This window comes from Hemitrygon akajei, chromosome 3 (genome assembly GCF_048418815.1).
Source record: "Hemitrygon akajei chromosome 3, sHemAka1.3, whole genome shotgun sequence".
Lineage (NCBI taxonomy): Eukaryota > Metazoa > Chordata > Chondrichthyes > Myliobatiformes > Dasyatidae > Hemitrygon > Hemitrygon akajei.
In genome coordinates, this window is record NC_133126.1 from 133036146 (window position 1) to 133108234 (window position 72089).

At 40.2% G+C, this 72089-nt stretch overlaps 1 protein-coding gene and 1 long non-coding RNA gene across 2 annotated transcripts; both read left to right on the top strand.

Annotated features, from left to right (window-relative positions):
* Positions 1-31623: 31623 nt before the first annotated feature.
* LOC140723902 (uncharacterized) lies at positions 31624-34247 on the top strand. Its single transcript, XR_012098000.1, has 3 exons — positions 31624-31753; positions 33813-33915; positions 34114-34247. It is a non-coding gene; the product is annotated as an uncharacterized lncRNA (long non-coding RNA).
* A 3-nt stretch (positions 34248-34250) lies between these two features.
* Positions 34251-52070, top strand: LOC140723901 (SLAM family member 9-like). Its single transcript, XM_073038442.1, has 4 exons — positions 34251-34467; positions 39561-39839; positions 45249-45353; positions 51433-52070. The coding sequence occupies exons 1-4, from the start codon at positions 34287-34289 to the stop codon at positions 51474-51476; spliced, it is 609 nt and encodes a 202-aa protein (XP_072894543.1). The 5' UTR covers positions 34251-34286; the 3' UTR covers positions 51477-52070.
* Positions 52071-72089: the final 20019 nt, after the last annotated feature.

The window sequence follows — 72089 nt, forward strand, 5'->3', positions numbered from 1 at the left end:
GTCCTCATTGGGGGATCAGAGGTGGAGAGAGTCAGCACTTTTAAATTCCTCAGCTTAATCATTTCAGAGGATCAGTCTGGGTCCAGCATGTAACTGCTGTTACAAAGAAGGCACAGCAACACCTCTATTTTCTGATACGTTTGTGTGGATTCAGCTTGTCATCTCAAACGGACCAATTTCTATACGTGTGCTGTGGAGAGTATACTGAATTGTTGCATCCTGGCCTGTATTGGTGACATCAATGCCCTTGAATAGAAAAAACTGTATATCACAGGTAAGGCCCCATTTGAAAGGAGCGCTATCACAGGAAAGCAGCATCCATCATCAAAGACCACCCCGTCCCCCACCATCCAGGCCATGCTCGCTTCTTGCTGTTGCCATCAGAGAGAAGGTACAGGAGTTTCAGGTACGACATCTCCAGGTTCAGGAACATTTAGTGCACCTCATCCATCAGTCTCTTGAGCCAGAGGGGATAAATTCACTCACCTCAACACTGAACTGATTCCACAAGCTATAAAGACTCTACAACTCATATCTTTGATATTTATTGCTTATTTTTATATATATATAGTTATATATATAACTATGTATTTTATATATATAGTTATTTTTTATATATATAGTAAAATTATTGCTGCATTATTTTTCTCAGCTCTAACTGGCAAAACCTGAGGTACAGGCATACCCAAGCACATCCATTTCTCAATATCCAGGGACTTTTGGACTGTTCTAGTGGTGTTTATTTTGTGGCTTTCTGCAGATTAACATTTCCAGACATCTCCAATATTGCTGCCCAGGTCTAATTATTTAATGCTACTGTGTAATGACTTTGGGAAGATACCAGTTGTAGATATGACTTGTTTATGTCCCATAGTCTTTCAATTTCCTCTTCTAATTCAATATATTTCTGGTGTTTTTCATTCATTGATTCCTATATGCTATGTGTGTTTAGAATGACTGTATCTATGAAGTTGTTCTTGGTGGTTTATCCTGTAAACTTATCTCTGGATGGTTATTATGGATTGTGCGATCTGTAATAATGGGTTAGTCATAATATAATTCATAGGATTCTGACTCTAAAACTGGATCACACATGCATTTATAGTAAGGTATGGTGTCGTTTATGAATTTGTATTTTACAGTAAGATATTGGTGATTGATGTCTACCACTTGATTGTGTAAGTAATCAGATTCAGTTAAACCGCTGCAGGCTCCTGTATTGTGTTGAATTGTTTCCGGTTTCTCATTGTATTTCCTGCATTTATCATCTTGAATATGTTAGTCTTATATCACATAATTTTGATAAGTTTTTGCATTTACCGCCTGCTCTTTTACTGCTACAAGGAACCTTTCTGTTTCAATACACATGACAAATAAAGCTTATCTCTTTATGACAATTACAAAGATTCACTACTCTTTAAGTGAAGAAATTTATTCTCACCTCATCCACAGGAAATGTTCCAGGATGCTTCCTGGATTAACGATGATGCTTTATGAGGAAAGTTTGCGTAAGCTAGGGCTTTTCTGCTTGGAGTGAAGGAGGACGACAGGTGACTTGAAAGAAGTGTACAGGATGATAAGAAACATAGATAGAGTTGCACAGGCAGCACCTTTTCCCCAAGATAGCTTTGGCTAGTATGAGAGGGCATAATTGTAAGATGATTTGAGGGAAGTATATGGAGGATGTCGGATGTAGAATTTTTTTTTACACGGAGAGCAGTATTTGTGTGGAATGCAGTGCCAGGGATGGTGTTGGAGGCAGATAATTTGGGGGCACTGAAGAGACTCTTAGATAGGCACATGAATGAAAGAAAATGAAGAGGTATGTGGGAGGGAAGAGTTAGATTGATTTTGGAGTAGGCTAAAAAAATTGACACAACATGTCCAGTACAGTGCTGTAACGTTCTATGTACTGTTTTATATCAAGAGAGAGGATAGTTGTGAGTACATTGGAAGAATCTAATGCAGCAGTATGAACAAACTTTATTCTTCATACTTACGAGCAAAATCATTTTCATTGCACAACTCTGTGATAGTGAGTTCACTACTTGCATTGCTGACTCTGTTCTTCACTATGCACCTGAATGTGTGTTGTTTCCACTCGTTCTCATGGTTCACCACCAGTTCCGGCCCATCGAAGGTTCTGCTGGAGCTTTCAGACAGGGATAGAATTTCCCAGTAGAATGTAACATTTGCTCCATTCGAGACAGAGCAGCTCAGAGTAATATTTGGAGATGGACATTCCCAAATTTGTGTTATCACTGGCTTCAAAACTGGTTCTGAAATGGAGATAGTAGTTAAAACAATTACGCAATCTTGCTTTTCTTTTCAAGAGATACAGCATAGTAATAAACCCTTTCCACCCAGCGACCCCACACCGCCCATAATATGGACTCCTGGATTTTAGAATTTAATTTGGTTGTAAGTAAAGTATATTGATTGGGAAATGTATGGAAATCTCAGATCACCAGTTTCTCTTTTTCTAGTAACACCAAAACCATCTATATTCACCATCATCTCTCTGTAACACTGACAGCAACTTCCACTTCCCTGATGGAGAGTTAATTTTGGAAATCAGGAGACTGTGTTCAGTGATTTGCAGCTGATAGTCTTAGCACAGATCAGGACCTTTGGATCACTATGGCCTTGCTGAACATTGTATTCACCTTTACTAGTCTCATTAATCCACATTTGGTCCACAGCCCTTATGTCTCAGTAATTGTCTAAATCATTCTTAAACACTCTGAAAGCACCTCCCTCCACTATCTGCTCAGTCAGTGCATTCCAGATTCTGACCACACTAGGTGCGAAAGAATTCCCGCTCAGATGCCCTCTAAACCCCATATTTCTCAACTTACAATTACGCTTGTCACCATGGGGAAAAGATTGTTTACCACCTACCCTACTTAACCTTCTAATAATTCTGAATATCCATTTTTGGTCATCCCTTGGCTTCTTCTACTGCAAGGAAAATAAACACACCCTATTGAATCTCTCCTTATAACTGAAAAACACAAAGCAAACAACTTCCATGTGAATCTTCTCTGCACTCTGCCCAGTGCAATCACATCTTTCTATGGTGTGATAACCGGAACCGTGCACAATACTTCAGGAGGAGCCTAACCAGTGTTTTATAAAGTTGTAACATGATGTCCCAGGTGAATCAGAATTATGTTGATTATAATTGACAGATGCCATTAAGTTTGTTATTTTGTGGCAGTACAGTGCAAGACATTAAAACATTACTATAAATTACAATAAAAATAAAATAAATAAGTTATGTGAAAGAGGAATAGTGATGTTCATGGGTTCACAGAAAGTTCAAAAATCTGAAGGCAGTGGTGTGGGGCTTGGTGAAGAAGCCGTTCTTTAATCATTGAGTGTGGGTCCTCAAGCTCCTGTAACTTCTCCCTGATGGCAGTAATGAGAAGAGGGCATGTCCTGGATGGCGAGTGCCTTAATGATGGATGCAACTCCTTGAGACATTGCCTTTTGAAGATCCTGGATGGTGGTGTGGGTTGCGCCCATGCGCTGGCTGAGTCTACAATCCTCTGCAGCCTCTGTTGATCCTGTGCATTGGAGCTTCCATTCCAGGCAATGCAAGCCAGACATGGTGCATTAGTAGAAATTTGCTAGAGACTTTGTGACACACCCATTCTCCTAAAAGTCCTAATGAGGTAAGTCTACTGGCATGCCTGCTTCATGATTGTATCAATATGTTGGGCTCAGGATAGATCCTCTGAGATGTCAATGTCTATGAACTTGTAACTGCTCATCCTTTCCACTGTTGGTCCCCTGTTGTTCTCCTGACTTCCCTTTCTTGAAGTCCACAGTCAGTTCCTTGGTCTTGCTAATTGTTAATGTAAAGTTGTGTTACGACACCAAAGAGATGATCAATCTCACATCTATACCGCAATGTTCTGTCTTTTTTTTTTACAGCTGTGTGGCTGAACCATTGCTCTGAGTAGGAAAATTTTACATGGCCTGAAAACTGTGTGGCACTTTAAATAGATTCATGTGTATGAATTTCTTGCACAGAATGCATAGGAACATTAATTTTAATTGCTAAAATAATGTTATCAATGACCACATTGACCATATCAGTCAGACTTCTTTCATGCATCTAGTTTCACTCTTCCTTGGCGCTCCTTTGGAGTTTCAGTTAACATGCAAAATTTCACGTTTCTCCCGGTTGCATAATTTGCTATCTGCATCCACAGGCATCAAGTCTATGTGGGCAGTGGCATTTTGGTCACTGTGCGGCCACGCACCTGAGTAGCTTAGCGTGTACGCCTCCTCATCAACATCTGAGATTCTGTCAACAACAGTGATGTAGTTGGCAAACTTATTGTTGGTGCTTAAGCTGTGCCCAACCACACAGTCATAAGTAGTGAGAAGGTAGAACAATATTCTGTGCCAAGCAGCCCATATATGTTTTTCACCATTCTTTTCACCTGCACTGCCACTTACAGGGATCTGTGGACTTCTACCCCAAAGTCCCTTTGTTCATCAAATTCCCCGAGGCTCTGATGCATTTTGGAGATTGTCTTCACACATTAGAGTTAAATTCCATCTACTATTGCTCAGTCCAAGTTTCTAACTGATAAATGTTATGCTGCAACCTAAGACAATCCATTTCACACTGTGGTTCCTCCTCTGGCTGAGATGTTGCAGACCCCAGAGATGCAACCAACAAAGAATCAGTGATTAACGTGAATATCAACTGTGTTGCCCTGTATTCTTATTCTAAAAAAAAAGATTTACTGGTGATGACAATAAGTCTTAGTCACGTAGGTGGAGTTGAGTGTTTAATGTCAGTTTCAGATGAATGACTCTTACAAATATGGACTCTCGTTCACTCAATGCACGATTGTATTTATAAAAATTTAGCAAGGACATGGACGGAATAAAGGAACATCAATGAACTCAGTGGTCATATTGCCTACTTTCCGCAATTTCCTAAGCTCTTACATTTTTTTTCTTTATGAATGCTCTTCATGCTGAATGGCTGATTGATCTGACAGCACAATGCCTGTATTATAGCTGAATGCTATAGATAATGATATATTTACCATCTTGTCAGAATGGACAGATTCAACATTCTAATATTTGGTACCTCTTAGTGAGCAGCTTTTCTCAGAGGCTATGACAAATGCTGGGCCTTCAGCACTGGATCATGCAGAGAACACTTCTTTTCTGAAGAGAGGATGTGAAAAAAGAGTAGGAGTTTGGTTCAGATTAGCTGAAGTTGAGGATGGCCAGCAGTCTGGAACACTGATGGCTGAGACTGCCATGTGACCAGGGGGAGTGAGTTGGTGGTGGAGAGCTAAAGGTAAGTTGAGGGTTAGATCTTGGGGAAGGAGCTGGACTGTGGGTAGGAGGATAGTACTGGAGAGTGGGTTAGTGATTTTGAGTTGGAGATAGGAAGTTAATAGAGAGAGTGCTCAGATGGAAAGAAAGAAGGTTATTGAGGGTAATAGAGGGGAATAGGGCAAGATGGGAAGGCACTGATTTGGGAATGGGGTTGGGCTGAGGGGATTAAAAGAAGGTAAGAGGCAATTAGGTAAAGTGAATGCTGAATGCACTCAGCAAGTCAGGCATCATCTATGGAGGGAATAAACAGTCAACGGTTGAGACCGAGGGAGGGAAGGTGCAGTTAGTTGAGGATGTCAGTGGGAAGCTGACAGAAATAGACAACAGACAGGAGTCAGGCCGAGGGAGGGTGATGAAGTCAATGGGTCAATGTGTATATGTTAGATCAATCTGTGTGTGCATGGGTGAAATCTCTCCATGTGTGTCAGGATGAGGTTTGGTGTCTGTGTGCACCCACTGTTGGCTCCAGCACAGCCCAGACTCCATTTGGCTCGATCCAGTGGCCAAGGACTAGGCATTTAGTCCGTCAATCCCGTGTGACACCTGCTCTGCAGTGACTATCCGACATTAATACAATCCACACACAGACATCTTCTACTCCACCATGTTGGAAGCTGCTGACGTTCAGATGTCACGTCTCCACATCCCCTAATTCACCCTCGCACCCTGTCCATGTCCCCTTTGGCCAAACCTTGCTCTTCTCACCACTATTCTTCTCATACCTCACTCAACTGTCCCATTTTCCCTCCTTCAGCAGCCCATTACCTTTATTTTCTCTCTCCCTCCCTCCCCAGTCCCATTTGGTCGCGTCACCACTACACCTCTGATCTACCCAAGGTCTGAACCTCCACCCCTTACCTCACCTCACCCAACAAATGCCCAAACTGGCTTCCCTCTCCCTTCTGCACACCTCCATTCGCCCTCCCCCCACCCATCTCTCTATCACCAGTCTCCACCCCGTCCTCCTCCGATCTTTCTTCTCCAACACCTCACTGCTCTCTCCTCCGTCTCTCTGCGACCTTGCGTCTCCCTTATCCCCGTATTGCTCGCTTTAGTCCCCGACTCTACTTAGCTGTGGGTAATTTGAATCGAACCTGCAGTCCCACTCCCTGGCACATGTTTTAACATTATCCCTAACATCTTTGTCGGGGCCGAGCCACCCTCGACCCGATCCCGGTCTCCTGATTTTCGCCACGAATCCTGGTCTTCCAGCAAACTTCTACAGAAGCACCATTCACCCAATAAGTTACCTACCGAACACGCGCAAGTCGTAGATCTTTTTAGTTGTGCCCATTGAGGATTCGTGGTAGCAGACGATTTGGGTCTCGTATCGGTTACTGTCATTAACCTGCACGTTGGACAGCACCAGGGAACCATTCACGCTCCAATACAGTCTGTCCTTGTACACCGGGTGCAGTCTGTCAGATATGTTCGTTCCCCGCAAGGCAAGGGTTGCAACAACCGGGGATAGTAACTGAAATGTTACTACAAGTTGATCTTCACACTGAATCTCCACAGGGAAATGAACATCTTGTCCAACTTCACCTCACTCAAAACATTTCCATGGGGAACTGGACAGCAAGTTGTGACACCGCTAACAGAGGAACCGCTGTGTCTAACCAGCAGCGGACGTTCACTGGAAACCCATTCACCGTCAGCTCTCTCCTAACGGCGAGACTCCTTAGCTTCACTGTCACTATAACTGTGACATCTGGTCAAATGTGATTATGACTGGGATGTTTGACAGCTTCATTTGAACTGGCCAAGTAACCTATTACAGAACTCCACTCTACCAATCCCAGGTGCGTTTATTCTTCAGTCTCGGATCAGGAATGGATCAGAGACTAGCTGAGCGCACGTCGGATTGGCAAAGTTTGGGAAAGATTGCGCGGATCATTAAGGTGAGGTATTTGGAGAAGCCTGGGGTTGGGACCAGAGGGACCTCACAGCAGACACTGCCTGACAGAGGAAGGCAAGTGGCCGCGAGCTTGTACAGACTTGTTCACTCTGGGGCAGGTCCCGACTACCCTCCTCTCCCCGATTAATACACGGACAGACTGACTTCAGTCAGGAAAGAGTCACTTCCAACTTTGAGAGCAACACGTCATTAGACAACCAGAAAAGCTTTCTACAAAATAGAAGCAACAGGAAGTTCAAATTTAGAGTACATGTTAAATAGCTTATAAAGTTTATTATTTTAATTAGTATATTTATTGGTAAGTATCCTGCAATAAGTATTCATTTCAAAAATCTAATTTTAGCTCCTCAGTACAAAAATATAAACAGTGAGCTGTAAAATGAATGATAACATTTTGCTTTGCATATTGTAAGCAAGGTAAATAGAATATTTTAATCACCATTTATTGTTCTCATACACATTTTCTGGGAGACTTATTTAACGTTACATCCACATAATTCCACCGTTTCCCGTTTCACACGACGGGATGAACTGAAGAGCCCAAGCGGATGGATCGGTTGTGGCTGAGTGTCAGATTCTGATGTCCATTGTGGAAAATGACCCGCGTTCACTAAACTCTCCATCACTTGGCACCTATCATGGTGGTCGTGATTCTAAATCGGTAGATGTATTTTTGAGGGGAGTGGATAACAATCTTCTGTCTCCGTTAGTTTCCTCATGCTCGAATATAAAGACCACAATTTGTGTGAAATATTTAGATATTCGAGCAACCCCTGCATCGGGAAGGAACAATAATTGTTATTTGAAAGGTTAACATGTCTCACATAAATTAAAATTAAGGATGTCACTGTAATATCTCTCGTGAGATTACTTCAAGCAAAGAGTGGATTTGTGGATGAGGTGAACTAAAAAAGAAAGTTGTTGGTGGTTGTGAGATTTTTGTAACTGGGAACTTTCACCATTTGAGGTAAATTGCCCCAGCAAAGAATACCAATAACAACAGGATTCAGTTACAACAGGGAGGAAGGTTGTGAACATTCAATTAGCTCCTTGAGCAATGGTGGATCTGGATACATCCTTATTCATCTGGAACTCATGGACACCTCGCCCTTGTCGTCTCGTCAGCAAGAATGCAATTTAACAAAACATTATATTGCTCAGCTGGGGTGTTCTCCTGCATAGAAATGTGTTTTATTTATTCAACGAGTAACATTTAAAAGATACAGATCATTTTACTAACCCACTTTGTAAAATAAATAACTCTCTCCAATGGGAACCTGGATTGAGTAGGCCGCAATACCGAATCTGTTCCCTGACACATTTCAACAGGTTAGTTCCTAACTATTCGTCCAGTTAGTTTCAATGTCCTTCAACCACACTGAATGTACCTGCTAATTATTTAATACAAATATTTATTGGTTTAAATACAAACTCCGGTTCATCGCGTTTTAGAGAGAAAAATTAAAGCGATATAGTGAACAGTTTTCATTTCAAGACTGCAAGTATTTCTATAAGGTCTGGTCGAGAAATATTATTAGCAAACTTATTTTTCAGTCCAGACAATATAAAGAATAAAAAATCACCTTTGTCAGGAAAGCGGAGATAGGTTTGACCAACTTCCAAACGAAATCGCGACGTCTCTTTGTTTTAATATTCTCCGTTCTAATTATTTTTAGAAATGCTACCGGCTTTTTGTAAATTCTGGGGGAAAGTATGTTCACCCACCTTCTCTTTTCAATGTTTCAACTTGCAAATAAAATGTCCAACTTCCGTTAACCGAGTTCAGCTTTTTGCTCTCCATTTCGCCACCGTCAGTAACAAAATAATCGCTGGACTCGGAGGTGTGACATGTGTTGAATGTTGACTGATTACACTGTCCTATGGTGATTCTGAGATGCTGATACTGGAAAACAGTACGTGATACTGACGTGAAGGTTATACAGAAACTGCTCTTTACTGAACCAATGAGCGGCACTCGGACCCGCTCAGATAACCCTTTACTTCCAGCTTTGCAAATTGTTTCCTCTTTTGCTGGAAGTTCACAGGCGTCAAGTTCTGACGAATATAAGAATGAGATAATGTCCAGAGTGAGGTCAGGAGCGGGAAAGGTACGCTTTGAATCTTTGACTTCATGCAAGATGCATTGATTATATATCTGGTAATGTTATTGGATCACATAAAAGACCAGCCGTGAAAGGTCAGCGATCTATTTCATGCATTAGTTTTAGTCCTGGTGTAAGTAATTGATTTAAGAACTTCCCTAACTCAAGGCTATAGCCATAGGATTGCGATGTTCGGCCCATCCTTGGAGCAAGGAGTTCACCTCAGGGTCATGTCTAGTACAGCAACTGAGCAGATTCCTACCTGCATTTCACTGAAGGCTGAATTTGTTTCAGCCTGGGACAGAGTCCTGAGACATCGGAGCTGCTTCGTGTGTTTCTGGTGAAGATTTGAGGGAGAAAAAACTAATTGTTATCTCACACCCCTATGTGATTCTCCCATCCATTTGTTTCAAGCAGCATTTTAAAATCAACTAATTAGCTATTACTCAAGCAATCAATTAAATTACCAGATTGTTCTAAATTACTTGTGGAAAGTATCCATATCATACAATGAATTTTCACCCACTTTGCAGCTGGAACTTTCTCCATCTGCATGACAAATGACATTTTTTTATTTCTTTAATTTCTCTGTTACTTATTCAACATAGTTTTATTATTGAGTGGGCTGTTTTGATGTTCATATAATACTAAAACCAATCTTTCCACAATGGACAGAGCCCAGTATTTTTGTTATCTATATTTTCAGCCACTTCCTGTTCTATTCTGTCAGAAGGAACTTGTCTTTCTACACATTTTCCATTCAGCATTTGAAATGATCTCACACTGACTGGCACCCATTCTGGTTGTGGAGACTATGTGTAGTAGGGCCTTCTGCTTTCCATTCTTTTAATAAAAATAAAATATATACTTGCATACAAATTATAAATAATCTTTCAAATGTAGGCCAATATGAGTGCCCTCTTTTCCAATATCAATGCATGCTTTTTAATGAAATGCATACTTCTGTAATTATTATATATCAGGTATTTCTGTTTAAGATAGAAATCGCAGAATGCCAGTAGTCTTGTAATATTCAGTCCTGGGTGAATTGTGGAGTTGGGTGAAAGATAATTTCAATCAATATCATCTGGAAAGGGTGTCCCTAAGATTTCTCCTGACTTAAACTTCTTTACTGGAACTGCTGCTCCTGTAGAGAAATAGGCAAGGAGCAGCTCAGCTTGATCCCATACCCTCATCCCTCTTTACAGAGGTGTTTTGGTTCATGTCTGGAGGCAGATGGTCTGTTCATGTTTTGTATTGAGTAAGGAGAGGATTGAGGAGAATAACGGTACCTTCACTTTAGACTCAACAATGTAAAGTCGTTTCTGGGACTGCAATAACACTGATGACCAGAAGCTGCTGATGGTTCATTTTTCCATGTCACTCTCATTATAATTATCATGTTTAAGCTGCTGCACCTAACTATGACTTTCAGGTTTTTACCTCGATGCTCAGGACGGTGACTCCAGTCTCACCTGTATAATTCTCTTTTGAATTGTGACCAATGATTTAGATGATGGAATTGATAGTTTATTGCCAAGTTTGCCGATGAAACAAAGATAGGTGAGGGGATGGTAGTGTTGAAGAAGCAGAGAGGCTTCAGAAGGACAGACATATTAGGAGAATGGGCAAAGAAATGGCAATGGAATACAATGTCAGGAAGTGTACGGTCATGCACTTTGGTAGAAGAAATGAAATTTCAGCATAGACTATTTTCTAAATGGAAAGAAAATTCAAAAATCTGAGGTGCAGAGGGACTTGGGAGTCCTCGTGCAGAATTCCCTAAAGGTTCATTTGCAGGTTATAGGACTTTCTCTAGTCAGAGAATGGTGAATCCATGGTATTTGTTACCATAGGCAGCTGTGGAGGACAAGTCATTGTGTATATTTAAGGCAGAGCCTGATAGATTCTTGACTGACCAGGACATGAAAGGACACATGGGAAAGCAAGAGATTGGAGCCGAGAGGAAAAATTGATCTGCCATGGTGAAATAGTGGAGCAGACTCAACGGGCCAAAAGACCTATGTCTGCTCCTATATCTTAAGGTCCTATGATGTTAAGAAATCATTTTTGTGTTTGCTGCTTTTAAAAAACATTAAAACCAAAGTTGAGCTTTTTTCCATCAGAGACTCGTGTTCAACAGGCAACATCAATAGCATTCTCTCATTAACCCATGGAAAATGGATCAATGCTGTTGCAGTGATCACTCCATGGCAGTCTGAGGCAATTATTGAGTTGAGTGATGATGGATATGGCTGGGATTGTGCTGGGTGGTGTTGGCAGTGAAGGCAGGGTAATAATTGTTCACTTCTTACCTGGAAAGACCATAATGCCTGACTAACGCAGAGAGTTCATTGTGTTGAATGGATATGCCTAATCCCAATCATCTGCCACATCTGTGAAGGCACTGGGCAAACAAAACAGGAGATCTGTGATCCACAGTAATCATTTCACAGAAACATGATCTGTTTCAAGGGCCATAAATTAATAAACTGACATCCTGAATAAAACACTTGACACATGCAGCTTTTATGTTGTCTACTCCTTATTGAGCTATGAGTAAATTACACAGGTAATAAATTGTGGCATTTTGACCTCATTTCTGTAATGGAACAAATAGATGGTGACATATTTATAGAATCAGTACTTGCATGAAATATGTTGAGCAAGTTAGATTATGGGAGGCCCAGTGACCCAAGCTGTCATGCTGTTGCCTCTCAGCTCCAATGAGCTGTGTTTGATCCTGAACTCTAAACAGAGTTTGCATTTTCTTCTTGTGACAATGTGAGTCTTTTTCCAGATACTGCAGATCAAAGAAAAGTCCTGAAATTTGGGAAAAGAATAGTAATGTATAGATAATACATTTTTATGACCACTGTAAAAGATTAACACATGATATATTGGAAAGCATGTGTGGAAATGGGAAAAATAAGGTTATATGAGGTGGGGACTTTAATACTCATAGTACAATGTGGGTTTGTAGTGACGCAGTGTGAATGGGACAGTAGTGGAAGACTATCTGGAAGAAAAATGTTTGGTGTGCTTGGATGATGGTAGGAGTCCCATGATAAATCTATTAAACAACACTGCTTCTGCTATAGACCTTACACTGGTACCTGAGGATGTAGCAAGTGCATGAAACTGGGAAGGATATAATAACACAACTGTGGAGAGTGATAATTTCCCATTTATCTGTAAAATGGGAATATTAGATGTGTATTAGAGTAAAGGATCTCCTGTCCCCAGATGGAATTTTAAAAAAAGGCAAATTGGGATGTATTTGATGATTTATGAGAAAGTAGATTTCCTGGTCATTTGGTTTTGGAAGATATTGAGTTGAGTAATAATACCTTGAGCTCTGTACTCAACTCAATAGCTAAGGAAACAATTCCCAGAACTTTGGGAGATAATAAAAGGAGAGCTGCTCCCCGGTGGACTGATGAACGTAAGGGAGCTGTGAAGGAGAGGAATAAACTTTTGGGGAAGCTAGGCAGTGTTTCTCTTATTCATCATTCATACAACATAACAGAGCTCAAGCTATAGTTAGAAAAGTAGTGAGATGGACAAGGAAAATGTATTGGAGAACGTACTGTGATAGCATTGGGAGAGAGATCCAGACAGGGGAAGTTTGGGGTATGATACAGAAAACTTGATGCATTATCAACTTCACATGGTGGGGGAAGACCGCAGTTACTGATGCTGAAAAAGCAAAGTTATTAGCAAAAACTCTCAATCTCTCATGACATCCGAGGTCCCTTGGACCTATTGATCTTACCTTCCACCTTATGAGAACATCTGGCTTTGAACTTCCATTATTTTACTTTTGAATCACTCCTACTAGTTCCATATAGAATTACCTGCAAGTTGCTGCACCGGGTCCATGTCCCAGGTCCTGTCTTACCATGTTGATTGTCTTGACTCATTTCAGGCCTTTAAGTTTTAATTGCCTTGTTTCATGTGGCTGACCTTGTTGTATCTCAGATACATTACTCTACAACGTAACAATAAAGATTATTTTAAACAAGAATAATCACATTTTTGATCAAAAGTAACAATATTGTTGTAGCAAAAGACATTTAACATTATTGAGCCTACGATTAAAATGCCTTATCCTCATCGATTGAGTCCAGATGTAATACACACCAAAAGCATGCATTATAACCTGCCTCCAGACCTATACCAATGTTTTTCCATTTTTGGCAATGATGTTATTGATTAAGTTGACCCGTTCCTTGACTATTTTCTCCATAATACTTAAGCATCATTTTCAGTAAATGAGGAGATGTTTGAGGTTCTATCAGATCTTTGACATTCTACATTTTAAACAGAAATATTCATAGTCTAATAATTAAATAAGCTTGAGTAAACTAAAATAGGCTGCATGCAGACACAAAAACAACAGATGGTCTAACTGGCCTGAACTGAACATTATGTGTGTAAAACATATCTCCACATCTCCATTTGTACCGAAAAGATCAAGGTGAAAGATCCTCCAAATGTCTCCACAGACACCATTGTGTGTGCCTATTTATTAATATGATTTCAGCAGATGAGTGGGGTGATAGATAAACAGATTGTACAACAGGAAATGGCTGGAAACAGACTATTAGCAAAGCTCTGGACTCTTATTTTTCAGTTAACTGCAAAGTGGCTTGGTTTTAACTGTGGGTACATCAAAACAGCCCACATGGCAATAAAAGTATGCCCAATAACTAACAAGAGGAACAGAGGAAATGGTGAACAACACTTACACTGGTTCTAACCACACAGGGGCACAATGGGTGAGAACACTTTTGGCATGAAAACTTCACAGAGTTTTAAAACAAACTGCTCATTAATATAGAACAGTACAGCATAGGAACAGGCCTTTATACCAGAATGTTGTGCCAAGTGAATTAACAAAGTAATCAATGGGGAACTAAACTAATTCTTCTCCCTACACAATCCTTCCATTTCCTGCACATTCATGAGCCTGAGACTCTCTTGAACACTTCTATCATAATTGTCTCCACCTCTAGCCAGGCAGCACATTCCCGTCATCCACCACCATAAAAACAAAGTTGTCCCACACTGCTCTGCTAAACCTACCTCCTCTCTGCTTAAACACATGCCTCTGAAAAAAGATACAGTCTCTCTACTTTATCTATGCCTCAATCTTATAAAAATTTATCAGATCTCCCCTCAGCCTCCACTGCACCAGAGAAAAAAGTCTAAGATTGTCCAAACTCTCCTACAGCACATGTCCATTAAATCAAGGTAGAATCCTGGTGAACCTCCTCTACACCCTTTCTAAAGCTCCACCATCCTTCCTATAATGGGGCAACTATAGGAATTGCCTAAAATTGCAATTCTAACGATTTAGCCACATTATGGCTGAAATGTGTTTTTTAAAGCTGCAATAAAACTACCAACCCATACATTCAATTTCTTGAGAAATAAACGATGCATGCCTTCTTTACCACCCTATCAACCAGCATAGCCATTTCCAGGGAATTATGGACTTAGACCCCAAGATCTCTCTGCACATCAACACTTAATGGTCTTGCCATTAGCAGTGTCTTGTCTCTTTACATTTGATCTTCTTAAGAGCAATACTTCACATTTGGGTTGCTTGAACTCCATCTCCCATTTCTCTGCCTGTATCTGCAAATGATCAATATCCCGCTGTATCCTTTGCCATTCTTCTATACTATCCACAGCACCAGTCTTCATATGATCTGCAAACTTACTAAACCACCCATCTACATTTTCATCCATGTTATATATCACAAGCAGTAGAGGTTCCAGTACAGATCCTTGCAGGATACTAATTACAGACCTCCAACCAGAATAAGTCCCATTGACCACTCCCCTCTGTCTTCTATGAACAAGCCAAGTCTGAATCCAAAGGCTAATTCTTTGTGAATCCCATTCATCTTAATCTTTTGTTCAGCCTCCAATGGGAAACCTTTTCAAATGTCTTTTCAAAATCTATGTAGACACCATCCACAGCTCTATCTTCATCAACTCCTCAGAAAAAAAAAGTCCAGTCTGTAAGACGTGACCTGCTCTGCACACAGCCGTGACAACTGTCCCTAATTTGGCAAGGTTTTCCAATTGTTCATAAATTCTCGCCTCAAGAATTTTCTCCAATGTGTTCCCTATGACTGACTTACCAGTCTAAAGGTTCCATCATTATCCATAATTCCCTTCTTCAATAATGGAACAACATTAACAACTTGCCAGTTTTCCAGGATCTCAATGTCCCTATACAATATATGAAAGTATTGATTTACGCCCTAACATTTGCACCTCTTTCTTCTCTCAGTAATCTGGGGTATATCACATCAGGCCCTGGGGACTTACCAATCTTAATGATCTTAAGAAACACAACACTACCTCTTTTATCTGCAAATGCTCTAGCAAATTAGCACACTCACACTGATCTCCCTATCCTGCACATCCTTCACCTTGGTAAATCCTGATGCAAAGTACTCATTTAGGAACTCATCCACATCATCTGCCTCCAAGACACATTTCCTCCTTTATCTCAAAGTTGTCCTATTCACTCCCTGGTTATTCTTTGCTCTTGCTGTATAGAAAGCCTTGAGAGTCTCTTTAATACTATTTGTCAAGGACATTTATGGCCTCTCCTGCTTACTCCAATTCCCTTCTTGAGTTCTTTTCTGGTTTTTTAATAATCCTCAAGGATCTTTTCTGGCATCTTTATAATCCTCAAGAGCTCTGTTTGATTTTTGCTTGCAAAACCTTAGATTTTTTTCCTTTTGAGTAAATTCAGCATCACTCTCAATATCCAAGGTTCCCTTACCATTCCAACTTTGTCCTAACTTCTTACTGGAGTGTACCTGTACTGATCTCTGTGCACTTGATGTTTAAACAATTTCCACTTGTCAGGTGAGAACTTGTCCAGGAATAACTATACCAAATTAACTCTCCTTCATTCCTATCTAATACTCGTATGGTTTCCACATCACCAATTTAATATTATCCTGCAAGGTCTATACTTATCCTTATCTATAGTCATCTTAACCATATAACAATTACAGCACGGAAACAAGCCATCTCAGCCCTTCTAGTCCATGCCGACGCTTACACTCACCTAGTCCCAGTGGCCTGCACTCAGCCCATAACCCTCGATTCCTTTCCTGTCCATATACCCATCCAATTTTACTTTAAATGACAATACCGAACCTGCCTCTACAATTTCTACTGGAAGCTCATTCCACACAGCTACCACTCTCTGAGTAAAGAAATTCCCCCTCGTGCTACCCTTAAACTTTTGCCCCCTAACTCTCAAATCATGTCCTCTTGTTTGAATCTCCCTACTCTCAATGGAAAAAAGCCTATCCATGTCAACTCGATCCCCCTCATTATTTTAAATACCTCTATCAAGTCCCCCCTCAACCTTCTACGCTCCAAGGAATAAAGACCTAACTTGTTCAGCCTTTCCCTGTAACTTAGGTGCTGAAACCCAGGTAACATTCTGGTAAATCTTCTCTGTACTCTCTCTATTTTGTTGATATCTTTCCTATAATTCGGTGACCAGAACTGTACAAAATACTCCAAATTCGGCCTTACCAATGCCTTTTACAATTTTAACATTACATCCCAACTCCTATACTCAATACACTGATTTATAAAGGCCAGCATACCAAAAACTTTCTTCACCACCCTATCCACATGAGATTCCACCTTCAGGGAACTATGCACCATTATTCCTAGATCACTCTGTTCTACTGCATTTTTCAACACCCTACCATTTACCATGTATGTCCTATTTGGATTATTCCTACCAAAATATAGCACCTCACACTTATCAGCATTAAACTCCATCTGCCATCATTCAGCCCACTCTTCTAACTGGCCTAAATCTCTCTGCAAGCTTTGAAAACCTACTTCATTATCCACAATGCCACCTACCTTAGTATCATCTGCATACTTACTAATCCAATTTACCACCCCATCATCCAGATCATTAATGTATATGACAAACAACATTGGACCCAATACAGATCCCTGAGGCACACCACTAGTCACTGGCCTCCAACCTGATAAACAGTTATCCACCACTACTCTCTGGCATCTCCCATCCAGCCACTGTTGAATCCATTTTACTACTTCAATATTAATACCTAACGATTGAATCTTCCTAACTAACCTTCCGTGCGGAACCTTGTCAAAGGTCTTACTGAAGTCCATATAGACAACATCCACTGCCTTACCCTCGTCGACTTTCCTCATAACCTCTTCAAAAAATTCAATAAGATTTGTCAAGCATGACATTCCACGTACAAATCCATGCTGACTATTCCTAATCAGACCCTGTCTATCCAGATAATTATATATACCATCTCTAAGAATACTTTCCATTAATTTACCCACCACTGACGTCAAACTGACAGGCCTATAATTGCTAGGTTTACTCTTAGAACCCTTTTTAAACAATGGGTTCTTTAAACATGTTTTAAACATGAGCAATATGCCAATCCTCCGGCCCCATCCCCGTTTCTAATGACATTTGAAATATTTCTGTCAGAGCCCCTGCTATTTCTACACCAACTTCCCTCAAGGTCCTAGGGAAAATCCTGTCAGGACTTGGAGATTTATCCACTTTTACATTCCTTAAAAGTGCCAGTACTTCCTCCTCTTTAATCGTCATAGTTTCCATAACTTCCCTACTTGTTTTCTTAAAATGCAAGGAGTTGTGGTCATTGTTCCCCAATTGATTCCCACTGAAAGGCTCTACCCAACACCAGGACAGGTATGCCCCTCTTTTCATTGCACTTTCTACATATTGATTTAAGTAACATTACTGGATACCCTTAACAAATTCCGCCCCATCTAAAAGTCTTGCACCAGTCTGTATTAGGGATGTTGCAGTCACCCACAACTATGATGCTATTGTTTTTGCACCTTTCCCTAATCTGCTTAGATATCTACTTTCCAAACTCTCGAGGTCTGTAGCATAATACCATCAGAGTGATGGCTCCTTTTTTATTTTTGAGTTGTAATTATGTTGACCCAGTGGATGATTATGTCCCGTCTGAGTGCAGCTGTTTTATTGTCCTTGATTAACAGTGCATTTCCACCAACATGTCTCCTTTACCATTCCTTACTTCCTTCTCTATCGTATGTGAAACATCAAAATCCTTGAACATTAAGCAGCTATTCCTGTCTTTCTCTCAACTAAGTCTCAATGGCCACAACACCATAATTCCATGTATTGATCCATGTTCTAAGTTCACTCTTACCCATAACACCAAAATAACATTAAAATACACACAATTCAACTCATCCTTCAACCCAATACTTAAAGTAAACATGATGTTAGACTGCCGTGTCTTCCTTTGATTTAGATTAATGCTTTGAAGTTACACGGATTAATAATTCCTTTCTTCTTTTTGTAAAGTTTCATGGCAGTTTGCAGATCCACATAAGGTGCATCCCTGCCACTCAGTGAGCTAGAGTGTGGAGCAAAGAGACAGAAGTATACCCGCTAAATTCCAACCCCACTAAATACAACTGAAATAATATCAAAAGGCTTTTCAGAAAGTCAAATACACACTTATGTGCATTATAATGGCAGTGATTATGGAGAGTTGGGATCCTACCAAATAGTAAACACAAAGTACACTGCAGATGCTGTGGTAAAATCAACACATACATCAATTGACGCTGCCCGACCTGCTGAGTTCATCCAGCTTTTGTATGTGTTGGGATCCTACCAAGCTCTCCATGTTAAACTGCGTCTGACCCAAACATCTCAATGTAGCAACTAGTTGTTTCCTTTGCACCTCATAGGAACTGCATTCAAACCATACATGCTGCACCATTTCTTAATAAGCGCTCTTTCTACAAATGCCTTATCATGCATGCTAATTCTGAAAAAGGAATTATTAAACCTAGTATGTCTATTAGGTCAATGTATAAGTATAAAGTCTCTCCATTTATACTCATCTATCAATTGAATTCCCACTATCCTTATGGTGTTGTGGCCAGAACAGCAACTTGGTTGAGAGAGAGACAGGAATAGCTGCTTAATATTCAAGGATTTTGATGTTTCACAAAAGATAAAGAAGGAAGTAAGGAATGGAGAAAGTGGCAGAGTGGCGTCAAGATGGTGCAGAACGGTGACTCCTTTGCTTGCATCTTCAGAAACAGCTTAATTTCTACCTTAGATATCTCTTCTTTCCCTTTTCAGGAGGTGGGTTTCTTTTTGGAGACCCCGACCTGGAGTTACACTCTGACTTTGGTTCTTTGCGGGAATGGGGCCCACTCTCAGGACCTCACAACTGGCCACTTTTTGATCTCCCAAGGACGCAGCCTGGAAGACGAGCATGCCTTCAGGTTTCTGGGATTTCGTGGCTCTGGGGACGTGTTGACTCTAGGCCAGTGCCCCTGACTGAAGTGTTGCGGGAGAACATGGAACATCGGGAGCAGCGGGTTAGTTGCTAGGGGTTCTGTGTCCGGAGCTGACTCTCTGGGTGCAGAGCTCGGAAAAAGTGACGCAACAGACTCTCAGCATCATAAATCAGCGAGTTGTTTGTTATGTCTCACCTCTCGCTGTGAAACAGGGACACCTCGTTTTCACTTATTAGGGAGAGAGAGCTTGTGGTGGGTCAGATTACCAGATCAATGGGTAGTTTTTGGAGTACTGCAAGTCTGTGAATTTATTGATGCTTTGCTGCACATTTGAGTGCTCGGTGGAGGGTGCTGATGAGATTTTGCTGGTGGGGGGAGGGAGGGAGGGAGAGAGAGAGAGATGCTTTGCTGCACATTTGAGAGCTCGGTGGAGGGTGCTGATGAGATTTTGCTGGTGGGGGGAGGGAGGGAGGGAGAGAGAGAGATGCTTTGCTGCACATTTGAGAGCTCGGTGGAGGGTGCTGATGAGATTTTGCTGGTGGGGGGAGGGAGGGAGAGAGGGAAATGCTTTGCGGCATGTTTGAGAGCTCGGTGGAGGGTGCTGATGAGATTTTGCTGGTGGGGGTTTGTTGCCTTGCTGCTGCTTGTGTGTGGGAGGGGAGAGTTGGGGGGGGCTTTGGGGTTCTAATGTTTAACTGCCATTCATTCTTTGTGGCACTCCTCTGTTTTTGTGGATGTCTGTGAAGAAAAATAATTTCAGGAAGTATTTTGTATACATTTCTCTGACATTGAATGTACCTACTGAAACCAATCTGTGAATTTTACATAAATGGTATTCTTTTCTTATCCCAACTTTGTTGTCAGACTGATCAAATAGATGTTTTAGTTATGGCTTTCATCTCCCCATTACAAATCTGCACCACTATATTTATATCCTTAATCTTAAGTGATTGCCTTGTAAGAATTCCTTCAACCCCAACATGGGCAGGAACCCATATGAAGTTTATACACAGGCCTCGACCCTGTAGTCACAACAGATGTTGTCTAATCTCAAGAAGAATGTCTGGCATACAATTTGAAATACTTCCTTTAATAAATGTCAAAACTGAGGACAAATCAGAGCACAGAATTACATAATCAGGGTGTATTTCTGACTCATTCCAAGGTCAAACTGATAGCAAAAGTCTCAGGTGCGAATACTGATGATATCCTGTCTGATAATCTTTTCTTAGTAATCTCCTGGAATCTTGGAACATAAACAGAAACACCTGTACAAACTGACACTGTATCTTTGAACCGTCTGTGCAGATATGTAAAAACGCATAATATCTGACCTGCAGATATTGCTGGACTTCCGGAGCCAATGATAAACAAACAGTCCTCACCTTGATCTTTTCCTGTAGATTTCAATCAAATATAGGCAAAGGGAAAAGCCATGGAAGAGTGACAGAAAGGGGTACACTGGGTGTGACGAGCTCCTTGTGCCTGTGTGGGGCACCGGCTGGGGGGGGGGGGCTTTGGACTTTGAGGTTTATAGAGCACTGGAATTGGTTAATTGTTGTTAAATGAGATTCTTAATCGCTTACATTTCTTGTATATAAGTGTGTATTTGACTTTCTTATTAGTCTTTTTGATATTATTTGGGGTTGAACTGCAACATTTTCACATTGGTTGGTTTTATGTCACCAAAATTATCCAGGTCTCGCATGACCCTCCAGTTCTCCAAGGTTTATTCAATGTTTTCGAGACCCTCTCAGCAGTTGGGTGCCATAGGAAAGGGGGTACTGTAATGAGCTCTTCAGGCTGAGCCAGAGAGCATAGGGCAACAAGGTTTTCAGAGCAGCTGAATTGCTTAATTGTTGTTTAACCTGAGCCATTAATCATTTTGATTCCCTTATGGTATTCTCGAGCAACTTGCTCTTTGTAATGCGGTTTCAAAGTGTTTTCTGTTTAAAATTGTTAAATTTATTTGGATAGGTTCAGGGATTTTGTATTACTTGGATTATTTAAGGAGACAGCTGATTAGCACTAACTGTGGGGTCCTTGCTTTGAGAATGATGCATCTCACCGTGTCACTCAGCCTAGTCACCAATGTTCTGTTGGAGTTATAGTGAATAGATAGATAGATAGATAGATAGATACTTTATTCATCCCCATGGGGAAATTCAACTTTTTTTTCCAATGTCCCATACACTTGCTGTAGCAAAACTAATTACATACAATACTTAACTCAGTAAAAAAATCACCGTCTCAAAAAGCATTAATAGCTTTAAAAAGTCCTTAAGTCCTGGAGGTAGAATTGTAAAGCCTAATGGCATTGGGGAGTATTGACCTCTTCATCCTGTCTGAGGAGCATTGCATCGATAGTAACCTGTCACTGAAACTGCTTCTCTGTCTCTGGATGGTGCTATGTAGAGGATGTTCAGAGTTATCCATAATTGACCGTAGCCTACTCAGCGCCCTTCGTTCAGCTACCGATGTTAAACTCTCCAGTCCTTTGCCCACGACAGAGCCCGCCTTCCTTACCAGCTTATCAAGACGTGAGGCATCCCTCTTCTTAATGCTTCATCTTTGGTCATCATCTCTACATTGGAGTCTGCCTTTCCTGCACACCTAGATTCTGACATTGTGACACCATACCAAATCCGCATTAAACAATCAAAGATTTTGTGACCATTCATTTCCCATCCACCCAAAACTGAAGAGCTTATGAATACAAAGTACAGCAGTGTCTTCTTTACACTTCTCTGGAATTCTATTCACATTTTCCTTCTATGTTAACTGGGTATCTATCCACATAACTAGAAACTTTACCACTGACTGGTTTAAGAGATTTACCATATAAATTGAGATCAATTGTGGATAAAATGTTCCTTTTAGAAAAACAAATAACTTGAATGTTTGCAACAGAAAACTTAAATACTCACTGATGTCCCCATTCCTCTACAGCTGCCTGCATTTTCCTAACAATATAATTTATATTCCTGCCTCTCTTCAAAACTGCACCATTATCAGCATATAACAATTTGGAAACATCTGAACCAACATTTAGGAAACTATCATTCAGCATAATATTAAAAAGGAGTGGGCTACACACACTCTCTACCTCATACTCCTTAGAGAATGTTGTTCCCACATAACTTGCATCTTTCAATCACATAAAAATATCTTGAATCAAATTGAACATTCTACCACCTATTCCCATCTTTTCCAGTTCAAGCAGCAACGCTCATCTCCAGAACACATCATAAGCTTTCTCTACATAAAAAAACTGCTACCACTGATTCATTATTAACTTGGGCCTCATGAATATCAGATTCAAAAACCTAACACTGATTCCATGGTCATCCAGATTGGTGTACAGTTAATTCTGCACTACTTTCAAGAAAGTACAAAAGCCTTGCTATAATTATTCACTTCATTATCTTAGGTACATGTGAAGTTATGAAAATAGGTCTAAACCGGAATGATCTGATTGATCCTTACCAGGTTTCAATACAGGGATAACAACCGCTAATTTCCATGAACCAGGAACCCATAATGTATCAAAGAATTTCAAAACCACACAAGTTCTGAATCCAATAATCATATAAACATATTATAACAAATATCAGCTTTCCCAGGTGATGTCTGACCAACACCATTAATAATCCTTTTAAGTTCAGACGATGTAAATATGACATCGAAGCAGGAACTGGAACATTCTTTTTTTTCTCAGCATTTTGAGGATTGCATTCCAAAACTGTTACTCTGTAAGACCTCTAGTCTTTTCTCAAATTGGCTGAATTATGTTGTTATGTGCCCCGTAACTGGGTCACTTACCAGCAAAGATAGAGAGGTCCGTTGAAGTCTGATGGTACTATTTTTAAAAGTCTTTATTTATAAAGGGGCACAAAAATAAGGTTAATACAAACATTCAGATAATATACGTCGTCAATACTCAATCTAAAAGCGCGGGTATAGTAATAATCATCAATAAGAAATAGCTCTATCGTTTGTCTAGGGGATAATGTATTGTCCGATGGAAATATAAAAGTCACTCAGTTTCTGCAGGCTTCAGCCTTTGGGGACCGCTGGGTTTTCACTTGTTGGAGAGAGAGAGATTTGTGAGAAAAGAAACTTGCCCGGATCTTTTGATGAGGCCAATCCGTTGAGTCGGGGGAGTTGGTTCCCCGTTGTTAGTTCAAGAAAATCATTTCTGTGGTACCCGCCACCGGCTCCCAGGCAAGGGAACCGAATGCACGTGGCTTCCTTCAAATGGCTGCCCGCTATTACGGGATTGCTAGCGTGTCTTCTGGTGCATCTGAGGGGCCGTCTCTACAGCCCCTCTTTTATCTTGATTCGCAGGGTATTAGATGTCAATCAGGTTGGGGGTGATGCAATCTCTCTCTCAACCGGCCCACTTTGCCCGAGGGCTTGCACGTAGCCTAGTCCCCAATCCACAAATGTGTCTCCAAGAGACAATGGCCAATGTCGCGTTATTTTGCATCACCGGGGAACGAGGCATCTGGCACGTCTCTCTCCCATTTCCTGGGTCCACTGACCACCCCCCTAGTGCTCTTGCGATTCTCACAAAGGAGGGGGCTGCGGGCATAACAATGTACACTAACTTTTTTTTGGCTAATAATTCTGCATTTTCAGAGTCAGTAACTGCAACCTTCTCCCCACCATATAAAGTTGGTAATGCATCAAATTTTCTAAATCCCCCCATTTTCTGTATCATACCTCAAACTTCCCCTGCCTGGATCACTTTCCCAATGCTATCATAATAAGTTCTCCAGTACATTTACTTTGACCATCTTACTATCTTATTAACTATATATAGCTTGAGATCTTTTATGTTGTATGAAAGATGAATAGGAGTATCAGTGCCTAGGTTTCCAAAAGCTTTATGCCCCTCCTTCACAGCTCTTTTACATTCATCAGTCTGCTACGGAACAGCTCGCCTCCAAAACTAAATGATCAGAAAATTTACTTTCTCATAAAACATCCCAATTTGCCATTTTCAAGATTCCATCTGGGGACAAGTGATCCTTTACTCTGATACACATCTATTCCCATTTTATAGATAATGGGGAAATTATCACTCTCCAGAGTTGTGTTATTATATCCTTCCCAGTTACACATACTTGCTACTGTACATCCTCAGTTACCAGAGTAAAGTCTATAGCAGAAGCAGTGTTGTTTAATAGATTTTCTCTTGTGCCCCTACCATCATCCAAGCACACCAACGATTTTTCTTCCGGATAGTCTTCCACCATTGTCTCATTCACATTTGTGTCACTATAAAACCCACATTGTACAATGAGCATTAAAATACCCATAACATATCACATAATTTTTCCCATTTCCACACACACTCTTCAATATATCAGGAGATAATCTTCCATATTGGTCATAAAAATGTACTATCAATACTTTACTATTCCTTCCCCAAGTTCAACCACAATTGAAGAGTAATTTTAGGGAGAGATTTTAGGTAGAAAGCTGAAAGCAGGGCCTTCAGAGTAGTAATCTCTGGATTGCGGCCTTTTCTTTGATCTGTAGTACCTGGAGAAAACCCACAGGGTCACGAGAAAGACATGAAGAAAAACTCCATGCAGAGTTCAGGATCAAACACAGCTCATTGGAGTTGAGAGGCAACAACACTACAGCTTGGGTCACTGGGCCTCCCATCATCTAATTTGCCCATCATATTTCCTACATGCATGAACACTATCAAAATGTCCACCATCCCTTTGTCCATAATGGAAATGAAATCAACATGCCACAATTTATTACCTGTGTTATTTACTCATAGTTCAACAAGGAGTACACAAATTAAAAGCTGCATGATTTCAAGTGCTTCTTTCAAGATATCAGTTTATTAATTTGTGGCCCTTGAAACAGATCATGTTTCTGTGAAATGATTACTGTGGATCACAGATCTCCTGTTTTGTTTGCCCGGCACCTTCACAGATGTGGCAGATGATTGGGATTAGGCATATCCATTCAACACAATGAACTCTCCGCATTAGTCAGGCATTACGGTCTTTCCAGGTAACCGTTGAACAATTATTACCCTGCCTGCACCGCCATCACCACCCAGCACAATCTCAGCCATGCCCATCATCACCCAACTCAATAATTGCCTCAGACTGCCATGGAGTGATCTCTGCAAGAGCATTGACCCATTTTCCATGGGTTAATGAGAGAATGCTATTGATGTTGCCTGTTGAACATGAGTCTATGATGGGGAAATGGTCAACTTTGGTTTTAATGTTTCTTAAAAGCAGCAAACACAAGAATGATTTCTTAACATCATAAGACCATAAGATATAGGAGCAGACTTAGGCCATTTGGCCCATCAAGTCTGTTCCACCATTTCATCACGGTAGATCAATTTTTCCTCTCAGCCCAATCTCCGGCCTTCCCCTTGTATCACTTCATGCCCTGACCAATCAAGAATCCATCAAGCTCTGCCTTGGATATACCCAATGGCTTTCATGCACAGCCATCTGTGGCAAAAGATTCACCATTCCCTGGCTAAAGAAATTCCTCCTCCAATTTCACAAATATTTGGGTGTCTTCTGATTTAGTGTTTGAGCAATATAGACTGCCCATCTAATGCACAAATTAAGAATGAACTCTAATTCTAGGACTTACAGGGAAGTTTTAAATATCTTTTGGCAGTTTTCCAGTGAACAAGCACATTATTGTGACATCTGCGCTCAAAAATTGTAATAAAACTGGCATAAGCATTTACAGACACTCTTTCATATCATCCAATACAGACACTATTTTAAGTTTTCAAAAGTAATCTCTGCACAATAGTAACCTGTGAATACCAGGTCGATATAGAATCAGAAGAACCTTCCTCTTTAATCTCTTTGGAGACATATCTATTTCAAGGGCTGTGGTTAGTCCAGTGTTGTGACAGAACTTAATTTCTAATGTTTGGATGAAAACTTCCCACATGAAGGCTATTTAATTATATTCAAAGCTGAGCTGCTGATGGTTGTTACAGGGCAGTGAAAATGAACAGCAAAGAAAGGAAATAAAATTGTTTGGACTGTAGGAACCAATAACTATTCAATAGTGGAACAATGGTGGAGTTAAACAAGGTGGAGAGGTCTGTGTGAGATACCTCAGAACTTCAGTTAATTAAAACAAAGATAAACTGAACAAACCAAGGTATAGCAATGTAGGGATAATTGTTTTCCTACATTTTCCAATTTAGAAAGGTATGAAGATCACAGCAAGTGGTTAAGAAATTCTAGAATAAAGTATGTAAATGAGCTAAACAAAAACACCCATAAAATAATTATCCCTCTATCGCTATATCTCCATTTGTGGGACCTCACTATAGACAAGTTGACTGCTCCTTTCCCTCTAGTACCATAGTGATTCAAATTCAAAAGATTCTGAGACACTTAGCCACATCCTGACAAATGCAGCATTAATGCAAATTCTTTTAATGAAAATTAGTCAAGAGTAATTAGATGCCACACTGCTTAGTGGGTGAACTAAATTTTGGGCTTAGAGAAGCAAAAACCAGTCCATAATTATTCCTGGCACATTTTGTGCAGATGTGACATAGTAGCAATGGAGACTGCAGAATACGCAGTGACGTCAAACAGCAGAAAGCACTAATTTAAAATTCTATTAGGAGTTAGTGATGTCACCCACAAGACTGGCATTTATTGCCATTATTTTTGGCAAGTTGAGTGTGAACCTTGTTCGTGATCCACTGAAATCCATATGGTCAATTCATTCAGACAGAGATGCCGGTAAATGATAAAGGAACATTTCCAAGTCTGGATTATATGTGACCAGGAAATGAAACCGGAGGTTCCTGCTTCCTTTGAACTTACCAGTTGGAGATTTAGAGTTTTGAGAAGTGCTGCTACAGTCATAACCAAGTAATTGCACTACATTTTATAGGTGGTCTTGAGTGTAGGAATACAGCACAACAGACTGTCAGTGCCCACTTAGATGGCTAGTCCTCAAGTGTTGAGGGACAGAGTTTGTGCATTCCAGCTTTAGAGAGAAATACAAAACTTTCTTTATAGACAATTAATAATGCAATCTTTCAGAGTTGTTGTGAGTCTCATATTTGTGAGGCAGTGTCTGCAGTGTGCACCACTTGCAAAGTGCAATCTCATTACTTGTTCAAAGGAGCTGAATGCACATTGAAATATCTTACTCTACACCAACATCACAGTCATAGCATTGAAGATATACTCTAGAACTAACTGTAACTCTGGATAATCTGGTCAAGTGTCATTAAAATCGTGACAGCCACCCAACAAATTGAGAAGCTTCTCTAGAATCCCCTGTTCACTAAATATAAAATAAATCCAATTCACCCAAATAGCTTCTACTTAAATATCAAAAAAGTAAATCAAATAGACCATCAATTATGCAATGACTTGGATGTCATATTGCCCATTACTGAATTTTCAGTCTGTAAGGATATTAGGCCTAGTCTTTAAACCATGAGATATCAAAGCAGATATCTGCTCTACTCTTGTGTTGGCACGTGGCCAAGTGGTTAAGGCGTTCTTCTAGTGATCTGAAGGTTGCTAGTTCATGTGTGTCGTTGAGCAAGGCACTTAACCACAAATTGCTCAGTGACAACACTGGTGCCAAGCTGTATGGATCTTAATGTATGGGCCCTTCCCTTGGACAACATTGGGAGGGGAGACTTGCAGCTTGGGCAGTAGCCGGTCTTCCATAAAAAAACCTTCCCAAGATGCAAATCCATGGTCTATTGAGACCAATGGAGGCCTACTACTACTATCAGAATTACACCATTTAGTCGACCAAGTATTGCCTCCATTTCATCATGGCTGCTCCATTACCCTCTGAACACCAAACTCCTGCCTACTACCTATATCCCATCATGCCCTGACCACTCAAGAGCCCACCAACCTCTACCTTAAATATACTCGATGATTTGGCCTCCAAAGCCGCCTGTGGCAACAAATTCCAGAGATTCACCATTCTTTGGCTGAAGAAATTCCCCCTCATCTCCATTCTAAATGGACATCACTCTATTCTGAGGATGTGTCCTCTGGTCTTGAACTCCCCCACGGTAGGAAACATCCTCTCCATACCCAATCTAGGCCTTTCAGCATTCAACAGGGTTTAATGAGATTCCCCCCCACCTTATTCTTCTGAATTCCAGGCCCAGAGCCTTTCAATCCTGGAATAATTTTTGTCATCTTTCTTTGAACTCTTTCCTTTTTAAGATATGTGGCCCAGAAGTGCTCAGATATACTCGAAGTGAGGCCTCACAGTACCTTATAAAGCCTCAACAGGACAAACTTGCTTTTATATTTTAGTCCTCTCAAAATGAATGCTGAAATCTTAATTGTCTATGCTTTCATTTCTTCTACCAAAGTGCATGACCGTACACTTCCTGACATTGTATTCCATTGCCATTTTTTTGCCCATTCTCCTAATCTGTCTGTCCTTCTGAAGCCTCTCTGCTTCTTCAACACTACCATCCCCTCACCTATCTTTGTTTCATCGGAAAACTTGGCAATAAACTATCAATTCCATCATCTAAATCATTGGTCACAATTCAAAAGAAAATTGTACAGGTGACTGGAGTCACCGTCCTGAGCATCGAGGTAAAAGCCTGAAAGTCATAGTTAGGTGCAGCAGCTTAAACATGATAATTATAATGAGAGTGACATGGAAAAATGAACCATCAGCAGCTTCTGGTCATCAGTGTTATTGCAGTCCCAGAAACGACTTTACATTGTTGAGTCTAAAGTGAAGGTACCGTTATTCTCCTCAATCCTCTCCTTACTCAATACAAAACATGAACAGGCCATCTGCCTCCAGACATGAACCAAAACACCTCTGTAAAGAGGGATGAGGGTATGGGATCAAGCTGAGCTGCTCCTTGCCTATTTCTCTACAGGAGCAACAGTTCCAGTAAAGAAGCTTAAGTCAGGAGAAATCTTAGGGACACCCTTTCCAGATTATATTGATTGAAATTATCTTTTATCCCAATTCCATAATTCACCCAGGACTGAATATTACAAGACTACTGGCATTCTGCGATTTCTCTCTTAAACAGAAATAACTGATATATAATAATAACAGAAGTATGCATTTCATTAAAAAGCATGCACTGATACCAGGTTTGCATATATTCAAACAAATTGGAAAAGAGGGTACTCATATTGGCCTACATTTGAAAGATTATTTATAATTTACATACAAGTATATACTTTATTTTTATTAAATAGAAAGCAGAAGGCCCTCCTACACAAAGCCTCCACAACCAGAATGGGTGTCAGTCAATGTAAGACCATTTCAAATGCTGAATGGAAAATGTGTAGAAAGACAAGTTCTTTCTGACAGAATAGAACAGGAAGTGGCTGAAAATACAGATGATATCTCTTAACAAAAATACTGGGTTCTCAGTATTCTGTTGTCCAGTGTGGAAAGTTTGGTTTTAGTATTATATGAACATCAAAAAAGCCCACTCAATAATAAAACTATGTTGAATAAGTAACAGAGAAATTAAAGAAATAAAAAAAAATGTCATTTGTCATGCAGATGGAGAAAGTTCCAGCTGCAAAGTGATGAAATTGCATTGTATGATGTGAATATTTTTCATGTGTAATTTAAAAACAATCCGATAATATAATTAATTGCATGATTAAATTGGACAGCTAATTAGTTGATTTAAAAATGGTGATTGAAACAAAAGTTTGGGAGGATCACATAGATTGGAATAAGGGTTGTGAAATAACAATTAGTTTGTTCTCCTTCAAATCTACTCCAAAAAAAAAACACCAAAGAGTTCTGCTGTCCCAGGACTCTTTCTCCCAGGCTGAATCAAATTCATACTTCAATTAAATCCGTGTAGGAATCTGTTCAATTGCTTTACTAGATGTGACCCCAAGGTGAACATTGCAATCCTATGACTATAGCCTTGAGTTAGGGAAGTTCTTAAACTATTACTTACATCATGACTAAAAGTAATGCAGGAAATAGATTTCTGACCTTTCACGGTTGGTATTTTATGTGATCCAATAATATTACCATCATAAAACCAATACAACTTGTATTGGTTTTATGATGGTCGACAGTGCTTCTCCCTATAGATGCTGCCTGGCCTGCTGCGTTCCACCAACATTTTGTGTGTGCAAATGGAATGAAGTTAAAGATTCAAAGCGTACCTTTCCCGCTCCTGACCTCACTCTGGACATTATCTCATTCTTATATTCTTCAGAATTTGTCGCCAGGGAACTTCCAGCAAAAAAGGAAACAATTTGCAAAGATGGAAGTAGAAGATATCTGAGCGGGTCCGAGTGGCGCTCATTGGTTCAGTAAAGAGCAGTTTCTGTATAACCTTCAGGTCAGTATCACGTACTGTTTTCCAGTATCAGCATCTCGGAATCACCATAGGACAGTGTAACCAGTCAATATTCAACACACGTCACACCCCCAACGCTGGCGAAATGTAATCTTGTTTGGCAGAAGTTGGACATTTTATTTGCCAGTTGAAACATTGAAAAGAGAAGGTGATTGAACATACTTTGGCTCAGAATTTACAATAAGCTGAATACGTTTCTGAAATAATTAGATAGCACGAAGAATATTAAAACAAAGCAGAAAGGTCGGGTTTTCGTTCGGAAGTTAGTCAAATCTATCTACGCTTTCCTGACAAAGGTGATATTTTATTCTTTATATTGCCCGGAGTGAAAAAGAAGTTTGCTAATAATTAGTCTTGACCAGGCGTTAAAGAAAGACTTGCAGTCTTAAATGAAATCCATTCACTACATCGCTCAACTTTTCGATCTTGAAAGCGGTGAATCTGAGTCTGTACTTAAAGCCAATAACTATTTACTTTAAATGTTTACTAGGTACATTAACTGTGGTTGATGGACATTGAACTCAACTGCTCAAACAATAAGAAACTGACCTGTTCAAACTTGGAGAGCAAATACAGATGAGCGACCTACGCAGATCTCCAGTTATATAATGCATGTTGGTAAGTGACTGGTCCGGTAGAATTAAATTCGCTGCAAAACTCCTGTCTGTGGGACACTCCTCTTCTTACCCCATCCCTGATTTATTTATTTTCCCGCCCCTCCTTTTTCTCTCTCTCTGCCCATCACTCTTTGCCTGTTCTCCATTTCCCTCTGGTGCTCCCCTCTCCCTAGGCCACCCGTCCCATGATCCTCTCCCTTCTCCAGCTCTGTATCCCTTTTTCCAATCAACTTTCCAGCTTTTAGCTTCATCCCCTCCCCTGCCTAGTTTCAAATCTCTTACTATCTTTTCTTTCAGTTAGTCCTGACGAAGGGTCTCGGCCCGAAATGTCGACAGCGCTTCTCCCTATAGATGCTGCCTAGCCTGCTGTGTTCTACCAGCATTTTGTATGTGTTGCTTGAATTTCCAGCATCTGCAGATTTCCTCATGTTTCCTGTTGTTATTGGTATGCTTTGCTGGGACAATTTACCTCAAATTGTGAAAGTTTCCTGTGGCAAAATTCTCACAACCACCGACAACTTTCTTTTTTAGTTCACCTCATCCACAAGTTCACTCTTTGCTTGGAGTAATCTCACGAGAGATATTACAGAGGCATCCTTTAATTTAATTTATTCGAGACATGTTAACATTTGAAATAACAGAAATAACAATTATTGCTCCTTCCCGGTGCGGGGGTTGTTCGAACATCTAAATATTTCACACAAATTGAGGTATTTATATTCGAGCATGAGGAAACTAAATGAGACAGAAAATTGTTATCCAACCCACCCACTCCCCTCAAAAATATATCTTCCGATTTAGAATCACGACCACCATGATACGTGCCGAGTGATGGAGAGTTTGGTGAACGCGGGTCATTTTCCACAATGGACATCAGTATCTGACACTCAGCGGATAACCGATCCCTCCGCTTGGGCTCTTCAGTTCATCCCGTCGTGTGAAACGGGAAACGGTGGAATTCTATGGATGCAATGTTAAATAAGTCTCCCAGAAAATGTGTATGACTATTGTAAATGGTGGTTAAAATGTTCTATTTAGTTTGCCTACCGGACACAATGCACAGTATTTTTACTATCAGTAACCTTACTGGCCGCTGTTTATATTTTTGTACTGAGGAGATAAAATTGGATTTTAAAAAACGAATATAGATTGCTAATAAATATACAAATTAAATAATAAACTTAAAAAATATATTTTAATACATACCATAAATTTGAACTTTCTGTTGCTTGTGTTTTGTTGAAAACTTTTCTGGTTGTATAATGCTGTGTTGCTCACAAAGTTGGAAGTGACTCTTTCCTGACTGAAGTCAGTCTGTCCGTGTATTAATCGGGGAGAGGAGGGTAGTCGGGACCTGCCCCAGAGTGAACAAGTCTGTCCAAGCTCGCGGCCACTTGCCTTCCTCTGTCAGGCAGTGTCTGCTGTGAGGTCCCTCTGGTCCCAACCCCAGGCTTCTCCAAATACCTCACCTTAATGATCCGCGCAATCTTTCCCAAACTTTGCCAATCCGACGTGCGCTCGGCTAGTCTCTGATCCATTCCTGATCCGAGACTGAAGAATAAACGCACCTGGGATTGGGCTGTCAAACATCCCAGTCATAATCACATTTGACCAGATGTCACAGTTATAGTGACAGTGAAGCTAAGGAGACTCGCCGTTAGGAGAGAGCTGACGGTGAATGGGTTTCCAGTGAACGTCCGCTGCTGGTTAGACACAGCGGTTCCTCTGTTAGCGGTGTCACAACTTGCTGTCCAGTTCCCCATGGAAATGTTTTGAATGAGGTGAAGTTGCTGCATTTTCACGGGAGAGATGAACAAAACACACACTGAAAGTCAGTCCATATGTTGTCGTGTTTTTAAAAGTGACAGTGGATTTCCTGCTGATTGTGATTAATTAAAGCCCTTCTTCTCCAAATGTTTTTAATCTCATTAATATTGTGCGTTAAACTCTTGCCTCGCAATTTGTAAATGAAATGTTTTGAAATGTGGTACTCCAATAGGAATAATTTCAGATGCTCGCGAATGGAGGCTTATTTTTCAATCGTTTCATCATCTCCTCAGATTATTTTATTTTCACGATGCCAACACAAGCATGGAAAAGAAGTGGGCCCACACCATAAGGTTGTTCGGTTCTTCTTTGTGAAGATGTTTGCAGTGTTCGCAGGTAATACACTAATCCAAGCTAACTGGTATTCAGATAAACGAGAACTCAATGTGCATATAGGAATTAATTAATCGGATTTCTTCAGTGTGAAGGTGTGTAACATGATTTCCTGAAATAAGTTTTGGGAATTATTAAGCTAACCGTTGTTCAGAAATATTAAGTTCATCATTTTAATATAAATGCACTGTCCCATTCCAGCGCTTCATTTTCTTACATTCTGTGGCTCCGAAATCTCAGCCCGACCCATTACAACCATTGATGCCGTCGTTGGACAGGATGTCCCTTTCCCTGTGGAGATTCAGTGTGAAGATCAATTTGTAGTAACAATTCAGTTACTATCCCCGGTTGTTGCACCCCTTGCCCGGTGGCGAATGAACATCTCCGACAGACAGCACCCGGTGTACAGGGACAGACTGTACTGGAACGCGAATGGTTCCCTGGTGCTGTCCAACGTGCAGGTTAATGACAGTAACCGATACGAGACCCAAATCGACTGCTACCGCGAATCCTCAGTGAACACAACGAGAAAGATCTACGACTTGCGCGTATTCGGTAAGTAACTGATAGGGTGGGGGTGGTGTGGTTTACCGGTAAACCAGGGTTCGTGGGGCGTATCAGGAGACCGAGAGAAGGCCTGTGCGGGGGGTGATCCAGGTTCGGGTCGGACTGCAACAGCGCGCCAGGCTGCCGCATACGGGTGGCACCAGATGCCGGGTAGAGGTTGGCTTGGCCCCGGCAAAGGGTGTAGAGGTAACGCTAAAGCATGTTCCAGGGACTGGGTTTGTAGCTTCAATTCAAAGTACCCGGAGCCAAGGAGAGTCCAGGACTAACGCGAGAAATACAGGGTTGGGCATAATGGAATGACGGGGTCGCAGAGAGAAGGACGGGGAATAGCATGAGGTGGAGGAGGGGGTGGAGACGGGTGGCAGAGAGGTGAGTGGGGGAGGGAGCGGGTGGAGTTGTGCAGAAAGGAAAGGAAAGGAAAGCCAGCTTGGAGAATAGCCGGGTGGGGTGTGGGGAGTTGGAGACTTTGGGGAGAGTGTAAGCGCAGTGGTGAGGATACCAGGTGGGACTGGACACAGTAGAGCGATAGGCTGCTGAAGGAGGGAGAATGGGACGTTTGATCGAGGTATGAGGAGAAAAGTGGTGAGAAGAACAAGGGTTCGCTGAAGGGGTTAGGGAGAGGGTCGAGGGTGAATTAGGAGTTGCGGAGACGTGACATCCGAATGTCAGCAGCTTCCAACAAGGTGGAGTAGAAGATGTCTGTGTGTGGATTGTATTAATGTAGGACAGTCACTCTAGAGCATCTGTCAAACGGGATTGACGGATTAAATGCCTAGTCCTTGGCCACTGGATCGAGCCAAATGGAGTCTCGGCTGTGCTGGAGCCAACAGTGGGTGCACACAGACACCAAACCTCATCCTGACACACGTGCAGAGAGTTCACCCATTCACACACAGATTGATCTAACACATACACACTGACCCACTGACTTCATCACCCTCCCTCGGCCCTGACTCCTGTCTGTTGTCTATTTCTGTCATCTTCCCACTGACATCCTCAACTAACTGCAGCTTCCCTCCCTCGGTCTCAACCGATGACTATTTATTCCCTCCATAGTGATGCCTGACTTGCTGAGTGCATTCAGTATTCACTTTACCTAATTGCCTCTTACCTCCTTTAATTCCTTCACCCCAACAATACAGAATTCCCAAATCAGTGCCTTCCCAGCTTGCACTAATCCCCTCCATCACCCTCCATAACATTCTTTGTCTCCATCTGAGCACACTGTCTATGAATTTTCTATCTCCAACTTTAAATCACTACCCCACTCTCCAGTGCTTTCCTCCCCCAAGACCTAACCCATCTATTTACATTTAGCTCTCCATCACCAGCTCACTCCCCTGGGCACGTGGCAGTCACAACCATCAGTGTTCCAGAGCGCTGGCCATCCTCAACTCCAGCTAATTTGAACCCAACTCCTACTCTTTTTCTTCACATCCTGGACTTCATCCTTCAGTCTTTTCAGAAAAAAAGCCCCCTTTTCATCATGGTCCAGTGACAAAGGTCCAGCATTTGTCATAGCCTCTGAGAGAAGCTGCTCACTAAGAGGTACAAATATTATAATGTTGAATCTGTCCATTCTGACAAGATGGAAAATATATCATTGTCTATGGCATCCAGCACTAATTAGATTAATCAGCCATTCCACACAAAGAACATTCATAAAGACAAAAAAAAAGGAATGTAAGAACTTAGGAAATTGAGGAGAGAAAGCAATTTGGCCTCTGAGGCTCACTGATGCTCCTTTACCTTGTCCATGTCCTTGCCTATTTTTAAAAAAAATACACCTGTGCACTGAATGAATGAGACTCCATATTTATAAAATTAATTCGGTCAGGAACTAGTATGACTTCAGCCCAACATTGAACACTCATCTCCACTGACATGACTAAGCTTTATAATAATCACCAAGTTTTTTGGAACAAGAGTACAGGGAAACACAGTTGTAATTTATGTTAATCACAAATTCTTTGTTAGTTGCATCTCTGGAGCTCCCCACAGCTCAGCCAAAGAAGGATCACCACAGCAGTGAAATGGATATGTTACGGAGGGAAAATAACATTTATCAGTTAGAAACTTGGATGGAGCAATAGCAGATGGAATTTAATTCTGATGTGCACAGTGATGAATTTTGAAAGATCTAAAAGATCTAGTAAATTCTAGAGCCTCAGGGTGTTTTCTTGAACTAAGGGACTTTGGGTAGAAGTCCACAGATCCCTGAAAGTGGCAGGACAGGTGAAATGAGTGGTGAAGAAGCCATATGGGTTGCCTGGCAAAGAATATTGTTCCACTGTCCCAGTACTTCTGACAAATGTCGCTAGGCACAACTCAAACATCTATAGATTTGCCAATTACACTACTGTTGGCAGAATCTCAGATGTCAATGAGGAGCCATACAGGCATTGTTTCCTCTAAACTGCCTGGGTGCACGGCTGCACAGTAACTGAAATGTTTCCGCGCCCATAGCCCTTGTTGTGTAACAGCTGGAATCTGCTTATACATACTGTTAGTATAATTTTGAATTTATTCTAATTTAATTTTGTAATCTGTGGTGATATAATTCTGAAATACTCTGTAATTAATGTAAGAAATATAACACCGTCTAGTCAAATGAGTCTAATATTGCATTGTGCCTGTCAGTTGTTTAGACTCCCTGACATTGTTTACTTGTGTTGAGTTGTGATTTGTGTGAAAAATTCTATACTGTGACTTTTTTAGTAAGTAATCTTTCAAAAAATCATAATCTATTCTGAATTTCTTAATTAAAAATTGTTAGAACAAGTTAAAAAATCATTCTAAAATTGTTTGCATGTGTGTGGTTATTTCATTATAATTTAATTTTTTCCAACTTTTTTCAATTTTTTCAAAAAAATACTTATTATTTTGAGTACTGTATCCTAAAGAAGTCAAAACAAAAGGCAGAAGAATTAAATGCTTTAAAGAACAAACCTTGTATAAGATTTAAGGTAGAATGACTTTTGCAACTTGTAGATACTGAATTATCATCTTTGCTTAAAAATTTGCAATATTTTTACCTAATATATTGGTGATGTCACATCCACTATTTTATGGAGAAGTATAAGTTTGGGGGTTGAGTTCAGTAGTGGAAAAAAATGAAGAATGCAAGTTAGATCATTTAAAACATCTCAACCAGATAATTCATGTGGATGCAACCAGGAAAAAAAAACAGAATTTTGCACGTTAACTAAAATTCTAAAAGAGCGCAAAGCAAGAGTGAAATAAGATGCACAAAAGAAGTCTAACTCTGATATTAAAATTAATGTTTCTATGCATTATGTGCAAGAAATTCACACACGTGAATCCATTTAAAGTGCCACACAGTTTCCAGGCCATGCAAAGTTTTCCTGCTCAGAGGAATGGTTGGTCCACACAGCTGTAAAAAAACTAGACAGAACATTGTGGTACAGGTGTGAGATTGATCAGCTGTTTGTATGGTGTCATAATACAACCACACATTAACAATTAGCAAGACCAAGGAATTGATTCTGGGCTTCTGGAAAGGGAAGTCAGGAGAACATTAAGGGATTAACAGTGGAAAGGATGAGCAGTTTCAAGTTCATGGGCATTGACATCTCAGAGGATCTATCCTGAGCCCAACATATTGATGCAATCATGAAGCAAGCATGCCAGTAGACTTACCTCATTAGGACTTTTAGGAGAATGGGTGTGTCACAAAGTCTCTAGCAAATTTCTATAGCTGTACCATGGAGAGCAATCTGACTGGGTTGCATCATCACCTGGAATGGAAGCTCCAATGCGCAGGATCAAAAGAGACTGCAGAGATTTGTCAACTCAGCCAGCTGCATTATGAGCGCAACCCACACCACCATCCAGGATCTTCAAAAGGCAATGTCTCAAGAAGGTGCATCCATTATTAAAGAACTTGCCATCTAGGACATGCCCTCTTCTCATTACTACCATCAGGGAGAAGTTACAGGAGCTTGAGGACCTGCACTCAATGATTAAAGAACCACTTCTTCACCACCACCAAATCCCCTGCCTTCAGATTTTTGAACTTTCCATGAACTCATGAAGATTACATCACTATTCCACTTTCGCACATCTTATTTTTATTGTAATTTATAGTAATTTTTTAATGTCTTGTACTGTACTGTTACCACAAAATAACAAACTTAATGGCATATGTCAATTATAATCAACATAATTCTGATTCACCTGGGACATCATGTTACAACTTTATAAAACACTGGTTAGGGCCCACCTGGAGTATTGTGCATGGTTCCAGTTATCACACCATAGAAAGATGTGATTGCACTGGGCAGGGTGCAGAGAAGATTCACATGGAAGTTGCTTGCTTTGTGTTTTTCAGTTATAAGGAGAGATTCAATAGGGTGTGTTTATTTTCCTTGGAGCAGAAGAAACCAAGGGATGACCAGAAATGGATATTCAGAATTATTAGAGGGATAAATAGGGTAGGTGGTAAACAATCTTTTCCCCATGGTGACAAGTGTAATTGTAAGTTGAGAAATATGGGGTTCAGAGGGCATCTGAGTGGGAATTCTTTCACACCTAGTGTGGTCAGAATCTGGAATGCACTGACTGAGCAGATAGTGGAGGGAGGTGCTTTCAGAGTGTTTAAGAATGATTTAGACAATTACTGAGGCATAAGGGCTGTGGACTAAATGTGGATTAATGAGACTAGTAAAGGTGAATACAATGTTCAGCAAGGCCATAGTGATCCAAAGGTCCTGATCTGTGCTAAGATATTATCAGCCGCAAATCACTGAACACAGTCTCCTGATTTCCAAAATTAACTCTTCACCAGGGAAGTGGAAGTTGCTGTCAGTGTTACAGAGAGATGATGGTGAATATAGATGGTTTTGGTGTTACTAGAAAAAGAGAAACTGGTGATCTGAGATTTCTGTACATTTGCTAATCAACATATCTTACTTACAACCAAATTATTCAATTCTAAAATCCAGGAGTCCATATTATGGGCAGCGTGGGGTCGCTGGGTGGAAAGGGTTTATTATTATGCTGTATCTCTTGAAAAGAAAAGCAAGATTGTGTAATTGTTTTAACTACTATCTCCATTTCAGAACCAGTTTTGAAGCCAGTGATAACACAAATTTGGAAATGTCCATCTCCAAATATTACTCTGAGCTGCTCTGTCTCCAATGGAGCAAATGTTACATTCCACTGGGAAATTCTATCCCTGTCTGAAGGCACCAACAGAACCTTCGATGGGCCGGAACTGGTGGTGAACCATGAGAACGAGTGGAAACAACACACATTCAGGTGCATAGTGAAGAACAGAGTCAGCAATGCAAGTAGTGAACTCACTATCACAGAGTTGTGCAACGAAAATAATTTTGCACGTAAGTATGAAGAATAAAGTTTGTTCACAGTGCTGCATTAGATTCTTCCAATGTCTTCAGAACTATCCTCTCTCTTGATATGAAACAGAACATAGAACAGTGCAGCACGGTACTGGACATGTTGTGTCAATTTTTTAGCCTACTCCAAAATCAATCTAACCCTTCCCTCCCACACACTTCATTTTCTTTCATTCATGTGCCTTTCTAAGAGTCTCTTTAGTTCCCCCAAATTATCTGCCTCCACCACCATCCCTGGCACTGCATTCCACACAAATACTGCTCTCTGGGTAAAGAAAATCTACATCTGACATCCTCCATGTACTTTCCTCAAATCATCTTACAATTATGCCCTCTCATACTAGCCAATTCTGTCCTGGGAAAAGGTGCTGCCTCTCAACTCTATCTATTCTTCTTTTCATCTTGTATATCTCTTTGCAGTCACCTCTCGTCCTCCTTCAGAAAAGCTCTAGCTCACACAAACATTCCTCATGAGGCATTATCTTTAATCCAGGCAGCATCCTGGTAAATCTCCTGTGGATGAGGGGAGAAAAAATTTCTTCACTTAAAGGGTAGTGCAATGATCCAGAGGTGATAAGAGAGCTTAAGGTTAAGGAAACCTTAGGGAACAGTGATCACAATATGATTGAGTTCACTTTGAAATTTGAGAAGGGGAAACTAAATTCCAATGTGGAATAAAGGAAATTACAATGGCATGAGAGGGGAACTGGCCAAGGTTGACCGGGAGGGGACACTAGCAGGAAGGACAGCAGAGCAGTAATGGCTGGAGTTTCTGCAAAAAATGAGGGAAGTGCAAACCAAATATATTCCAAATATGTAGAAATTTTCAAATGGAAGAAGAACACTACTGTGGCTGACAAGTGATGTCAGAGCCAAAGTAAAAGCAAAAGAGAGGGCATGCAAGGAAGCCAAAGCTAGTGGGAAGATAGAGGATTGGGAAACTTTAAGAAACTTGCAGAAGGGAACTAAGAAAGTCATTGGGAAGAAAAAGATGAATTATGAAAGGAAGCTGGTGACTAATATCAAAGAAGATACTAAAAGCTTTTTTAAGTATATAAAGGGTAAAAGAGAGTTGAGGGTAGATATAGAACCATGGAATTACAGGGGAGTTACGAGCATGTGTGTAGCATTTAGCTGATTGGCAGGAAACAGAGTGGGAATAAAGGGATCCTATTCTGGTTGGCTGACAATTACCAGTGGAGTTCCACAGGGGTTGGTGCAGGGACTGCTGTTTTTTACGATGTATGTCAATGATTTGCACTATGGGATTAATGGATTTGTGGCTAAGTTTGCCGATGATATGAAGATAGGTGGAGGAATGGGTAGTGTTGGGGAAACAGAGCCTGCAGAGTGACTTAGAAAGCTTAAGGGAATGGGCAGAGAAGTGGCAAATGAAATACAATGTTGGAAAGTCTATGTACATGCGCTTTGGTGGAGGAAATAAATGGGCAGACTATTATTTACATGGGGAGAGAATTCAAAATGCAGAGATGCAAAGGGATCTGGGCGTCCTTGTGCAGGATACCCTAAAGGTTAACCTCTAGGTTGAGTCGATGGTGAAGAAGGCATTCATTTCTAGAGGTATAGAATATAACAGCAGATATGTGATGTTGATGCTCTATAGGCACTCATGAGACCACACCTGGAGTACTGTGTGCGGCTTTGGGCTCCTTATTTTAGAAATGATATACTGACATTGGAGAGGGTTCACAGAAGATTCACAAGAATGATTCCAGGAATGAAAGGGTTACCTTATGAGAAATGTCTGGCAGCTCTTGGACTGTATTCCCTGGAGTTCAGGAGAATGAGGGGGGATCTCATGGAAACATTCTGAATGTCAAAAGGCCTGAACAGATTCGATATGGCAAAGTTATATCCCATGGTAGGGGATTCTAAGACAAGAGGGCATAACTTCAGGATTGAAGGATGTCAATTTGGAACAGAGTTGCGAAGAAATTACATTAGTCGGAGGGTGGTAAATCTGTGGAATCTGTTGCTACGAGCGGCTGTGGAGGCCAAGTCATTGGGTGTATTTAAGGCAGAGATAAATAGATTCTTGATCAGCCAGGGCATCAAAGGGTATGGGGAGAAGGCAGAAGAGTGGGGATGACTGGAAGATTTGGATCAGCCCATGACTGAATGGTGCAGTAGACTCGATGGGGTGAATGACCTACTTACACTCCTATATCTTATGGTCTTATGGTAGTGAATCTTTGCAATTCTCATAAAGAGATAAGTTTTATTTGTCATATATATCGAAAGAGGGGTTCCTTGTGGCAATAGATGAGCAGGTGGTAAACACAAAAACTTACCATAATTACATGATACAACATATTCAAGACAATAAATGCAGGAAATACAATGAGAAACCGGAAACAATTCAACACCATACAGGATCCTGCAGTGGTTTAACTGAATCTGGTTACTTACACAATCAAGTGGCAGACATCAATCACCAGTATCTTACTGTAAAATACAAGCTCATAAACGACACCATACCTTACCATAAATACATGTGTGATCCAGTTTTAGAGTCAGAGTCCTATGAATTATATTATAACTAATCCATTATTACAGATCGCACAATCCATAATAACCATCCCGAGATAATTTTACAGGATAAACCACCAAGAACAACTTCATAGATACAGTCATTCTAAACACACATAGCATATAGGAATCAACGAATAAAAAACACCAGGAATATATTGAATTAGAAGAGGAAATTGAAAGACTATGGGACATAAACAAGGTTTATATTATCCCAAGTGTAATGACTACAACTAGTCTTATCCCAAAGTCACTACACAATGGCATTAAAAAATTAGACCTGGGCAACAATATTGGAGATTTCTGGAAATGTTAATCTGCAGAAAGCCACAAAATAAACACCACTAGAACAGTCTGAAAGTTCCTAGATATTGAGAAATGAGTGTGCTTGGGTATGCTGTATCTCAGGTTTTACCATATAGAGCTGAGAAAAATATACAATATATAAAAATAAATAAGCAATAAATATCAAAACCATGAGTTGTATAGTTTTTAAAAGTGAATCAGTTCAATGTTGGATGAGTGCATTTATTCCCTCTGGCACAAGAGACTGATGGATGAGTTGTAATAACGTTTCCTGAACCTGGAGGTGTCGTACTTGAAACTCCTGTACCTCCTCTCTGATGCAACAGCAAGAAGCAAGCATGGCTGGAATGGTAGGGGGCGGGATGGTGTTTGACAATGGATGCTGCTTTCCTGTGATAGCGCTCCTTGTAAATGTCCTCAGCGGTTGTGAGGGCCTTCCCGTGATATACTGGGCCATATCCACTACCTTTTACAGATTTTTTTATTCAAGGGTATTGATGTCACCAATATTAGAACAAGATGCAACCAGTCAGTATACTCTCCACAGCACATGTATAGAAATTGGTCCGTTTGAGATGACAAGCTGAATCCACACAAACGTATCAGAAAATAGAGGTGCTGCTGTGCCTTCTTTGTAACGGCCGTTACATGCTGGACCCAGACTGATCCTCTGAAATGATTAAACTGAGGAATTTAAAAGTGTTGACTCTCACCATCTCTGATGCCCCCAGGAGGACTGGCTCAGTTTTGAAGAGAGGTCATGAACCTGAAACTTCAGTTCTGTTTCTCTTGCCACAGATGCTCTTGGCCTGTTGGGCATTTCTGTATTTTCCATTCTTATTTTGATATATTGACAATTTTTTACTGAAAAACCAGGACTCTATCATGCAATATGTTCACACATACAAGTCATAGCGACACTGACATTTGATCCATCTTCTATTTATTTCTATGAAGCTTCCAACTGTTATAACTTGGGAGTCTTGACAAAGACATACTGACCTGAAATTGAAACTGAGGTTAACCATAACACTTAAAAATAGGAATTCAGTTTAGTTTCCTCACTAACTAGGGGAAATTAAAAATGCAAATATTCATCTGTAAACCTTTTAGTATGGAATAAGACTAGATCTAATTAGAGAGGTTGGAGTCATAAAGAGAATTCTAATTAATTTCACTGATTCTAACTAGAAAGGAATTTGGTTTGGTATATGTTGTCACTTTTTATCAGTGAAACCTACCTCCATATGTGCATGTTTTCTATTCACTGCCTCCTTTTGATCCCTGGAGCTTTTCATGGCCCACTAGCACCTGGTGTAGTTCTATGTAATTTCATTTTTATCAAAGAGAGTCCGGTGACCAGTCGCATGAGATAAGACAAACTAGTGACAAAAACAGGTGACGTGGACAGAAATAAGAGCAGGAATAGGCCATCTGGCTAGTCAAGCATGCTCAACCATTTAATAAGATCATAGCTGATCTGGCCATGGACTCATCTTCAGCTACCTACCTTTTCCCAATAATCCTTAATTCTCCTACTATGCAAAAATCTATCCTACCTTGTCTTAAATATATTTACTGTGGTAGCCCCCACTGCTGAAGTTAATGTCTTCCCGATACTATTGTACATATTTAGTTGGGTTGGAATCTTTTGGTGGAATTGTAGGGATATAACTGGTGGTATACAAATGCAAGTCCTTTCTCATTGAATTATTAGACTTCCTGGAGCTTTTGTTTGTTTGTCATTTGCTTTGTAATTTGGAGTCAATCTTCGTGCAACTTTGTTCATAGTTTTGAGTTTATGTTTTTTTGATCTGGAAGATGTAGGTTTTCCATTAATAATGATAGCAGTCTTCAAAGGCTTCTAGATTATAGGAACAAATGCAAGCCATTGCTACTGGTTCTGTTATGTGTATTAGCTGTTAATACAAATTCAGATTTGTAATCAATGACTACATTGATGAACACTACTGTGAACAATGATACAGTGTGATCTTACTGTGTATGTTATAAAGTCTTTCACCATTAATGTTCAAATTTCACAATCCAGATGTGGTTATAAGGAATCTTTTCCTTTATATTTTTGAGTTCAAAAACGATGGCTTTTCATTCAAAACTTATCAGACATGAAAGGTTCCCAAAAACTTTCCTCATCAACTAATATTTCATTCTATGATTGTTATCATTGATGTCATACTGATACCCAAACTTTGAAAATATTAAGAGACAGATCAGTTTAAAATGATGCACAAGCTCAGAAACTCAGTATTGCCCTTCTCTCTCATTTGAACATTAATAGTGATACAGGAGAGCTCTTGTATTGCTAGATACTATAAAATGGATTTTTAATTATTCTGTCTGCCAATGTATAGTATATTCACCACCGAAGTAAATTATCCAAGAAACATCAAACTACATATGTTTCAGATGTACTACAGAAACAATAATTAATGTTTATTTAATCAGATTGTTATCCTATCTTATCATTGTTTTAATACATTACAAATATTATTCTCTCCCTCTGATCTACTTTAGGTGAGCTCTGCCGATACATAGTTGCAGGAACATTGCTGTTACTTTTTCTTTTAATCATACTTAACTACCAAAAAGTAAAACAATGTGCACATGATGAACAAAATAGTAAGTAAAAATACTTTTTACAATTGTAAGATGTACAATTCTACTAATTTATTATTGATTATGTTTTTGTAGTCTTGCTAATAATGATACCCATTGTTATTGTACCATGTATTGTTACGTATTCAGGCAACAATAAATATAAGTGAGTTAGGCAAGGGTTTTTATAACAAATAACACGTTTATTAAACACTGAAAACAAACCCCCCCAAAAGTAAACAAACACTAATGTAACCGGAAAACAGCTGCTGTGCGGCAGCTTCACAGTTCTTAAAGCGATGCAACTCAAACAGTTCTTAAAGCGATGTTGCAAAAACAGTTGTTTAAAGTGATATTGCCAAAAGTTCAAAATGCTCAGTCCATTTTAAAAGGAGAGACTTTTTAAGGTGATTTAAATTCTCTTCCACGTCGTTTTCCTTCGATCCCCGGCGTCGAACTCTTCCCACAAAGAATTTTATGAAACGTAACGGATTAAAGGCACTGACCTTTCCTTCCACACTGTCCTCAATCTTCTGCTATCCCAGCAGAGATTAACGCGAGAACAGTCAACGAAATCCTTCCCAATGAGGATCACACAAGGTCGAAACCATTCCACTGTCGAAATTCGATTCTCCTCGATGTTTAACTCCCGAACTTCTATCTTCACTCTCCACTAGCAGTATTGTAAAGAAACTGCTGGCAATGACCTTTCAAACTTTAGGCAATAGATAAAACTTCATTTTTCAACTAAACTGCGTCATCACATTAAATCACGCAGTGGCATGAAGTCAGCTTGGCAAATCCAGCCACGAACTGCCCCTCCTCACAGGGAGGGGTCTTCCTTTTATACCCTGTAAAAAAAACCTGTCACATGACCTCTACTGGTGGGAAAATGACGTCACTCCACCATCACAAGACCATTACCTCAAGTCCAGTATAGCTTCAACCCCAGACACGTGACAAGGGTACCACTGTCACGTGTCACGAGTACGTAACAGTATACATATTGAAAACTTCTAATTTCCCTATCGAAATTGTTTGTATACAAGGTGAACAGTGACTATCCTTGTGGAACACTATTACAAATCTATTTTCAGTCTGAAGAGCCACTCTCAACTCCCATTTTTACGTTTCTGTTTTGAAAATAGCTTACTCCATGTTCCTTCTACTTGTCCCCTGATTCTAAATATCTGGATCCTGATTATGAATCAAACCTCTTGAAAATCTTTGTAAATTCCAGATACATCACATTCATTGCATTGTCCTTCTATTTTTTTGGCACATCACTGAATTCACTGAAACATGGAGAGCATTGTTTCTCAAAAACAATATTGTCAAGTTCATATTCTATTTGTATTCTGTTACATTGAGGAAAAAACTTCCCTTATACTTTTCCTACACCCATTAATTTGCCAGTAAACTTAACAGACCCAAACATCTGTTCCTACCTTGTGGATATATTGCATTGCAATAAAATATAAAGGTATTAGCTCATATACCGGTGAATTGTCAGAATCAATATAAAAATAAATCATAGAAAATTTACAATGACAATGACCAATCAGCTCAACAGACAACAGTGAAGGAGCTGCCTGGTGAAATTCCAGCAGTGTATCGTGCTGTATACTGTCGCTCTACGCATTGTCTTCATCATCCCCTTTGCCAGTGAATTATAAATCATCCTGTGTGAAAATTATTTTCCTCACCTTACTTCTGGTATTTGTGGTAATCGCTGCAACTCTACAACCTGTAGCTTTTACAACAGCAGAGCAGAGAAATGAGTTCTTCCTTATTATTCCATCAAGACCCAACCACCACATCTCCCCTCAAATAGTTCTGTACACCTCAATAAAGACTCTCCTCTCAGCCTTCTCACTGCCAAAGAAAAGAACTCCAATCTATCCAATTGCCTTCACAGATAAAAAGTTCTAGTTCTTGCAACACTCCTCTGCACTCTGTCCTAGGTGGGCGGCCTCGGCTGATTAGTAGGGAAACATCTGAAACAATACTAAAAATACTAAAAAATAAATAAATAAAATAAAATAAAATACTAAACATCCCTTAAACTTACAATAAATCCAGAAATTCATTAACTTTGAAATTTGTAAATGTCACCTTATAGGCAAAGGGGAACTTTACTTGAATCAATATGAAAGAGAGATTGAACTAAACAACAGAGATGTATTCAAGAAGAAATCTAATAAACAAGTAGCAGAATTGAACAGCAGATTGTGATGATTAAAATTCAAAGTTTGAAATAAATATTTTTTTATCAAATTACATATGTGAGGGCCTCTGTCGGCCAGAGTCGATCACGGATATTGTGTCCTAGTTGTCTAGATACGTTAGTCTGGGCAGTAAAATATGGAGAGAAGCTGTTGCCCATGTAGCAAGCTTGCCCTCTCCTTTCTTTGTCAATCTTATTATTAGTTGAATAAAAAAGTACATATATATATATACACACACATACACAAGAGGAGAATTATCACAAATATCTATATCAATAACAGTTTGAATAAAAGGAAAAATAACATTATCAAGATTAAGACAAAGTATTAATCTAATAGTATATAATAAAGAGAAGGGTAATTGATTCTCCTCTTATCCATTAAAAGAAAAAAAATAAAGAAACTTTTATAATCGACATAAACAAAGAAAAAACCTCAAAACACAAAAAAAAAGAATAAAAAAGAACTGGGCAGCTCATACTGAGAGTGAAAACCAAAAGAAAAACAAGGAAAAACTTTCTGATCAAATCCAAAACTTCAAAAGGTAACTGGAAGGGCCTTAAGTTGGAGCATATGAAAATATTGCATATATAAATAGAGCATATGATAGGTCGCCAAGTTTCCTCAAATTTAGAGGATGTATCAAATGTCCGAATTCTTATTTTCTCTAAACTTACAGGAGATAATGGAGGTAAGCCAATGAATAACAGTAGGTGGATTAGAATCCTTCCATTTAAGCAAAATGGTTCTCCTAGCCAATAAAGTTGTAAAAGCTATCATCCATTGAGCGGAAGCAGGAATATCTCTTGCTTCCGAAGGAATTATCCCAAAAATTGCTGTAAGTAAATTTGGTTGTAGATCCAAATTCAGAACCTTTGACTAAGTTTTGATGACTTCTTTCCAAAAGTTATCTAACTTGATGCACGACCTGAACATATGTGTTAAAGTAGCCACCTTGATATTATATCTATCACAAATAGGATTAATATTAGAAAAAATATGGGCTAATTTGTCATTTGACATATGCGCCCGATGCACTATCTTGAACTGTATCAAGGAGTTACGGGCGCAAATAGAAGAGATATTTACCAAATGAAAAATTTTATCTCACTGATTATCTGTAAGTGACTTTCGAAACTCCAGTTCCCACGTAGCTTTAATTCTATCATTAGGTAACATACGCAAGTTCAATAACCATTTATAAACTAGAGCTATCAGTCCTTTTTGAAATGGTTTGACCTGAAAAAGAGTATCAATAATATTGGGTGAATAAGCCAAAGAAAAATCTGGCAGTAAATTACGTAGGAAATTCCTAATTTGTAAATATCTAAAGTAGTGCACATTAGATAGATCATATTTATCCGCCAACTGAGTGAAAGACATTAGACAATTACCCAAAAACAAATCTAAAAAAGTTACTAATCCTTTGGTTTTCCAAATTGAAAAGGTCAATTCAAAAATAGAAAGTTTAAAAAAAAGTTAAGATGGATTTTACTAGAAAGAACAGTATTATTAAAGTCAAAGGATCTACAAAATTGAAATGAAATTCTTAATGTATGTTTAATAATAGGATTAAAATCTCGAGTACTGATCTTAGAAAGCAAAAAAGGAAGAGGAGCTCCCAATAAAGAAGCCAAAGAATACTCCTTCACTGAGTTTTTCTCCAAATCCACCCATAAGGGATGATCATATATATCTGGAAAATGAATCCAAAAAGTGATATAACGAATGTTAATTGCCCGGTAGTAAAATCTAAAAGTTTGGCAAAGCCATACCACCATAATTCTTTAATTTCTGCAATAAAAGATTACTCAATCTAGGATTTTTATTATTCCAAATAAAAGATAACATTTTAGAGTCTATTCTATCAAAAAACAGTTTAGGAACAAAAGAGGGGTTTGCTTGGAATACATATAAAAACTTCAGTAATACTATCATTTTAATAGCATTAATGCAGCCAGTTAATGATAATGTCATAGGATACTATTTAGAAATTACTTGCTGTGTATACTCAATTAATGGAAGAAAGTTATAATTATACGGGTCATTAAAATTTTTGGTAATTTTAATACCGAGATAAGTAACGTTATTTTTAGTAATACTAAAAGGAAATTGATCATATTGATCAAAATAATTGTTAATAGGAAATAGTTCACTTTTATGCAAATTTAATTTATATCCAGAAAAATGACTAAATTCAGAAAATATAGATAACAAAGCTGGAATTGGTTTCTTAGGATCTGAAATATAAACTAACAAGTCATCTGCATACAACAAAACCTTATGCACTTTATCTCCTTTCTTAATACCCAAAACCTCATTGTAGTCCCGAAGAGCAATAGCGCGAGGGTTGAAAGCTAAATTAAATAGCAGCGGACTGAGACGGCAACCCTACTGGGTATCTTTATATAACTTCTACACAAGCTAAAATAAGAAGATTTTTGATTACTAGTTATAACTGCCGCCAAAGGAGCTTGATAACTTAGTTTAATCCAAGAAATGAAGCATGAAACAAAATTAAATCTTTCTAAAACCTGAAATAAATAGGGCCATTCTACCCTATCAAAGGCTTTCTCTGCATCACGAGAAACAACACATTCAAATTCTTTAGATGGAGAGGAATGAATGATGCTCAGTAGTCTCTGAATATTAAAATATGAATATCTATTAATAAATCCAGTTTGATCCTTAGAAATAACCGTAGGTAAAATGTTCTCAAGTCTGTTAGCCAAAATCTTAGGAAAGAATTTTGGAATCGACATTTAATGGAGAAATGGGTCTGTAAGAGCTGCATTCAAATAAATCTTTTCCTTTTTTAGGTATCAATGAAATTGATGCCTCATAAAAGGTTTTCGGGAGGGTCCCAGAAAATATAGATTCAGTGAAGATCTGGCATAGATGAGGTGTAAGAATATCCATAAACGTCTTAAAAAATTCTACCATAAAACCATTGGGTCCCAGGGCTTGCTCTCTCCACACATCTGATGTACCCAAATGAATGGCAGAGACCAATACAGTTTGGTACCAGCACGGTCACAAGAGGTGCCAGTCAGCATTGAACTCGATGTAGAACTGCCTTAGGGACTCCAGCTCCAGATTTTTCACTTGGGGTTTACTCCTGAAGCCTTCCCCATGAGTGGGTATAGCTGCAAACAGTGGAGGTTTGGGATCAGCACTTTCCTTCCCCGAGATGAGCAGCCAACCATGGCTGATGTGCCCCATCTGTCCGAAGCAACTGCTTTTAAGGAGCCAGTAACCTGCCTTTGCCGATTCTCCTGTCAGTAGAAACAGTTCCACCAGGCTTAGTAGCTAAGCCACACGTGAAGGCCAGGAGCTGGACTTGGTTGTCAGAGGCTATTTGAGGCACACAACATTGTGAGCATTTGACAGATAGTAGGAGCTTGTCCCCATTGCCACCCCTGGCTGCAACAAGCTTAAAGAACCAAAGTACATATACATCACCATATACTCCCCTGAGATTCATTTGCTTACAGGCACTCACTAAATAAAAAAAATTAAAAAAAACACAATATTGATGAAAAATAAATAAGTAATAAATAGTGTGAACGTGAGTTGCAGAGTCATTGAAAGTGAGTCCTTTGGATGGGGAGTCAGTTCAATTTGGGGTGGGTAAAGTTATCCACTCTGGTTCAGGAGCTGGATGGTTGAGGGTTGATAACTGTTCCTGGTGGTGTGGGTCCTAAATCCCCTGTAACTCCTTCCTGATGACAGCAGCAAGAAAGAGCATAGCCTGAATTGTGGGTGTCCTATGGATGGAGTTAATTATTTACTTGTGTTTTGAGCATCTGCTAGTCACACATTTTTGGCAAGTTTTCAAAAACATGTTAATGATATAACTCTCATGGATTTTTCAGAGAAGGAGCAAAGAAGGCCTGGGGAGAAAGTGGTTTTCCTTTAAAATGGAATTATTGAACCAGATATATTGATGCTTTGAATTCATACTAAAGACAGCCCATTAACTGGACAGTCATTTTTGTACTGTTGGCCACCAATTGAAAACTGGAAGAAAATGAGTGAACTTCGACTGCTGCAGAATGAGGGTCAGTTATATTGACCTTTGTCCAACTCTGTATGACGGTGCAGTGGAACAGCAATGGATTTCACAGCATTAACATTGCCCAACTGAACTGAAATAAAATCAAAGCCTGAATTATAAGCATACATCTCCACAAGAGGGTGTATTTGATGGTTATAAGAGGTCTGGTACTTTATATTTCTGAAATACATCAGCTGAAGGAAATCTAATTTCCTTTGACTAACCTGAGGATATTGTTTCCAAATGTGTCATTATGTACAGTGTCTCTAGCTGGATCTTCATGTCAGTTAGGGTGAAATTATTTTTTCCGGATTGTATAGCTGTAAATTAAGATTGAGAATGAGCCACAAAACTGGAATTAATCATGGTCAATTTTAATAAAAATGTTCATCCACCAAACCCATACTGTCAATTTTGCATGCTCACAAACAAGAGAAAATCTGCAGATGCTGGAAATCCGAGTAACATACAAAATGCTGGAGGAACTCAGCACGTCAGGCAGCATCTATGGAAAAGAGTACAATCAACATTTCGACCCAAAACTTCAACTATGCTCTTTTCCATTGATGCTGCCTGGTCTGCTGAGTTCCTCCAGCATTTTGTGAGTTTTGCATGTTGATCAACCCCATGAAGCTGACCATTGTAAAAAATACTATGACATGCTGCAGATAATGTGATCAATAACCAAAGGTTTTTTTGTCATGAATACTGAGTGAACAGTTCATTTCTAAGGTCACTTGGACTACCCTCCTCTTCATAAAAGCAGGGAAAATAACACTGAGTATTGTAACTTAAAAATATTTTCTTGTCTCTTAATAAAATCTTTCTCTTTATTTTGTTCCAGTAGCTGATTTGACATTAAACCATATTTAAACAAATAATTTGATTGACATTGTATACTCATAATTTAGAAGACAGGAAAAGCAACATTAAAAGTACAATTTTGATGATGCATATTAAATGCACATCCACAACCAAAGAACCCATTAAATGTGCACAATTCTGTATGGAAAACAAGCAAATTAAAGATCAGGATGGTAATGAACTGTTGCTGCTTAAAACTGACGGAAACGATGCTGATTGGGGATGGATTCATCCTTGCTGGATTCCACGCAGGAAATGTGACTGCCGGTCAGGGATACAAGTGCGTTTATGGAAATGGAGTTTAAAACTCCCAATATCGATGATCTTGCTGGCAAGCGTACCGTCTCTGGTGAATAAAATTGATAATCTCAGAGTGCTGAATCATTCGGATGTTAAGACCACGTGTGTCCTTTGTTTCACAGAATCCTGGTTAACCCCTTCTGTACTGGACGCAGCGATTCAGATCAAGAGGTTTACTATACACCGTCAGAATAGATCTATAGAGTTTCTCCAAAGCAGAGATGGAGGAGTATGTGTCATGATCAACTCCACTTGGTGCACAAATATATCATTGCTGTCCCAATTTTGCTCACCAGACCTGGAATATCTCGCAGTTAAGTGTCATCCATTTTACCTACCACAGGAAATTTCCGTGATCATTTTGGTAGCAGAATACATTCCACCTCAGGCCTCTGTCAATCAGGCTTTAGATGGTCTGAGCAATGGGATCAACGTGCCTGAAACAGCACATGCTAATACCTTCATCATCGTTTTGGGGGATTTTAACCAGAGCAGTCTGAAAAAAATCACTAAACAATTACCTTGTAAGGCGCTGAAAATTTGTGCCAACCAACTGTCGGGAGTATTCAAGGACATTTTCAACCTCTCACTGCTACCGGCAGAAGTTCCCATTTGCTTCAAAAAGGCAAAAATTAGACCAATTCCTAAGAAGAATAATGTGAGCTGCCTTGATGACTATCGCCCAGTAGCACTCACATCTACGGTGATGAAATGCTTTGAGAGGTTGGACACGACTAGAATGAACTCCTGCCTCAGCAAGGACCTGGACCCATTGCAATTTGCCTTTCACCACAATGGGTCAATGGAAGATGCAATCTCAATGGTTCTCACTCAGCTTTACACTACCTGGGCAATACAAACACCTAAGTCAGCTGTTCATTGATATTAGCTCAGCATTTAACACCATCATTCCCACAATCCTGATTAATAAGTTACAGAACTTGGACTCTGCACCTTCCTAAACAGAAGAATAGGATCTGTGTGGATTGGTGACAAAATCTCCTCCTTGCTGACAACACTGGTGCACCTCAGGGGTGTGTGCTTAGCCCATTCCTCAACTCTCTCTATACCCATGACTGTGTGGCTAGGCATAGCTCAAACACCATCTATAAATTTGTTGATGACACAACCATTGCTGGTGGAATCTCAGGTGGTGATGAGAGGGCATACAGGAGCTAGATATACCAACTAGTAGAGTGGTGTTGCAGTAACAATCTTGCATTCAACGTCAGTAAGACGAAAGAGCTGACTGTGGACTTCAGTAAGGGTAAGATGAAGGAACACAAACCAATCCTCATAGAGGGATCAGAAGTGGTTTCTAGTGCCCAGCCTGGCATCAGTTGGAGCTCAATACAACATTCATGGGAAAATGGTCCTTTGCTGACTGGCTCCAGGGTGCAGTGAATATAGTCCTTGAAACTTCAGTACCACTAACACACTACTCCGTGTACTATGGCGCTTCAAGGTAAACTGATTGATCCTAGATTTCCAGCATCTATAGTACTTTACTCTTGAATTTATATTTATTTTCCAGTCTTACATTTAATTTTGGTGTGCAGAGGGGCATTGTATGCCAGACCTGGTACTGTCACTAATGCTGCTGCAGGACAAACCGTGATGTTCCCCATAGAATACCAAAGCAACGAAGATCAGTATGATGTTACCTTTAGATTAACATTTCCACAGCTCTTTAACATTCTCATATGGACATCCAATAATCCAGACAATCTGCATATTGTGCATCCACAATATAAACACAGAGCTACAATCAAAAATGGATCGGTGGTGTTATATGATATACAAGTTAGTGACAGTGGAGAGTATCAAATATGAACCGACTACTATGGGGTAGAACTGAAAAACCATGATCAAAGTATTTTCACGATTCAAGTCTTTGGTAAGTATTCATTCCTCATACTTTTTATAGTTCCAGTATCTTTAGAAAGTTAAGTATTTTCAAGTTCCAGCCCTTGGTCAAGGTCAACTGTATGAAGAGCAGAAGTGAGTTGTGTGATGACCCTTGACAGCAAGAAAGCATTTCACTAAGTGTGACCTTAATGAGTCTGAATAAGATCAAAGTTGGTGGGTGTCAATGGAGAAATTCTCTCAATGATTGGTGTCATTTTAGATGTTGGCAGTCCATCATTCAGCCCTAGAAAATCTCTGCATCAATTCCTCAGACTGAATCCTAGGCCCAGCTATCTTCCCTCAATCGAGTCAGAAATGCGTAGGTTTGCAGCTCATTCTGTAATATTAAATTCAGTACTGAACTTCCGAGAAAACGTTGCAATCTTTGCCTTCAGGGTGCAGGGTGTAGTGAGATGTTACTGACCCAGGCTACTGTGATAGCATGTGAAACCACAATCTCTGCCACAAGAAGGGCAAAGGCAGCAGGGACATAGAATGGTCACTGCGTACAGATTCCCTTTCAGTTAACACAGCTGCCTGACCTGGGAATGTATCACAAACCCTTCACTGTTCCTGGGACTAAAGCCTGGAGTTTCAAATGTGTCAGTGGTCTGAAAGTATCTCCACCACAGGCAGCTCACCACCAACGTTGATGGCCTTTAGGGAATGGCAGTAAAGGCTGGCCTCACTGGTCATGCCTATTTGTTAAAAGATGAGTATACAGAAAAAAAATCTAGTTGATTAATGTCAAGTTTCTACCTGAAGTTAAAAAATGTATCAGTGTTTTAATGGATTCATATTGGATCAATTTCTCATGAAGAATGAATTTGAAAGGACTACTGTAGTCTAATCATTTGTTCCTATGCACTCACAGACTCAAGCAGACCTGCAAAGACCAGTTTAGTAATGTTTCCATTCAGTCATTCAAAAGCAGCAAATGTTTACACTGTTATCAAACAAGCCTACATTTTCTCACATAATACAGTAAGCTTATTGTCTATATAGGGTAGTGCGTTGAAACTGCTAAAGCTAAATGTAAGAAATGAACTTGTTTATCCCGTTTAACCAATTGAGCATTATGAAATCATACCTGGTACCACTTCTCATTTGATAAAGGCATCGTTGTTCTCATGAAAGAAATCAAAGCCTGTCTCTACGTAGGAAGTATTAATACAGCATTTCAGTCATAGATAGGTAAATACTATTCTTACATTGCGAGCCAGCTGAGATATACCAAGCAGGTAGAACAGAGCAGAAATTTAGAAATCCCTTCAACATTGCATTGACAGAATTCCTCATGAAATGGGTAATCAATAAAAATCAAAATACTGTGTTGAGTTTATCTTTGTGTTCTCCATTGAAGCAGAATTTCATTGGCAGAACATGATTGTATGTGTTAGTGTAATCACAATCAAAGAAATTGTGCAACAACTGGACGGAGGAAATGTATACATCCAAATCCAGTCTATCAAATCCCTTGGAAAAGTAGATACAAACTTTGGTTGTAAGAATCATTCCTTCGCCAAATTTCAATATCAGGACTTGGACCTGTATGAAAACATAGAACACAGCATGGCACAGTGCAGGCCTGTTCACTCTTTTAAACCACTCTAAACTCAATCTAACTCATGCTTCCCTCATAACCCTCCATTTTTTCTTTCATCCCTGTGCCTATCTAAGGGTCCCATAAATGTCCCTAATTTTTTGCCTCTACCATCACGCCTTGCAGTGTGTAACAACCTCATCCTCCTTTGCTCTAGAGAAAAAAGCTCTATCTGGCTTAATCTACCCACATAAGACATGATCCCTAATCCAGACAGCATCCAGTTAAGCCTCCTTTGCACACTCTCAACCTTCAACATCCTTCTATAAAGAGAAAATCAGAACTGAACACAATAATCAGTGTGGTCCATTCGAGTTTTATAGAGCTGCAACATTACCTCAAGCCTCCTGAACTCAATCCTCTGACAGGTGAAGGCAAACACAACTTATGCCTTCTTTACCACTCTATCAACTTGTGTGGTAACTTTGCGATCTATGGACATGGACCCTGAGATCTCTCTGTTCCCCTACACTGCTAAGAATCATGTCATTAACCTTGTATTCTGTGTTAATGTCTGATCTTCCAAAGTGCAACACTTCACACTTTTCTGGATTGAAATCTATCTGCCCCTACTAAGTCCAGCTTTGCATCTTATCAATGTTCTATTGTTACCAATGACAATCTTCTACACAATCCACAACAACACCATCCTTATTGTCATCTGCAAACTTACAACCTCACTCTTCTACTTCCTCATCCAAGTGATTTATAAAAATCACAAGGGGCAGGGAACATATCACTGTAAAGCACCACTGGCCACCAACCTCCAAGCACAATACATTCCATCTGCTACCATTTCTGTATTCCTGCTCCCAAGCATCCCTGGATCCCATGCTTTCTAAATTTCTGAGTAAGCCTTCTATGAAGAACCTTGTCAACTGCTGTACGTTCATCAATTTATTTTCTCACTGCCTCAAAGAATCCTATCATACTCCCAAGGAAGAAACCTGCCCTGTCCAAAACCATGCTGATACCCCGAATTAGATTATGCTTCTCCAAATGCTATAAATCCTGTTTCTAAGAATCCTCTCCAATAGTTTGCTCACCACTGACATAAGATGAAAGTGTTCTATATACCCAGGATTTTCCCTATTGCCTTCCATGAAAAAAGGAATCAAATTTTGCTCCCTCCAGTCTTCAGTGGCCAGTGAGGACGCAAAAATCATTGCCAGAGTCCAGCAAACTCTCCCCTTGCTTCCTGTAGTAACCTGAGTTACATCTTGATTGGCACTGGAGACATCTAACCGAATGTTTTTCAAATGTTCCAGTACATCCAAGTACACAACATGGTCCAGCTTATCAACCTGTTTAATGTTGTTCTCGTTGCATTTTCTGTTCAGTATTGTAGGCTCTCAGGTTAATAAATTTATAACACAAAATTTAAAAGAAAAACATGCAATTGCGTAGTAATCTATGACATTTTCAGGAAAATAAGCACATCAAGTAATTGCAACAGCATTTAGAAATCTTCTTACATTTTTATATTTCAGAACCAGTTTCTCAGCCTGTAGCAAAGACTTTCAGTCATGGTCAGAATGCACCAAATATCACTTTGATTTGCTCCATCTCCAATAAAAAGTCAGTCATGATTTACTGGGAAAAAATATCCTTTTCTGGAGTCATCATCGAGACGTATATGAACACAATTCTTTTGATAGACTGTGCCATTGAAGATGAACAACATGAGTACAGGTGAACACATACATACAAGCTGGATGAAATCAGCAGGTCAGGCAGCATCCGTGGAAACAAGCAGTCAACGTTCCAGGCCGAGACCCTCCTTCAGGACTGAAGATGGAGGGGGCCGGGGCCTCATAAAGAAGATGGGGGGAGGATGGAAGGTGCCAGGTGAAAAACCAATCAGAGGAAAGATCAAGGGGTGGGGGAGGGGAAGCAGGGAGGGGATAGGCAGGAAAGGTGAAGAAGGAATGTAAGGGGAAAGCACAATGGGTAGTAGAAAAAGGCAGAATCATGAGAGAGGTGATAGGCAGCTGGAAGAGGAGGCAGAATGAAAGTGGGATGGGGGAAGGGAGGGCGAGGGAATTACCGGAAGTTGGAGAATTCGATGTTAATACCAAGGGGCTGGAGACTACCCAGACGGTATATGAGGTGTTGTTTCTCCAACCCGAGTTTGGCCTCATCATGGCAGTAGAGGAGGCCATGTATGGACATATCCGAATGGGAATGTGAAGCAGAGTTGAAGTGGGTGGCAACCGACAAGTTCCTGCCCCACCGAACTTGTATCTGCCTACCTGGACTCCATTTTGTCACCCATAGTTGAGTCCCTCCCCACCTACATACGGTATACATTCCATGTCCTCCACCTCTTCAATAACTTACAGTTCCCTGGTCCCGACTGCTTCATTTTCACTATGGATGTCCAATCTTTATACACTTCAATTCCCAATCAAGAGGGCCTCAAAGCCCTCTGCTACTTTCTTGACAATAGACCTCACCAGTTCCCCAACACCACCACTCTCCTCTGGTTGGTGGAACTGGTACTCACACTTAATAACTTCTCTTTTGGCTCTTCTCACTTTCTCCAGACCAAGGGTGTAGCTATGGGCACTCGCATGGGCCCCAGCTATGCCTTCCTCTTTGTGGTTTATGTGGAACAGTCTATGCTCCAAACCTATACTGGTACTGCTCCCCAACTTTTCCTTCGCTATATTGATGACTACATTGGTGCTGCTTCCTGCACCCATGCTGAGCTTGTCAATTTCATCGACTTTGCCTCTAACTTTCACCCAGCCCTCAAATTCACTTGGTCTATCTCGGACGCTTCTCTCCCCTGGAGACAGACTGTTCACTGGCATCTTCTATAAACCCACTGACTCTCATAACTACCTCGACTATACCTCTTCCCACCCTGCCAAATGTGAAAATGCTATTCCCTATTCCCAGTTCCTCTGTCTCCGCCGCATCTGCTCCCAGGATGAGGCTTTCTGTTCCAGGACATCTCAAATGTCCTCTTTCTTTAAGAATCGTGGTTTCCCTTCTGCCGTCATCAATGATGCCCTCACCCGCTGATGCACCATCAATAACTCACTCTGAGACGTAAAAGCGAGGTATCGGCTTTTATTGACTGGAAGAAGGAACAAGCAGTGAGTGACCACCATACTACATCCTGGAGACAGTGAGGCCAGGCTCAGACCTCCATCACCTTTATACAGGGGTCTGTGGGAGGAGCCACAGGAGCAGTCATCAGGGGGCGTGTCCAGACAGGTATATGTAGTTCACCACACCCGCATCTCCTCCATTTCCCTCACTTCGGCCCTCACCCCATCCTCCCATCACCACAACAGGGACCGTGTTCCCCTTGTCCTCAACTTCCACCCCACCAGCCTCTGGATTCAGCATATTATCCTCTGCAACTTCCGCCACCTTCAACAGCACCCCACCACTAAGGACATCTTTTCCTCTCTACCCCTTTCTGCTTTTCACAGGAATCGTTCCCTCCACGACTGCCTGGTCCACACGTCCCTCCCCACAGATCTCCCATCTGGTACTTACCCCTGCAAGCGTAAGTGCTACACCTGTCCCTACACCTCCTCTCTTACCACCATTCAGGGCCCCAAACAGTCCTTCCAGGTGAGGCAACACTTCACTTGTGAGTCTGTTGGGGTAATCTATTGCATCCGGTGCTCCCGGTGCGGCCTCCTCTACATCGGCGAGACCCGATACAGATTGGGGGACCGCTTCGTTGAGCACCTCCGCTCCGTCCGCCACAACAGACAGGATCTCCCGGTTGCCACACACTTCAACTCTGCTTCACATTCCCATTCGGATATGTCCATACATGGCCTCCTCTACTGCCATGATGAGGCCAAACTCAGGCTAGAGGAGCAACACCTCATATACCGTCTGGGTAGTCTCCAGCCCCTTGGTATGAACATTGAATTCTCCAACTTCCAGTAATTCCCTCCCCCTCCCATCCCCCATCCCACTTACACTCTGCCTCCTCGTCTAGCTGCCTATCACCTCCCTCATGATTTTGCTTTCTTCTACTACCCATTGTGCTTTCCCCTTACATTCCTTCTTCACCTTTCCTGCCTGTCCCCTCCCTGCTTCCCCTCCCGCCCCCCCCTTGATCTTTCCTCTGATTGGTTTTTCACCTGGTACCTTCCACCCTCCCCCCACCTTCTATATAGGGCACCTGCCCCCTCCATCTTCAGTCCTGACGAAGGGTCTCAGCCTGAAACATTGACTGCTCATTTCAACGGATGCTGCCCGACCTGCTGTGTTCCTCCAGCATGTTGTAAGTATTCATTAAGTTCCTCTGCTATCTCCTCTGGTTCCATACACACTTTTCCACTGTCACACTTGATTGGTCCTATCCTCTCATGTCTTATCCTCTTGATCTTCACATACTTGCAGAATGCCTTGGGGTTTTCCTTAATTCTGCCCACCAAGCCTTTTCATGGCCCCTTCTGTCTCTCCTAATTTCATTCATAAGCTCCTTCCTGCTAGCCTTTTAATCTTTTAGATCTCTATCATTACCTAATTTTTTTAACCTTTCGTAAGCTTTTCTTTTCTTCTTGACTATACTTTCAACAGCCTTTGTACATCCCAGTTCCTGTACCCTACCATCCTTTCCCTGTCTCATTGGAATGTACCTATGCAGAACTCCATGCAAATATCCCCTGAACATTTGCTACATTTCTGCTGTACATTTCCCTAAGAACATCTGTTTCCAATTTATGCTTCAAAATTGCTGCCTGATGGCTTGATGTTCCCCTTACTCCAATTAAACGCTTTCCTAACTTGTCTGTTCCTGTCCTTCTCCAATGCGATGGTAAAGGAGATAGAGTTGTGATCATTATCTCCAAAATACTACCCCACTGAGAGACCTGACACCTGACCAGGTTCATTTCCCAATACCAGATCAAGTACAGCCTCTCCTCTTGTAGGCTTACCTACGTATTGTGTCAGGAAACCTTCCTGAACTCACCTAACAAATTACACCCCATCTAAACCCCTTTGGTCTAATGAGATTCCAATTGATATTTGGGAAATTAAAGTCTCCCACCACAACAACCCTGTTATTACACCTTTCCACAATCTGTCTTTCTATCTGCTCCTCGATGTCCCTGTTACTATTGGGTGGTAATTGAAAAGAACACTCAGTAGAGTTATTGACCCCCTTCCTGTTCCTAACTTCCACCCACAGAGACTCAGTAGACAATCCCTCCATGGCCTCCTCCTTTTCTGCAGCCGTGACACTATCTCTGATCAACAGTGCCATGCCCCCACCTCTTTTGCCTCCCTCCCTATCCTTTCTGAAGCATCTATCGCCTGGTACTCTAAGTAACCATTCCTGCCCCTGAGCCATCCATACTGTCAGTTATGCATGTTGATCGACCCCCATGAAGCTGACCATTGTAAAAAGCGCTATGACATGCTGCAGATAATGTGATCAATAACAAAAAACTGTAGTTGAGTTGAGTGGACATTGAGTGGACATTTGGTTTCTAAGGTCACCTGGACTGCCCTCCTTTCCATAAAGTTAGATGACAAGAGTGAGGATGTGTGCCTGAATTTCCTCTGCAGAATGCTTCAGAATTTCCAGAGAGAATTTCAAGAATTTCATCTGTCACCATGTCCATTTCTTTACTTCAAACAGAATATGATCTATTTGAGTTCTTCACAAGGAAATCTGCAGATGCTGGAAATTCAAACAACACACACAAAATGCTGGTGGAACACAGCAGGCCAGGCAGCATCTATAGGAAGAAGCACTGTCGATGTTTCGGGCCGAGACCCTTTGTCAGGACTAACTGAAAGGAGAGATACAAAGAGAATCTCTAAGTAGAGGTCAGAGGTAATTATGCTTGTATTAGAATGATTCTGTACTAGTTGTGATTGTTAATCATTCAGCCTACTCTATATCTGGATATCATCTATGCAGATGCTGGAATAAACTATTATTGTGTCGGGCTGCTATAAAGTAATTACTTTTCAGTTTTAATCCAAAATTAAAAGGCTTCTCACGCATGGTGTCCACAGACAGAAAGCAGGAGGGAGCCTATTTATTCAATGTCCTTTTAACAGCTGAATAGAAAACATGTTACTTGAGAAATTGAGCAGTGGGGTTGTATAGCAGAAAATGGCTGGAGACACAGATACTAGTCTCTTAATGAGATATGCTTTTTCCAGCAAAATTGCTGTGGTCTTCATTTGATGTTTTTGAATGTAAAGGGGATTGGTGTTCTCAATTAAATCAGCCCAGAGAAAAATAAATGTTAAAACCTAGTACATCACCCACACAGGTGAAGAAATTTCTTGCCAAGGAGATAGAACACAAGCAAGTAAATTTCTCAAGTGGAACTGACAAACAGGGACACTTTAAAGAAAAGGCAGCTGAAAATACCTTAGCCCAGAGTATTCGACAATGTAAAACATATTAGTAAATAATAAAAAAGCAAGAGAATAATTAAACATATAATAGAAACATAGAAAAACAGAAAACCTACAGCACAATACAGGCCCTTCGGCCCACAAAGTTGTGCCGAACATGTCCCTACCATAGAAATTATTAGGCTTACCTATAGCCCTCTATTTTTCTAATTACCGTATGCCTTCCATGTACCTCTCCAAAAGTCTCTTAAAAGACTTCTATCGTTTCCGCCTCCACCACCGTTGCCGGCAGCCCATTCCACGCACTCACCACTCTCTGCATAAAAAATTTACCCCTGACATCTCCTCTGTATCTACTCCCCAGCACCTTAAACCTGTGTCCGCTTATGGCAACCACTTCAGCCCTTGGAAAGAGCCTCTGACTATCCACACGATCAATGCCTCTCATCATCTTATACACCTCTATTAGGTCACCTCTCATCCTCCGTCGCTCCAAGGAGAAAAAGGCTGAGTTCACTCAACCTGTTTTCATAAGGCATGTTCGCGAATCCAGGCAACATCCTTGTAAATCTCCTCTGCACCCTTTTTATGGTTTCCACATCCTTCCTGTAGTGAGGCAACCAGAACTGAGCACAGTACTCCAAATGGGGTCTGACCAGGGTCCTATATAGCTGCAATATTACCTCTCAGCTCCTAAACTCAATCCCATGATTAATGAAGGCCAAGACACCGTACGCTTTCTTAACCACAAAGTCAACCGGCACAGCTGCTTTGAGCGTCCTATGGACTCGGATCCCAAGATCCCTCTGATCCTCTACACTGCCAAGAGTCTTACCATTAATACTATGCTCTGCCATCATATTTGACCTACCAAAATGAACACCTTCACACTTATCTGGGTTGAACTCCAACATCTTCCCAACTACAGAGATCAGACTAACTTGCCTATAATTTCTTTCTTCTCACTCCCATCTTGAAGAAAAGAGTGATGTTTACAATTTTCCATTCTGCCAGAACCTTGCAGAAACAATTGATTATGGAAAGGTCATTATTAATGCCTCCACAATCTCTTCAGCCATCACTTTCAGAACCCTGGAGTGTATGCTGTCTGACCCAAGTGACTTATCTACATTTAGACCTTTCACTTTCCCAAGAATCTTCTCCTTCATAACGTCAACTCCATACAATTCTGCCCCTGACTTCTTTTGTCAGCCACATCCTGCCTTTAGAATATTTCTTCCTCTTTGGTATGTATATATCTTGTACCTTTGGAATAGCTCCCAGAAGTTCTAGCCATTGCTGCACAGCCTTCATCCTTGCTAGTGTTCTTATCCAATCAAAGGATTTTTTTTGCCAACTCCTCTCTCATTCCTCTGTAATTCCCTTTACCCCATTGTAATACAGATACAAGACTTTAGATTCTTCTTCTCAAATTGTAGGCTGAATTCTATCATACTATGATCACTTGTCCCTAAGGGTTCTTTTACCTTAAGCTCACTAATCAATTTTCATTGCTCTTTCATTGCAACTCTCATTGCTCAACACCCAATCCAAAATAACTGATCCCCTCGTGCCTCCTCATAGGCATTGTAGAAATCCCTCCTCCTGAGATCCAGCACCAACCTAATTTTACCAATCTACCTGCATATTGAAATCCCTAATGACTATCAGAACGTTGCCCTTTTGACAGGCATTTTTAAAAAATCTCCCATTGCAATTTGTAGATTACATCTTTACTACTGCTTTTGGCTCTGTACATAGCTCCTATTAGGATCATCTTACCCTTGCACTTTCTTAGTTTACCCACAATTTGACACGTTCTGACCATATGTCAGCTCTTTCTAATGATTTGATTTCAGTTTTTTATCAACAGCGCCATGCCACCCCCTTTGCCTACCTACCTGTCCTCTCATTACAATGTGTATCCTTGGATATTAAGCTCTCAGCTATAGTCATCTTTCTGCCATGATTCAGTGATGCCCACAACATCATACGTGCTATTCCATAATTGTGCTACAAGTTCATCTACCTTATTCAATATACTGCACACATTCATATATGGGGCCTTACGTCCTGTATTCACCCTTTTAGATTTTGTCCACCTTTTACATTGTAATTCATCCTCATTTCTATTTTGCCCTATTATTAGCGTCTCCTTGCTAGTAGTCTCACTACACACTACGTCTGTTTGTAAACCAGTAAATATGAAATGTAACCTGGACAAACCATTAATAATCATTAAAATGAAAACTAAACCTAGCAAACTGATTTGTGAACTTTAGTTCTTCCAACAATCTGAGTCCCTAATAGAGAGAAATTCAGTTTATATCAGAAAGCAACTTGAAAAAATTACCTATAACATTTGAAACAAAATCCTTCAACAAATAAAATCAATATCTCGGTATGGAAATGTCAAATCTGTACACATGATTGCTGCAATTTACATTCTTGATAAAGAAAAGCTTGAAGTGTGATGAGTAAACCAGGCTGAGATGGGGTCCACAGTTGACCTCCCCTGTGAACTATGCTGCTAATGAGAGAGAGTGAAGAAGAGGGGGAGGCATCCTGCTGCAGATGAGAGAGAGAGAGACATGATTTAATATTATGGCTTTAGCTGATTGTTTACCTTTGCTTCAAGGACACTTTCTTCGCCTGCTTGTGCGGATTCTTGTTGAGGCAGCAAGGAGGGACTAGGTGATGGACGGCTGGTACCCCGCGATGGGAGATAAAAAGCAGGTCTGTGAAGACACAGGCAGACACACCACGGGACACTGAAAGAGCGTTGTGCACCAACATGAAGGTGGGGGGTTTGGAGGATCGATTCAGGGGAATCGATCAGAGGCTCACAGTGAAGGTGCGACCAGTGGGGACTTGTTTGTGTGTCTACCCTTGCCTGGGTGACACGCCTACCACTGAAGAACAGTCATGCCAGGTACAGGGTCACAGTCGGTGACCATAACAGGACAGGAAGATAACCAAAGGATCAATGGCAACAGCATCACCTCTTGCTCTCTCTCATTCTCTCTCTCTCTCTCTCTCCAATGGTACACCAGCAACTACCTCGACCTAAACTAAACTGAACTCAACTCAACTCTGCACCATTGTAAGACTATCCATTTACCCCTAGACTCTGAAAGAGCTTGGTTTTGATTCTTATTTCCACACTTCTGTATATATCATTGCTAACCTGTTTCATATATTTGCATTTTATAGTACTGTATTACTTAGTTTACTAATAAACACTATTAGTTACAGTAATATCAGACTCCAACCTGTATTCCATTTCTGCTGGTTCAGTAACCTGGTCATGGGGTATGTGACAAAAGGCAATTCATTCATAAGAACAATATATCAAACCTTGAAAATGGTGGAAATCAATATGTACTGTCTTATCATGTACATGCATACGTGTACACTTTTTCATTGAATTCTGTTCTGCTGAAATGTTCCACTCTGTAGTGTGGTGACTTAAATAAGTGAAGATCTCCTGTACCATCGTGACGACAGTCTTCCTGCGGGCTTTTGCCAAGAACAGGCAGCAGCTTCATGTGTGTGGACGGAGGCTAATTTCTTCCATCTAATCCTACTGGATCTGATGGAAGGTGCGATCTCCTCTCCCTGTGCATCACTGGAGAGCTCTTCCAATCCTCCCCACCATCGAGGACAACTTCAAAAGGCAATGCCTCAAGTAGGAGGCATCCAGCTTTAAGGGCATGCCCTCCTCTCATGAATACCATCAGGAAGGACCCACACTTGACATCTTAAGAACAGCTTCTTTCCATCCATCATCAGCTTTCTGAGAAGTCCACAAATCCATGAGCAGTTCCTTGCTATTTTGCTCTGATTTTGCACTACTTATTTATTTTGATATATTTAATATTGTAACTTATAATAATTTTAATGTAGTGCACTGTACTGCAGCTGCAAAATTTCAGATTTCACAATATTGAAATTGCCTTCTGTTTGTTTTAAAAAAGCTTCCAAATCCTGTAATGTCCCATTGATTTTTGCTTTATTATATGCCCTTTCTTTGGCTTTTATGTTGGCTTTGACTTCTCCTGTCAGCCACAGTTGTGTCATCCTGCCTTTAGAATATTTCTTCCTCTTTGGCATGTATATATCCTGCACATTCTGAATTGCTCCCAGAATGTCCACAGAATTTTGTAGGGAGATCAGCCAGATGACTTGCTACATATTGGTATCAATGACATAGAAAGGAAAAGCAGAGAGGTTCTAAAAAAGGAATTTAGACAGCTAGGTAGAAAGCTGAGAAGCAAGATGTCTATTGTTGGATTGCTGCCTGTGCCACATGCCAGTGGGGGTAGAAACAGGGTGATGTGGCAGCTTCATGTATGGCTAAGGAGCTGCTGCCAGGGGCAGGGCCTCAGGTTCTTGGATCACTGGGATCACTCTGTGGGAGGTATGACCTGTTCAACAGTGATGGGTTGCACTTGAACCCAATAGGGACCAATATTCTATCAGGCCGGTGTGTTAGAACTTTTAGGGATGGTTTAAACTAATTTGGAAGGGGGGTAGGAACTGAAGCGATGGGACTCAGGATAGAACAGATGGTAAAAAAGCAAAGGTAGCATGCAGTCAAACTGTCAGGATGGGCAAGCAGATGACAGGACAAAATTGCAGCCAGCAGGGTGAGTATCAGTGCACTAGGGATGCAGAATCAAAAAGGGTATCAAATACGATACTCAAAGTGTTATATCTCAATGCATGGAGTATAAGAAATAAGGTGTATGATCTATTATAGATTGTCAGTTATGATGTTTTTTAAAAAAAACTGAGTTCAACTTGAAATTTGATACGGAGAAAGTAAAGTCTGGCATAGCAGTATTTCAGTGGAGTAATGGAAATTACAGTGTTATGAGAGAGAAGTTGGCGGTAAATTGGAAGGAGATGCTGGCAGGGATGACAGCAGAGCAGCAATGGCTTGAGTTTCTGGGGAAAATGAGGAAGGTGCAGGACATGCGTATTCCAAAAACAAAGAAATACTCAAATGGCAAAATATTACAACCATAGCTGACAAGGGAAGTCAAAGCTAATGTAAAAACAAAAGGGCATACAACAAAGCAAAAATTAGTGGGAAGTCAAAGGACTGGAAAGCTTTTAAAAAGCTACAGAGTGCTAAAAGGATCTAAATGAATCATTAGAAGGGAAAAGATGAAATATGAAAGCAAACTAGCAAACAATATCAAAGTGGACAGAACAAGCTTTTTCAAGTATGTAAAAAATAAAAGAGAGATGAGAGTGGATATGGGACCACTAGATAATGAGGCCAGAGAAATAATAACTGGGGACAAGAAGATGGCAGATGAACTGAATGGATATTTTGCATCAGTGTTCACTGTGAAAGACACAAGCAGTGTGCCATATGTTGAAGGGTGTGAGTGCAGTTACTATTACAAGGGAGAAGGTGCTCAAAAAACGGAAAGAACTAATGGCACATAAGTCACCCGGACCAGATGAACTGCACCCTAGGGTTCTGAAAAAGATAATGGTAGAGATTGTGGGGGCACTAGTAATGATCTTTCAAATATCACTGGACTCTGGCATGGAACTGGAAAATTGCAAATTTCACTACACTCTCTAAGAAAGACGAAAGGAAATTATAAACCAGTTAGCCTGACCTCAGTGGTTGGGAAGATGTTGGAGTCAATTGTTAAGGATGGGGTTATAGTAACACAGGACAAAGTCAACATGATTTCCTTAAGGGAAAATCTAGCGTGATGAACCTTTTAGAATTCTTTGAGGAGATTACAAGTAGGATAGATAAAGGGGATGTTGTAGATGCTGTATATTTGGACTTCCAGAAGTCCTTTGACAAGGTCCTTTGACATGAGGCTGCATACCAAGTCAAGAGCCCATGGTATTACAGGCAAGTTACTGGCATAGTTAGAGCATTGGCTGATTGGTAGCAGGCAGTGAGTGGGAATAAAAGGATCATTTTCTGGTTGGTTGCCGGTAACTAGTGGTGTTCCATAGGGGCTGGTTTTGCGATGATGGCTTTGTTGCCTAGTTTGCAGATGATACAAAGGTTTGTGGAGGGGCAGATACTGTTGAGGAAACACATAGGCTGCAGAAGAATTTAGACAACTTTGGAGAAGGGGCAAGAAAGTAGTAAATGAAATACAATGTTGGAAAATGCATGGTCTTGCACTTTGGTAGTAGAAATAAATGTACAAACTATTTTCTATTGGGGCAAAAATCCAAAAATGTGAAAAGCAAAAGAAATTGGTAGTCCTTGTACAGAGCACCCTAAAAGTTAACTTTCAGGTAGAATCAGTGGTGAGGAAAGCAAATGCAATGTTAGCATTCATTTCAAGAGATCTAGAATACAAGAGCAGGAATGTGATGCTGAAGCTTTATAAGGCACTGGTAATACCTCATCTTAGACTCCGCCCTCCGCATACGGACATGTAAGACATAGCTTCTTTATGTCCGCCTTTAATTTCAACTTTATTCAGTGGGATCTGTAGAGTAACAGTTATAATTATGGCTACTCTCAGAAGCGCCGAAAGAAATCCAGACCCGGGCAATGGGAAGCCCAAAAAAGCTGACGAATTCTCGGAAGAACCCCCCCCCCCTGGGTAAAGAGACTAGAATCTCAAATCAGCAAAATCGGCATTGAGATAACTCAATTAAAAGATAAATTCGAAGGAAAAATTGGCTCTCTGAGCCTTGATCTCAAAGAAGTTAGTCGAAATGCTGCTGACCTTCTCGTTTGGAAAAAGCCCAACAATGGATCGTTGATCTGGAAGCTCGATCACGTCGGAATAATATTTGAATTGTTGGATTAAAAGAGAAATCAGAATCGGCCGACACACTGGATTATTTTGCAAAAATGTTTCAGTCTTTATTTCCGGAGGTTTGTTTATAGCCTTCAGATATCGAAATGGCTCACAAAATCGGCACTTTAAAATTTTTGGATCAAGGTAAAAACAGACACATTGTTGTGCGTTTACTCCGTTTCAGAGACAAAGACCATATTAATAAGATTGCGAGAAAAAAAGGCTATTTCAGTACCAGGATTCAGATATTCGCTTTTTTGAAGATTTTCCACGTGAAATTGTTAAGAAGCGTGCTGGATTTTCGTCGGTTATGAAATTAGCAAATCAAAAAAAAGCTCTTCCCATTGCTTCAGTATCCAGCTAAATTAAGGCTTTTTGTCAAAAAATCTGGCGTTCATATTCTTGATGATCCAGCCAAAGCATTCAGTTTTATTAACTCTTTACCTGATGCATCTGATGACGAGTCTGAAGCCTGAGGTTTGAATGATTTATAATGGCTTGAGTGTCTCGCGGTGTAAAGACTGATGAGATTGGAAGATTTGATGGTTACAGAAAGTCTTTATCTTCAAATGCATTTTTATCTCTGAAAAAGACTGGTTTGGATGGTTTTAACTTCAGAAGACATAGCGGGAGAACTGTTGATAGGCTGTAGATAAGTTTGAATCATTTAGATTTTTTTCTGCAGCATTTAAATGAATTAAATGTTTTTTTTTGTTTCGTATGCTTTTGTAAGGATCTTTTAAGTAATTATTTGGATTTCCTTATGTTTTAAAGAGAGATCGGACAATTTAAAGATGGCGATTGTTTTTCTTTTGTGCAAATATTTCAAGAATTGTTTTCGATGTGTTTTTCTTCCCCTATCTACTATTATGAAGGTTACTTTCAAATTGAAGGTCGTTTTCTTTTACAAGAAAATCACTATCCTTCCAAGTTAATTATATTGAGATATATGTCGACTGTAATGAGTTTTATGTTCTGTAGAGGGAGACAGAGATGATTTTTTTCCCAATTTTTTTTACTTAGGTAGGCGGAGTTTGTATCTGCATCTATGCTTTTCTTGGGGCTTGCATCAATTGATATTGACTTGTTTCTGGGCTTTGTAGTTTGGGTGGGATTTTCTTTCTTTTTTTATCCCCATTATGGAATCCCGTAGCATACGCCAATTATTTTTATTGTTGTTCATCTCCGCCATTTTCGACTACCCTATCCTGACATGTGTCTAACTACTCCTTTTAGATACAAAGTTCCATGATGATATCTAAACAGTTAAATGTTTTAACTTGGAATGTTCGCGGTTGGAATCATCCTATTAAGCGTAAGAAAACATTTAAAGTTATTAACCAATTCCAGCCTAATATAATCTTTGCTCAAGAGATGCATATCAGGTTATGTGATAAAAATTGATTTTTTAAATTTTGGAAGGGTCCTTAGTTTCATGCAACCTCCCAGAGTAAAACTAGAGGTGTCTCTATTTTTATTGATTCCAATATTCCTTTTAATCAGGAGGATAGGTAGATTTTTGATTGTTAAAGGAATAATTTGTAATAGGAAAACGGTTTTGGTTAATATTTATGGACCAAATGTTGATGATCACATTTTTTAAAGCTGATTTTGCTCTATTACCTGATTTAAATGAATATATGTTATTAATGGGTGCTGATTTTAATACTTGTTTAAATCCTTTAATGGATAAGTCATCATCCAAACATGAACTCCCTAATCATTCTGCATCACTTATTAATTCCTTTTTAATTGATAATGGTTTAATTGAGATCTAGAGGCATATTCACCATAGTGATAGGGAATACTCTTTTTTCTCACGTTCATAATAAATATTCAAGAATTGACTATTTTATAGTTGACCCTCAACTTTTATTTAATGTTCAGAAATGTGAGTATGATGCAATTGTTATGTCTGATCAGGCTCCTTTAAATTTAGTATTTGAACTGAAAGATGTTGTTTCTACCAGACCATTTTGGCGCTTTCCAGAACATTTATTACAAAGTTCAGAATTTGTTGAGTTAATTGAAGCTCAGATAAAAGAGTTTTTTCTCTTCAATAATATAGGAAACGTCTCAAAGTTAGTAATTTGGGATACGTTAAAAGCTTATTTACGTGGTCAAATTATTTCATATATAGCTAAACTGAAGAAACAAACAAGAATGGAATTAGATAAAATCACTAAGCAAATTAAAGAATTAGATAACTTCAATGCAATTTCTCCAAATGTTTCATTTAAAAGAAGAGCAGAATTACAATCAGAGTATAATTTTGTCATGGTCCAGATCGGTTCCCCTTTAAATTTAGTTAGGTTGCATTATGATCCGGACCATTGACTCCTTGTTCCCTTCTAATCCTGTTTCTCGTGTCCCTTGAGCTTGGCCATTAAGGTAATCTACTCTGGACCCGAACCAGCAGTTTATAAGCCCCTGGCTCTAGCCATTCGGGGTGAGAGTGTTAAGAAGCATTAGCAAGTCGCCGTCGCTACCACAAGCCAGAATTATCCAGTCCTGCATCGGAGTGCTGGCAATTTGCCTTCCTTCACCAGAGTGGGTCCAGCAAGGTCAACTGCCAGGCGTGAGTTGAAGGTGGAGTCCTGACTCGATGTTCATGCCCTGTGTCTGTCTATCCCTCGAAGAAGA

Coding starts and splice junctions, on each gene's coding strand:
- LOC140723901 (XM_073038442.1), top strand. CDS start 34,287: ATGAACATCTCCGACAGACAGCACCCGGTGTACAGGGACAGACTGTAC. Junction 34,468..39,560: donor CTACGACTTGCGCGTATTCG/GTAAGTAACTGA, acceptor TCTCCATTTCAG/AACCAGTTTTGAAGCCAGTG. Junction 39,840..45,248: donor CAACGAAAATAATTTTGCAC/GTAAGTATGAAG, acceptor GATCTACTTTAG/GTGAGCTCTGCCGATACATA.